The following is a 72,089-nucleotide window of genomic DNA, read 5'->3' as shown; positions in this document are numbered from 1 at the left end:
GCTGCTGAAACTTTCATCTGATCCTGGAAGCTCCCTGCTTGATGATTATTCCACACTGCCTTCCTGAGGCACCCATGAACAAGGATTACAGTCAATAGACAATAGACAATAGGTGCAGGAGTAGGCCATTCGGCCCTTCGAGCCTGCACCGCCATTCAATGTGATCATGGCTGATCATTCATAGAAAACATAGAAACATAGAAAATAGGTGCAGGAGTAGGCCATTCGGCCCTTCGAGCCTGCACCGCCATTCAATATGATCATGGCTGATCATCCAACTCAGTATCCTGTACCTGCCTTCTCTCCATACCCCCTGATCCCTTAAGCCACAAGGGCCACATCTAACTCCCTCGATTCCCCAATCAGTACCCCGTTCCTGCCTTCTCCCCACATCCCCTGACTCCGCTATCTTTAAGAGCCCTAACTAGCTCTCTCTTGAAAGCATCCAGAGAACCTGCCTCCACTGCCCTCTGAGGCAGAGAATTCCACAGACATGGAGTCATACAGCGTGGAAACAGGTCCTTTGTCCCAACTTGCCCACAGCGACCAACATGTCCCAGCTACACTAGTCCTACCTGCCTCCATTTGGCCCATATCCCTCCAAACCTGTCCTATCCATGTAACTGTCTAAATGTTTCTTAGCCCTTGTAATAGTCCCTGCCTCCTCAGACAAGTCATTCCATATACAGTACCTACCACCTATCGTATGAATAAGTAACCCCTCAGATTCCTATTAAATCTTTTTCCCCTTCAGCTTAAACCTGTCCTCTGGTCCTCGATTCCCCTACTCTGGGCAAGAGATTCTGTGCATCTACCCAATTTATTCCTCTCATGATTTTATGCACCTCTATAAGATCACCCCTCATCCTCCTGCGCTCCAAGGAATAGAGTCCGAGCCAGCTCAACCTCTCCCTATAGCTCAGGCTCTCTAGTCCTGGCAACATCCTTGTAAATCTTCTCTGCACTCTTTCCAACTTTACATAAAGAATCTATGTTGCCTACTGCCCATTCCGTCCCAAATTCCGTATCCCCATTGTCACTGCATTCATAACATCATCGAGTCATTCATGGTTTTATGTTTCCAATTTGAAACACTCACTTGTTCAAATACTTACAAGCCCTTTTTTCCCACCATCCGAGCATTTTGAATTTCTCCATTTCTGGCCCCTTGTTTAATCCAAAGTCCATCAACCCGAACAATGTTTGGTTTATTAGCGTAACGTTTTCGAAATGGAGAGAGAATCCAGAAATCGGAGGTGCCAAGGGACTCGGGAGTGCTGGTGCAGGGTTCTACAAAAGTTAATTTGCAAGTCGAATCGGTAGTAAGGAAGGCAAATTCAATGCTAGCATTTATATCAACAGGACTGGAATACAAAATAAGAGATGTAATGGTGAGCCTCTATAAGGCGCTGGTTAGGCCACATTTGGAGTACTGTGAGCAAATTCGGGCCCCATATCTGAGGAATGATGGGCTGGCTCTGGAGAGGGTCCAGAGGAGGTTTACAAGAATATTCCAGGAATGAGTGGGTTAGCATATGCTGAGCGTTTGACAGCACTGGGCTTGTACTCGCTGGAGTTTAGAAGGTTGAGAGGAGACCTCATTGAAACTTACAGAATAATGAAAGGCATAGATAGAGTGGATGTGGAGAGGATCAAGTTCAAGTTCAAGTTAGTTTATTGTCATGTGTCCCTGTATAGGACAATGAAATTCTTGCTTTGCTTAAGCACACAGAAAATAGTAGGCATTTACTACAAAACAGATAAATGTGTCCATATACCATGATATAAATATATACACACATGAATAAATAAACTGATAGTGCAAATAACAGAAAGTGGTTGGTAATAATCAGAGTTTTGTCCGAGCCAGGTTTAATAGCCTGATGGCTGAGGGGAAGTAACTATTCCTGAACCTGGTTGTTGCAGTCTTCAGGCTCCTGTACCTTCTACCTGAAGGTAGCAGGGAGATGAGTGTGTGGCCAGGATGGTGTGGGTCTTTCATGATACTGCCAGCCTTTTTGAGGCAGCGACTGCGATAGATCCCCTCGATGGAAGGAAGGTCAGAGCCGATGATGGACTGGGCAGTGTTTACTACTTTTTGTAGTCTTTTCCTTTCCAGGGCGCTCAAATTGCCGAACCAAGCCACGATGCAACCGGTCAGCATGCTCTCGACTGTGCACCTGTAGAAGTTAGAGAGAGTCTTCCTTGACAATCCGACTCTCCGTAATCTTCTCAGGAAGTAGAGGCGCTGATGTGCTTTTTTGATGATTGCATTAGTGTTCTCGGACCAGGAAAGATCTTCAGAGATGTGCACGCCCAGGAATTTGAAGCTCTTGACCCTTTCAACCATCGACCCGTTGATATAAATGGGGCTGTGGGTCCCCCTCCTACTCCTTCCAAAGTCCACAATCAGTTCCTTGGTTTTGCTGGTGTTGAGGGCCAGGTTATTGCGCTGGCACCATATGGACAGTTGCTCGATCTCTCTTCTGTACTCTGACTCATCCCCATCAGTGATACGCCCCTTGTAATGCCCCAGTGATGTTTCCACTGGTGGGAGAGTCTAGGACCAGAGGTCACAGCCTCAGAATTAAAGGGCGCTCTTTTAGAAAGGAGGTGAGGACGAACTTCTTTAGTCAGAGGGTAGTTAATCTGTGGAACACATTGCCACAGAGGGCCAAGTCAGTGGATATGTTTAAGGCAGAGAGTGACAAATTCTTGATTAGAATGGATGTCAAGGGTTATGGGGAGAAGGCAGGAAAATGAGATTAGGAGGCAGAGATCTGCCATGATTGAATGGCGGAGTAGACTCGATGGGCAGAATGGCCTAATTCTACTCCTATAACTTGTGATCTTGTGAACTGGTGAACAATGCGCTACAATGCTGAGAACTATACTCTGCACTAGGCATCTCCTCCTTCACTCTACCTATGGAGTTTATTTGATTGTAATTATATATTTATGTATTATAATGTTGTCTGATCTGTTTGGAAGGCATGCAAAACAAATATTTTCAATGCACCTCGATACACATGACATTAATAAAGCTACACACGGCAGTGCTTGCAACTGAATTTCAAACCACATGGCATCAGCTTCCCATAATCATCTCCCAGTGTTCAGCTATGTCGGCACGAGTGAGATCAGACAAATAACAAATGGGTCAGGGGTTATGGGCAGAAAGCAGGCGAATAGGGTTGAGAGGGAAAGATAGATCAGCCATGATTTTGAATGGTGGTGTAGACTTGATGGGCCGAATGGCCTAATTCTGCTCCGAGAACATATGAACTGATGAATTTATGAGATCACATAATACTATCAATACAATCAAGTCAAACTCTGGTACAATAGAGAGAGGAAGTTCAACTTGTTTAAGAAGGAACTGCAGATGCTGGAAAATCGAAGGTAGACAAAAGTGCTGGAGAAACTCAGCGGGTGCAGCAGCATCTATGGGGCGAAGGAAATAGGTAACGTTTCGGGCCGAAACCCTTCTTCAGACTGATGTAGAGTGGGGAGAAGAAAGGGAAAAGGAAGAGGAGGAGCCTGAGGGCTGAGGGAGAGCTGAGAAGGGGAGGAGACAGCAAGGGCTACCGGAAATTGGAGAATTCAATGTTTATGCCGCTAGGGTGCAGACTGCCCAAGCGGAATATGAGGTGCTGCTCCTCCAATTTCCGGTGGATTCCAATCACTGGAAATTGGAGGAGCAGCACCTCATATTCCTTGGGCAGTCTGCACCCTAGCGGCATAAACATTGAATTCTCCAATTTCCGGTAGCCCTTGCTGTCTACTGCCTTGCTCTCCCTCAGCCCTCGGGCTCCTCCTCTTCCTTTCTCCTTTCTTCTCCCCACCCTACATCAGTCTGAAGAAGGTGTTTGGCCCGAAACGTTGCCTATTTCCTTCGCTCCATAGATGCTGCTGCACCCGCTGAGTTTCTCCAGCATTTTTGTCTACCGAGGAAGTTCAACTTGTTCCCTTGCCCGAATCTAGTTTAGTTTAATAAATCTCTCCCTCACGAAAAAAAAAAAATTGGAAAACGAAGTGCAAATAATGCATTTAACTGTATTAGAGAACATTGTTAGCCAAGCACGTGACATCACGTGACATCATGGATTACATTTCTGATCAGCTGGCAGATTCACTTAGAGAACATAAGTACCATTGGCCTAATGTGTCCACTATATGTGGCCTTCATGTGAACAATAGGCATACGACCCACAATAAAGCTTCTCGTTTGTCAGTCAGAGATAATGTACCTTCAGAAACATTTCATACAAGGTGACGGCCGCAGCAATCTGCGGTGAAGTAGTAATCGTGTAGGATTCATGTTGTGATCCACTATTGATTGTAAAATCAGATGCCACCTGTGATAAGATAAGCACCTTACACTTCTGCTCAAAGTGTCAAATTGTGTGTTTTTTATTTTCTCCTTGCATTTACAGTCTCTGCTTTGACACCTTGCGTTAAGCCCAATGCAAATACTGTCGTTCAAAACGCTCGAATAATTACAAAGCAGATGCACTGAGTGCCCTGTGTAAAAAAAAAATACATCACAAATAGAAACTGGTTAATAGTGGCAGGTTTAAAGATATGTGGATTGGTGCTTCTTCTGATCGAGTCCACATCACAAGATTACAAGTTGTTCGGTCAGGGCTGAACACACATCTCGGCATCTGTATACAATGGTGTCTGTCCTGTCGCTTCTTGTGTGTGGTGGTGGAAAGATTGGTGGAAACAGAGGCCGCGCGCGACGTGAACGCTCTTTCCTAGACCCCGGATTGTTGCCGTGGCAATCTCATTCAATGCTGGCGCAGCGGGTAGAGTTGCTGCCTCACAGCGCCAAAGACCCGGGTTCGATCCTGACGACGGGCGCTTGTCTGTGCGGAGTTTGTGCCTTCCCTCCCCGTGACCTGCGTGGGTTTTCTCAGAGATTTTCAGGTTCCTCAAACACTCCAAAGACGTACAGGTTTGTAGGTTAATTGGCTTGGTATGAAGGTCAAATTGTCCCTAGTGTGTGTGGGATAGTATTCATGTGCGGGGATCGCCGGTCAGTGCGGACTCGGTGGGCCAAAGGGCCTGCTTCCACGCTGTATCTCTAAACTAAACTAAATGTGTGCGTTCTGGAATATGGAACATAGACTGGTGCAGCACAAGAACAGGCCCTTCGGCCCACAATATGCATGCCCAATATGATGCCAAGTTAAACTCATCTCCTCTGCCTGACATGAACCATATCCTTCCATTCCCTACACGTCCACATGCCTATCTAAAAGCCTCTTAAACACCACCATTATATCTGCCCCCACCCCCACCCATTCTATGTGTAAAAAATCTTGCCCTGCACATTCCCAATAAACTTAGACCAAGAAACTGCAGATGCTGATTTGAAGAAGGGTCCCGATCCGAAACGTCACCCACATATCAATGTAGCTCAGAAATGCTGCCTGAGTTATTCCAGCACTTGTTATCTTTTTCCAGTAAACCTAGATTGGATAGCATTTTTTTTTAACCAAACAAATGATCAGCTGAAAATCTTTCTTATGTGAATCCATAATCCATAATCGTAGTTCCTGGAGCTCTGATTTAAATCTATTTATTTTCACACACAGAGTGGTGAGTGTGTGGAACGAGCTGCTGGAGGAAGTAGTTGAGGCAGGTACTATCGTAATCTTTAAGAAACATTTAGACAGGTACATGGATACTACAGGTATACAAAATCATGAGAGGAATAGATCGGGTAGACGCACAGAGTCTCTTGCCCAGAGTAGGGGAATCGAGGACCAGAGAACATAGGTTCGAGGTGAAGGGGAAAAGACTAAATAGGAATCTGAGGGGTAACTTTTTCACACAAAGGGTGGTGGGTGTATGGGACAAGCTGCCAGAGGAGGTAGTTGAGGCTGGGACTATCCCATCGTTTAAGAAACAGTTAGACAGGTACATGGATAGGACAAGGTTTGGAGGGATATGTACCAAGCGCAGGCAAGTGGGACTAGTGTAGACGGGACATTGTTGGCCGGTGTGGGCGAGTTGGGTCAAAGTGCCTGATTCCACACTGTATCACTCTATGACTCTAAAGGGATACGGGCCAAACGCAGGGAAGTGGGACTAGTGCACATGGGACATGTTGGTCGGTGTGGACAAGTTGGGCCGAAGGGCCTGTTTGCATACTGTACAACCCTATGACTCAATGAGAATCCGTCTGTTTTAAGTGACAACTCTGCATTCCTAATCTAACCCCTCTCAAAAATCACACCAATTATCAAATTAGCTGGAAATATTTTCTTGCCATTTTTATTTTGCTGTAGAATTATACCCACAAGAACACCTGGGCTACAACACGACATGTTTGCCCCCAAACCATAAAATTACTGTTGAAATTGTTTTAGAGAATTAATAATTAAAAACTGTCACAAACCTCTGTATGACCTTAGGGCAGGTATCTTTCAAAGTCAAGGTCACAGATCAAGACTCGTGGGTTGTAGCTCAGTGGTGCACAGATCATAGAGTTCAAATGCCGACCTTTGTATAATGTGAGATTATAATGACATCCTTGGGTAGCTTCCATATTTGTTGTAACTATATTAAATTTTATTTTAAATTAATTGATTTATTTTAATTTATCACACCATTCACTGTACAATTAAACTTCCATTTCATCCTATATTACCCGGTTGAAATATGATGAGCGTTTGACGGCACTGAGCCTGATCACGCTGGAGTTTAGAAGAATGAGGGGGGACCTCATTGAAAAGTGCCGAATAGTGAAAGGCTTGGATAGTGTGGATGTGGAGAGGATGTTTCCACCAGTGGGAGAGTCGAGGACTTGAGGTTTTAGCCTCAGAATTAAAGAATGTTCTTTTAGGAAGGAGATGAGGAGGAATTAATTTTGTCAAAGGGTGGTGAATCTGTGGAATTCTTTGCCAGAGAAAGCTGTGGAGGTCAAGTCAATGGGTATTTTTAAGGCAGAGATGGATAGATTCTTGATTAGCACGGGTGTCAGGGGTTATCGGGAGGAGGCAGGGGAATGGGGTTAGGAGGGAGAGATAGATCAGCCATGATTGAATGGCGGAGTAGATTTGATGGGCCGAATGGCCTAATTCTTCTCCTATCACTTATGTCCTTATGACGATAATCAGGCTTTCCCTGGGTATAAAATGAGTGAGAAGCTGAAGTTTGTAATTCCAGGTGAGAAGATGTTCTTTCTTGAAGTAAGTGTCTGAGCATATATGCTCTCGATTACTAACATCAAAATGTCCAGTGTTCAGTGTCTATGCATTGATGTATGTAATTGTAAGAGATATGAACTTAATGTGATTAAAATTAATTCACGTTGCCTCCAGAACTATCAGATGACGATGAGTAATTTATGAAGTTATTTCATTGCAATAGATCTTTGCTAACAGCTTCCAACAACATGAGTGGCACAACAGCAAAGAACTCGATTATGCATCATTAAAGGAGTGCTGTCAGCGATTCTGGGCTTTATGTCATAATTATGGAAACTAGATAGGCACAATAGAGTTGATTCAAGCCCTGCATGTTAGTATAAGCACGGCTGCTAATCTGCATCTTGTCATTTAGAGAAGTTCAGGACATCATGAACTCTCCTGAAGAACTCGTCTGAAGAAAGGTCCCGACCCGAAACGTCACCCATTCCTTCTCTCCAGAGATGCTGCCTGTCCCACTGAGTTACTCCAGCTTTTTGTGTCTATCTTCGGTTTAAACGAGCATCTGCAGTTCCTTCCTACACATGAACTCTCCATGTTCTCTCCACCGGGGGGGGCCTCATTGAAAAGTACCGAAATGGGGATGATCAGCCACGATCACATTGAATGGCGGTGCTGGCTCGAAGGGCCGAATGGCCTACTCCTGCACCCATTGTCTATTGTCTATTGTCTATAATAGTGAAAGGCTTGGATAGGATGGATGCTTAGAGGATGTTTCCACTAGTGGGAGAGTCGAGGACCACAGGTCTTAGCCTCAGAATTAAAGGATGTTCCTTTAGGAAGGAGATGAGGAGGAATTTCATGAGTCAGAGGGTGATGAATTAGTGAAATTCATTGCCACAGAAGTCTGTGGAGGCCAAGTCAATGGATATTTTTAAGGCGGAGATAGATAGATACATGATTAGTACGGGTGACAAGGGTTATGGAGAGAAGGCAGGGGAATGGGATTGGGAAGGAGAGATCGATCAGCCATGATTGAATGGCGGAGTTGACTTGATGGGCTGAATGGCCTAATTCTGCTCCTATCACTTATGATGTCAGTTCAAAATTAAACTCTCTGGGCCTCCTAATATTCTTTAGATTTAAGACTTTAGAGATACAGCGTGGAAACTGGCCATTCGGCCCACCAAGTCTGCAATGACTAGCGATCACCCCGTACACTAGCAATATCTGACACACCAGGGAAATTTACATTTTTTTCACCCTAGACAATGAATTTACAAACTCGCGCATCATTAGAGTGTGGGAGGAAACAGGGGGACCCGGTGAAAACCCACACAGTCCCAGGAGGAAGTTACAAACTCCCTGCAGACAGGACCCAAGGTCAGGATCAAACCCATGTCTCTGGCCGTTTGTTCAGCTACAACAGACAATAGACAACAGGTGCAGGAGTAGGCCATTCGGCCCTTCGAGCCAGCACCGCCATTCAATGTGATCATGGCTGATCATCCCCAATCAGTACCCCGTTCCTGCCTTCTCCCCATATCCCCTGACTCCGCTATTTTTAAGAGCCCTATCTAGCTCTCTCTTGAAAGCATCCAGAGAACCAGCCTCCACCGCCCTCTGAGGCAGAGAATTCCACAAACTCACAACTCTCTGAGAAAAAATGTTTCCTCGTCTCCGTTCTAAATGGCTTACTCCTTATTCTTAAACTGTGGCCCCTGGTTCTGGACTCCTCCAACATCGGGAACATGTTTCCTGTCTCTAGCGTGTCCAAGCCCTTAACAATCTTATATGTTTCAATAAGATCACCTCTCATCCTTCTAAGCTCCAGAGTGTACAAGCCCAGCTGCTCCATTCTCTCAGCATATGACAGTCCCGCCATCCCGGGAATTAACCTTGTAAACCTACGCTGCACTCCCTCAATAGCAAATTATTCAGCATAATTCTCAGTCTCAATTCACCACGTGAAACAATCTTGCATTTTGACCTTAAAAAAAATCAACGTTTATCTCTTTCCTTGTTCATTACTTGGTATCAATACTTTTTTATGAAATGCATATTTGACCTTTCACTCAGGTCGTTTGTCCTTTGTACCATCTACATATCTCGTGCCCATTCCCCTGACCATTGTGGGCTCCGTCTTTCCTTGACCATCATTCCTTTTCGCATATCTTCCATTAATTTGTCCCAAGCACCTCCTGTATCTCTCGGTTCACCCTTCCCATGGCTCCTAGCCTGGAGAAGGGTCTCGACCCGAAACGTCACCCATTCCTTCTCTCCAGAGATGCTGCCTGTCCCGCTGAGTTACTCCGGCTTTTGGTTGCTGTCTTCACTATAGATAAAGGTCTTGTATTGGATGAAACGCCTCTCCGGCCTTTGCGGGTAAAAGTGGGTGAGAGGACGTTGGGATAATAGTCTCAGTAGCAGCTGTGAATGCTGAGACTCAATGGGGTGGGATTCATGTGCATGCAATCTAGGCTGGTGCTCTGATCGAGTGCGAGATAGATGGGGGTGTTTTTGGTCGATGGATGGATGATAGCAAACCGGGCATCAATAAGCCACACATACTCAAGGCCGGAAGCTGCAGTTGTGCGCGATTTCAAACATAAAGAAACAGATGGCCAGCAAGGAAGAAAGAAAGAATGAAAGAGATGCAGATCCACCATCAATATGGAAACACTAAAGGGCCTGTCCCACTTACGCGACCTTGGCTTTAAGTTGGAGAACAGGGAGCGTTCAGTTGGAGAACAGGGAGACAGATTAGCAGAGACAAAGAAACATAGAAACATAGAAATTAGGTGCAGGAGTAGGCCATTCGGCCCTTCGAGCCTGCACCGCCATTCAATATGATCATGGCTGATCATCCAACTCAGTATCCCGTACCTGCCTTCTCTCCATACCCTCTGATCCCCTTAGCCACAAGGGCCACATCTAACTCCCTCTTAAATATAGCCAATGAACTGGCCTCGACTACCCTCTGTGGCAGAGAGTTCCAGAGATTCACCACTCTCTGTGTGAAAAAAGTTCTTCTCATCTCGGTTTTAAAGGATTTCCCCCTTATCCTTAAGCTGTGACCCCTTGTCCTGGACTTCCCCAACATCGGGAGCAATCTTCCTGCATCTAGCCTGTCCAACCCCTTAAGAATTTTGTAAGTTTCTATAAGATCCCCTCTCAATCTCCTAAATTCTAGAGAGTATAAACCAAGTCTATCCAGTCTTTCTTCATAAGACAGTCCTGACATCCCAGGAATCAGTCTGGTGAACCTTCTCTGCACTCCCTCTATGGCAATAATGTCCTTCCTCAGATTTGGAGAAGGGTCTCGACCCGAAACGTCACTCATTCCTTCTCTCCAGAGATGCTGCCTGTCCCGCTGAGTTACCCCAGCATTTTGTGTCTATCTCCAGATTAGTTACAGATTAGTTTAGAGATACAGCGCAGAAACAGGCCCTTCGGCCCACAGAGTCCGCACCGACCGACGATCTCCGCACACTAATACTATCCCACACGCACTGGGGATCAATTTACATTTATACCAAGCCAATTAATCTGCAAACCTGTACGTCTTTGGAGTGTGGCAGGAAACCGAAGATCTGGGAGAAAAAGTCACGCAGGTCACGGGGATAACGTGCAAACTCCGTACAGGCAGCACCCGCAGTCAAGATCGAACCCGGGTCTCTGGCGCTATGAGGCAGTAGTCCCACCGTGCATAGATTGCATATCTTAATATATCGAGCTGCGGCTAATTTTGGAAGCGTGATACGGATAAACAAGAGACCACTAAAACTAACATAAATGCCCAATGATATTAAAAAATCAGTCTTGAAAGAATATATCTTGAAGACCATGTAGTATCTACCTACTTTATTACCAACCCAGTAAAGCCCTTAAAATGCATTAAAAAACCTGCGAATATTGTAAAACAGGCTTTATCCCCAAAAATGACATATTTGGGTTATAGAAACATAGAAACATAGAAAATAGGTGCAGGAGTAGGCCATTCGGCCCTTCGAGCCTGCACCGCCATTCAATATGATCATGGCTGATCATCCAACTCAGTATCCTGTACCTGCCTTCTCTCCATACCCTCTGATCCCTTTAGCCACAAGGGCCACATCTAACTCCCTCTTAAATATAGCCAATGAACTGGCCTCAACTACCTTCTGTGGCAGAAAGTTCCAGAGATTCACCACTCTCTGTGTGAAAAATGTTTTCCTCATCTCGGTCCTAAAAGATTTCCCCCTTATCCTTAAACTGTGACCCTTAGTTCTGGACTTCCCCAACATCGGGAACAATCTTACTGCATCTAGCCTGTCCAACCCCTTAAGAATTTTGTAAGTTTCTATAAGATCCCCCCCTCAATCTTCTAAATTCTAGCGAGTCCCCTCAATCTTCTAAATTCTAGCGAGTGTCCTGAATCCGAATTTAGGAGTCCGTTGCATTTTGATGTAAGCCTTAAGGTGAAATGCGGTTATTGAGAACTCATACAATTCACAATGTGTCACCTTGAATTTATGTATTTGCTTTACATAAGAAAGAAAAGCTATCATTTTCAAACGTTTAAAAGCAAGATTTTCAATTTTTTTTAAATGTTTAATATTGCCAAAAGATTACTAAAGTTAAAAAAAATAAAAAAATAATGAATTATATTTTGGGCAGTCAGGCCCTTCTACAGCTAAAGCAGCTTATAGATCACCAATTCCTCACGGTCACCCACATGCGTCCGGCACTTTTATGTCCACAAAAAAAAGCACTAGGCATATCCACAATTAATGCCAAACCACTGTATTACATCCATTTAAAATTATTAATAATAATAATAAATTTATTTATGGGCGCCTTTCAAGAGTCTCAAGGACACCTTACAAAAATTGAGCATGTAGAGGAAAAACATGTAAGGGGAATGAAATAAATAGTAGAGACATGACTAGTACACAAAGTAAAGACAGAATTCAATACAAAACACAATATGAGGCAATTAATGCACAGATGAAAAGGGACGGGGACGTGGGGCTAAGGATAGGCAGAGGTGAAGAGATGGGTCTTGAGGCGGGACTGGAAGATGGTGAGAGACACGGAATTGCGGATCAGTTGGGGGAGGGAGTTCCAGAGCCTGGGAGCTGCCCTGGAGAAGGCTCTGTCCCCAAAACTGCGGAGGTTGGACTTGTGGATGGAGAGGAAACCGGCTGATGTCGATCTGAGCGAAATTATTGCACCGATGAAGGGCAGCACGGTGGCGCAGCAGTAGAGTTACCTGCCTTTTACAGCTCCAGAGACCCGGGTTCGATCCCGACTACGGGTGCTGCCTGTACGGAGTTTGTACGTTCTCCCCGTGACCTGTGTGGGTTTTCTCCGGGTGCTCCGGTTTCCTCCCACACTCCAAAGACGTCCAGGTTTGTGGGTTAATTTGGCTTCGGTAAAATTGTAAATTGTCCCTGGAGTGTAGGATAGTGCGGACCCGGTGGGCTGAAGGGCCTGTTTCCGTGCTGCAAAGTCTAAAGTAACGTCTACGGTGGGGCATCTTAGTCGGCATGGACGAGATGGATCCAGATCTGGGTCTGGATCTAGATGTAATACGCTGAAAAACTCTAGGTAGCGCATCCATCACTCAGCACTATGATGGTGGTGGACGTACTAGTCGAGATGGAGATGCTTTTGGAGTTGCATCTTTGTATGTTTTGGAGATCTCTGATCTGTGATGGTTGGACCACAGGGCTTGTGGGCTGGAGAGGGTGAAGCTTTAAAATGGAATGATCGAAGTTTAAACAAGATGTCTGGGTTGTTTTTTTAACACAGAGTGGTGGGGCAGGGTGTGTGATGGAGGGGGAGGTGGGGGAGGTGGGGAAGGGGGTGGGGGGGAGGGGTGGACGGGGGGTGGAACGCTCTGCATGGGGTGGTGTGGAGGCAGATCGGGATTTATGCAAAAATATTGTTTTTTGTAATTCATTAAGTTTTGTTTATAATGCTAGCTACCAGTACTGTGTTTGCAGGATCATTATGCTGCTGCAAGTAAGAATGTAATAGATGTGTTGTGGGGGGCAGGAATGCATTGCCTGGGGTAGTGTTGGAGTCAGATACAACAGTAGCATTTAAGAGGCTTTTAGAGGCACATGGATATGCAGGGAATAGAGGGATATGGACCATGTACAGGCAGATGAGATCAATTTAACTCGGCATCATGTTCAGCACAAACATTGTGGGCCGAAGGGCCTGTTCCTGTGCTGTACTGTTCTATGTTCTTGTATAAAGAATACAAGAAGTTTTGTCCCCCAGAGTAATGTGTGTAAAATATGACAGTACATCGCGACAGGCAATCACATATTACCTGTCAACATTAGTTGCAATGTTTGCCATGTAATAAAATGGCTCAAATCATAGCTGGGTAAAACAGAGAGTGCAAGATGCTTTTTGTTTTCAAATAAACATTCTTCCAAAGTAGCTCTGTCATGTAAAAGATAAACAGAAATGTTTGTCTATGTCTGCACCTATTGTCTATTGTGGAACCCTTCTTCAGGCTGCTGAATGACTTTTGTGCCTATCATTGGTATTGCCCCCTCTGCTTCCTATTAACTCATACATCCACTTCTTTTAGATTTTAGATTTAGATTCCCCTAACCTGGGTAAATGCCTCTGCTCATTCCGCCTATCCATTCCCTTCGTGGTTTTGTATGTCCTGTGAACAACTTCACCGATGCTTACAATTTCGTACCAGTTTTCCTGGTGACGGCGAATGTGTTGACATATTGGGCGGTGCAGCGGTAGAGTTGCTGCCTTACAGCACCAGAGGCCCGGGATCGACCCTGACCACGGGCGCTGTCGGTACGCAGTTTGTACCTTCTCCCCGTGACCTACGTGGGTTTTCTCCGGGTGATCCGGTTTCCTCCCACACTCCAAAGATGTAGGTTAATTGGCTCACAAAAAAATGCTGGAGAAACTCAGCGGGTGCAGCAGCATCTATGGTGCGAAGGAAATAGGCAACGTTTCAGGCCGAAACCCTGTTTCAGAAGAAGGGTTTCGGCCTAAAACGTTGCCTATTTCCTTCGCTCCATAGATGCTGCTGCACCTGCTGAGTTTCTCCAGCATTTTTTGTGTACCTTCGATTTCCAGCATCTGTAGTTCCTTCTTAAACACAAAGGTTAATTGGCTTGGTGTAAATGTAAAATTGTCCGGCACTTTTATGTCCACATAAAAAAGCACTAGGCATATCCACAATTAATGCCAAACCACTGTATTACATCCATTTAAAATTATTGCACCGATGAAGGGCAGCACGGTGGCGCAGCGGTAGAGTTACTGCCTTTTACAGCTTCAGAGACCCGGGTTCGATCCCGACTATGGGTGCTGCCTGTACGGAGTTTGTACGTTCTCCCCATGACCTGTGTGGGTTTCCTCCGGGTGCTCCGGTTTCCTGCCACACTCCAAAGACGTCCAGGTTTGTGGGTTAATTTGGCTTCGGTAAAATTGTAAATTGTCCCTGGAGTGTAGGATAGTGGTGACTCGGTGGGCTGAAGGGCCTGTTTCCGTGCTGTATCTCCAGAGTCTAAAGTAACGTCTACGGTGGGGCATCTTAGTCGGCATGGACGAGACGGATCCAGATCTGGGTCTGGATCTAGATGTAATACGCTGAAAAACTCTAGGTAGAGCATCCATCACTCAGCACTATGATGGTGGTGGACGTACTAGTCGAGATGGAGATGCTTTGGAGTTGCATCTTGTATGTTTTGGAGATCTCTGATCTGTGATGGTTGGACCACAGGGCTTGTGGGCTGGAGAGGGTGAAGCTTTAAAATGGAATGATCGAAGTTTAAACAAGATGTCTGGGTTGTTTTTTTAACACAGAGTGGTGGGGCAGGGTGTGTGATGGAGGGGGAGGTGGGGGAGGTGGTCAAGGGGGTGGGGGGGAGGGATGGGCGGGGGTGGAATGCTCTGCATGGGGTGGTGTGGAGGCAGATCGGGATTTATGCAAAAATATTGTTTCTTGTAATTAATTAAGTTTTGTTTATAATGCTAGCTACCAGTACTGTGTTTGCAGGATCATTATGCTGCTGCAAGTAAGTATGTAATAGATGTGTTGTGGGGGGCAGGAATGCATTGCCTGGGGTAGTGTTGGAGTCAGATACAACAGTAGCATTTAAGAGGCTTTTAGAGGTACATGGATATGCAGGGAATAGAGGGATATGGACCATGTACAGGCAGATGAGATCAATTTAACTCGGCATCATGTTCGGCACAAACATTGTGGGCCGAAGGGCCTGTTCCTGTGCTGTACTGTTCTATGTTCTTGTATAAAGAATACAAGAAGTTTTGTCCCCCAGAGTAATGTGTGTAAAATATGACAATACATCGCGACAGGCAATCACATATTACCTGTCAACATTAGTTGCAATGTTTGCCATGTAATAAAATGGCTCAAATCATAGCTGGGTAAAACAGAGAGAGCAAGATATATTTTGTTTTCAAATAAACATTCTTCCAAAGTAGCTCTGTCATGTAAAAGATGAACAGAAATGTTCTGAGCAGAATTAATTTGCCTTGTTCAACGTTATAACTAATTTTAAAGTTAGCTCATGCCAATCATGGTGGCATAGCGGCAAAGCTACTGCCTTGCAGCGCCAGAGTCCTGGGTTCGATCCTGACTACCGGTGCCGTCTGTACGAAATTTGTACGTTCTCCCCGTGGCCTGCGTGGGTTTTCTCAGAGATCTTCGGTTTCCTCCCACACTCCAAAGACGTACAGGTTTGTCGGTTAATTGGTTTGGTATGAATGAATAAATGTAAAATTGTCCCTAGTGTGTGTAGGGCAGTGTTAACGTGCGGGGATCGCTGGTCGGTGCAGACTCGGTGGACCAAAGGACCTGTTTCCGCACTGTATCTCTACACTAAATTGTAACTGAATAAAGGTTATTGCAGCAACTGACAATGATATTCTCAGTAATGAAACAGCCCATAAAGATTTTATTGCTGCACAACCAATAGTGACTGTGCTTTAAATTTAGATATTAAAGTATTTGTGATTTATCAGCATATAATACAAGACAGCCCCATCTTTTTAGTCCAAATAAACTGAATAGTTTAAAAAAGAATTATGCCCCTATGTACCATGGACAAAATGTGCCTCTCATTCAATAAAAAAAGTGGTCTTGGTCATATACTAGAAGTCATTCAAGTATTGATTTTTTTTTAACACGTCACCTTATATTGCGTGTGTAGGAAGGAACTGCGAATGCTGGTTTAAACCGAAGATAGACACAAAAATGCTGGAGTAACTCAGCGGGACAGGCAGCATCTCTGGAGCGAAGGAACGGGTGACGTTTCGGGTTTTGAGACCCTCCTTCGGCTTACAGCCCAGTGGGATGAATATTGGTTTCTCAAACTTCAAGTAACTCCGGCATTCCTTCTCTCGCCATCCCTCCCCCACCCAAGTGGCATCAGCTTTTTGTTTTCACCCAACAAACAGCTAACAATGGCCTGTTTCCTTCATCATAGTTCAGTTTTTTTGTATATCTTTCATTCATTGTTCCATATCTCGCGACATCATCGTCTTCCAGTCTGAAGAAGGGTCTCGATTCGAAAGTTCACCCGTTCCTTCTCTCCAGGGATGCTGCCCGTCCCGCTGAGCTTTGTGTGTCTATCTTCACCTTAGATTTAATTTAGTTTTTAAAGATGGAGCATGGAAACAGGCGGAAGTTCAGCACTCAGCGGGTCAGGCAGCTTCTCTGGAGGAAAAGGATGGGTGATGTTTTGATTCGGCACCCTTCTTCAAACTGAAAGTAGAGGGGAGGGAACTGGAGGCCAGATAACAGAGCAGGCCCTTAGGCCCACCGAGTCCACACCGACCATCGATCATCCGTTCGCAAAGCTAATTAAGTTTATTTTAATTTAATCTGAGGACTTTTTTTCTTAAATATTCAAGAATTAGCAAGCAGATTCTAGGAGAAGTGATAAAAAAGTCTTTAAAAAAAACACCAACACAAAAAGAACAATGTTCAGCATACTAGAATACCAACATTATTAATTGTAATTTAAACTAAACCTTTTGCCCAGAGATGCAGCAGACAAAAAAAAACACAGTAGTAGAATTTCTGCTTCATAGACCCGGGTTCGATCCTGACTACGGGTGCTGGCTGTGTGGAGTTTGCATGTTTTCCCTGTGACCACATGGGTTTCCTTCAGGTGCTCCGGTTTCCTCCTACATGCCAAAGACGCGCAGCTTTGTAGGTTAGTCGGTGTCTGTAACAATTGCCCCAAGTGTGCAGGGAGTGGATGAGAAAGTGGGATAACGTGGAACTAGTGTGAACGGGTGATCGATGGGCAGCGTGGACTCTGTGGGCCGAAGGGCCTATTTCCACGTTCTATCTCTTGACGAAACTAATATATTAAAGATGCCCAAGAAGGATATTTCTAAGAATAAGGAGTAAGCCATTTAGAACGGAGACGAGGAAACACTTTTTCACACAGAGAGTTGTGAGTCTGTGGAATTCTCTGCCTCAGAGGGCGGTGGAGGCCGGTTCTCTGGATGCTTTCAAGAGAGAGCTAGATAGGGCTCTTAAAGATAGTTGAGTCAGGGGATATGGGGAGAAGGCAGAAACGGGGTACTGATTGTGGATGATCAGCCATGATCACATTGAATGGCGGAGCTGGCTCGAAGGGCCGAATAGCCTACTCCTGCACCTATTGTCTAATGTCTATTGTCTATTGACAAGAAAAATAAGTTGAACATACCTGTATGCATTGTATGCCAAGCTATAACTCGAGTGGTTGCAAATTAGCTTGATGTAGAGAAAACTGTAAAATGCAATTAGTCTCCTGCAGGAGGTCCCTGAGTTAGTTTGTGATGCTTTGTTTTCCTACTGTGTGTCTGCCTTTTTATTGCACCAAGCACTTGTGGACAAGTTGAACAGCTTAGGTCTCACGCGTCCTTGCTCAAGAAATAATCATTTTTTACAAATATACCCCCTATAAATAATCTTCCACTAACCACCATCTCTGCAAGATTGACATGCTCATAATAGTGAGGTGCTGAATTACAATTAAAGAGACAGAAAACCGAAAAAGTGGTCGATTTTCATAATGACCTATTTTGGACAGAATATACATGGAAAAACAGGAGCCATTATATTGACAGCATAGAATAGACTGGAATTAAAATGTGTTATATGCAGGCTGAATTTTATAAAATTTGCAGCGCTCTTTGCCAAGATAGAACAATACAGCACAGGAACAGGCCCTTCGGCCCGCAGTATCTGTGCTGGACATGACGCCAAGTTTAACTACGTTCCTTGGCCTATATGTCCCTCCATTCCCTGCATATCCATGGACCGCGCTAGAAGCATCTCAAACGCCACTATTATGGAGAACATGGAATGGTGAAGTACAGGAACAGGCTCTTTGGCCCACAGTCTGTGCCGAACATGATGCCAAGTAGACATCTTCTCTACCTGCACGCGATCCATATCCCTCCATTCCCTGCATCTCCACGCGCCTATATAAAAGCCTCTTAAACCTCACCTCCATTCACTGCCTCAGAGGGTGGTGGAGGTCGGTTCTCTGGATACTTTCAGGAGAGAGCTAGATAGGGCTCTTAAAGATAGCAGAGTCGAGGGATATGGGGAGAAGGCAGGAACGGGGTACTGATTGTGGATGATCAGCCATGATCACATTGAATGGCGGTGCTGGCTCGAAGGGCCAAATGGCCTCCTCCTGCACCTATTGTCTATTGTCTATTGTGGAACCCTTCTTCAGACTGCTGAATGACTTTTGTGCCTATCATTGGTATTGCCCCCTCTGCATCCTATTAACTCATACATCCACTTCTTTTAGATTCCCCTAACCTGGGTAAATGCCTCTGCTCATTCCGCCTATCCATTCCCTTCGTGGTTTTGTGTGTCCTGTGAACAACTTCACCGATGCTTACAATTTCGTACCAGTTTTCCTGGTGACGGCGAATGTGTTGACATATTGGGCGGCACGGTGGCGCAGCGGTAGAGTTGCTGCCTCACAGCACCAGAGGCCCGGGATCGACCCTGACCACGGGCGCTGTCGGTACGGAGTTTGTACCTTCTCACCGTGACCTGCGTGGGTTTTCTCCGGGTGATCCGGTTTCCTCCCACACTCCAAAGATGTAGGTTAATTGGCTTACAAAAAAATGCTGGAGAAACTCAGCGGGTGCAGCAGCATCTATGGAGCGAAGGAAATAGGCAACGTTTCGGGCCGAAACCCTGTTTCAGAAGAAGGGTTTCGGCCTGAAACGTTGCCTATTTCCTTCGCACCATAGATGCTGCTGCACCCGCTGAGTTTCTCCAGCATTTTTTGTGTACCTTCGATTTTCCAGCATCTGTAGTTCCTTCTTAAACACAAAGGTTAAATGGCTTGGTGTAAATGTAAAATTGTCCCCAGTGTGTGTGTGTGGTGTGTGTGTGGTGTGTGTGTGTGTGTGTGTGTGTTGTGTGTGTGTGTGTGTGTGCGCGTGCTGTGGTGTGTGTTTGTATGTGTGTGTGTGTGTGCGTGCGTGTGTGTGTGTGTGTTTATTTGCGTGTGTGTGTGTGTGTGTGTGTGTGTGTGTGTGTGTGTGTGTGTGTGTGTGTGTATTTGTCTGTTGTGTGTGTGTGTGGTTGTTGTTGTGTGTGTTTTGTTTGTGTGTGTGTGTGTTGTTGTGTGTGTTGTTTGTTTGTGTGTGTGGTGCATGTGATGTCCGTGAGATGCGGGGTGTGGGGTGTGTGCGGCGTAGTGGTGTGTGTGGGTGATGGTGTGAGGGTGGGCTGTGATGTGCTGTGTGTGTGTGCTGTATTGTCTGTGATGTGTGGCTGCGCGGTGTGTTGTGTGTAGTGTGCTGTGTGTGTGTGGTGGGTGTGTGTGTCGTGTGTGTGTGGTAAGTGCCGCGCCGTGTGCTGTGTGTGTCGCTGCCTCGTGGTGTGTGGGTGTATGTGTGTGTGTGTGTGGGCGTATCGCTGGTGCGGTGGGACTCAGTGGGTCTGGATCTCTAAACTGGAAACTAACAAAAACGAAACTAGCATGAAGGCACAATTAAATCTTGCAGAAATGTGGCAACAACATCACGTATTGGAAAAAAAAGTGGTGACAATATATTGTGCTTGCAGGGTGGGGGAGGAGTCACCAGGGATGGTGGGGGTGGAGGAGGGAAACAGAGAGAGATTTAATGCTACTTGTACATACATTCTTTGCAGACGCCATGGCAACAACGGGCTAATTAGTAATTAAAATTGCCACCAACTCTCTGAGTCAAAGATTTATATTATTGTAAAGAGATTGAGAGCACAGCTGATGTGCCTGTATGAGTGTTCAGGGTGCATTGCACTGAAAAAAAAAATAGATTGGGATGCATTTCAGATCAGTGTAGAGTAGCTCTTATGAATATTTAATTTCCTCTTATGTCCTTTGAGTGATTGATTGGTGGTGTGCAACAGAATGAGGGTGTTTGCAAAAATTGTGAACCCAGGCCCGACCAGATTTACAAAATGTAATCTCTACATTAATTCAACCTACTCAAGACTAGAAATATATATATATAATTTTTTTTTTAAACAAGCAATTTAAATGGTCTTTAAGAGGGACCGGGGATTCTGCTACCAACTCTGCTAGCATTTAAATTGCTCCCTTCCAAGCGAGAGTAAAAGGGAATCCTGCAAAAGGCAAAAGAATCTTTTAAATCTCCGTATCGCAGGGGGATCTTGATTTTTCACCACATGCCATTGAGGCCTTACGAGGCCTGTTTCCATACTGCATCTTTGAACAGAATTAAACTCAATTGGAATGGAACGGAGAGAGGTCAGAATTTTAGACATCATCGTGGAGCAGATGGAGCAGAATTCTTTGCCCAAAACTTGCTGGTGTCCCTACACAGCGAGATGTCCGTCGGGGAATGTTGCCGACTGCCCCCGCTTGCAGACTGCAGGAGTACGTGCTGAGGGACGCACTGAAGCTCGGTACAGCCAACGCCAAGGCTCGGTGGGGGAGGACCACAGTCTAGGGTCCTTCCGCTGCTGGACATGGAGGGGGGGGGGGCAGAGTCCGGTGGGGGCACCCCTCAAACAAGGGAAGGGATCTCACCCCATGGGAGCAGAGGATAAGCAAAGGTGCTGTGTGTAAGGGGGAAAGAGAGGTGCTAACACTGGGCATAACACCAGCAATATTGAATGTATAGACACATAAAGAATAGATTTAAAGCTTTGCCCTATTTTTGCTTCGGAAATATTTCTTATTTCAAATAAAGCTCATTTTTGAAAATTAAAGAAAAGTCCCCACTGACCATCCATGAAGCCACAGTGCTGGAATAACTCAGTGGTCAGGCAGGATATTCAGAATATATGGATAGATGACACCTCGTTACAAAATCAAGAGAGGAATATATCGGGTAGACGCACAGAGGTATGCCCCGTCCCACTTAGGAAACCTGAACGGAAACCTCTGGAGACCTTGCGCCCCACCCAAGGTTTCCGTGCGGTTTCTGGAGGTTGTAGGTGGTTGCCGGAGGTTGCAGGTAGTGGAAGCAGGTAGGGAGACTGACAAAAACCTCCGGGAACCGCACGGAAACCTTGGGTGGGGCGCAAAGTCTCCAGAGGTTTCCATTCAGGTTTCCTAAGTGGGACAGGGGCATTAGGGAATCAGAGGACATAGATTTAAGTTGAGGGGGAAAAGATTTAATAGGAACCTGAAGGGTAACCTTTTCACACAAAGGGCGGTGGGTGTATGGGACGAGCTGCCGGAGGAGGTAGTTGAGGCTGGGACTATCACAACGTTTAAGAAACATTTACACAGGCACATGGATAGGACAGGTTTGGAGGGAGATGGGCCAAACGCAGGCAGGTGGGACTAGTGTAGAGGGGACATGTTAGGCAAGTTGGGTCAAAGGGCCTGATTCCACGCCGTGACCCTTCTTAAGTTAGAGCAGCTTGCAACGCTCAATACTTTGTGTAAATTCTTAAACCAAAAATAAATGTTCAGCGTTTTAAACAATTATTTTTGCAGCTGCAATACAACGGTGTAGTGTCTACCACACACGGTGCCTCAGGAAGGCCGTCAGACTCCTCACACTCTTGTAATGGACTGTTCGAACTCCTACCTTCCGGCAGACGTTACAAGGCTTTCTACCCCCGCACCTCCAGACTCAGGAACAGCTTCATCCCCAGAGTTATCGCTGCTCTGAACCAGCCCTGCTGAGTGCCCCCCACCCCCATGAACTGTCTCCCTCGGATGGTCACATCTGCCCAGACACATTTGCACTTTAGACTTTAGCTTTGACTGTTTGACTGTTATACTGTTCTTTATATAAATCATGTTTCTCAGGGGTATCTAAATCTAAATCTAAATTTTATTGTGTTTCAGATGGAACTGCAGATGCTGGAAAAATCGAAGGTACACAAAAATGCTGGAGAAACTCAGCGGGACAGGCGGCATCTCTGGAGAGAAGGAATTAGTGGCGTTTCGGGTGCGAAGGAGGGTCTCGACCCCCAAACGCCACGCATTCCTTCCCTCCAAAGCTTTCATTGTACCCTGACAGGCGTGACAATGATAAACCGACACCAACGACAGATGGCACAATGGGCTAAGTGTTCGGCTGGCAACCGGAAGGTAGCCGGTTCGAATCCCGCTTGGAGTGCATACTGTCGTTGTGTCCTTGGGCAAGACACTTCACCCACCTTTGCCTGTGTGTGAATGTGTGTGAATGTGTGTGAATGTGTGTGAGTGATTGGTGGTGGTCGGAGGGGCCGTAGGCGCAGATTGGCAGCCACGCTTCCGTCAGTCTGCCCCAGGGCAGCTGTGGCTACAGAAGTAGCTTACCACCACCGAGTGTGACTGAGGAGTGAATGAATAATGCGATGTAAAGCGCCTTGAGTATTAGAAAGGCGCTATATAAATCCCATCCATTATTATTATTATTAAACATCAGGGGAAACGCAGTTAATGAGAAGATACGATAGGAAGTGTGGGAATCCCTGTAGAAATGCTGTCGTTCCATCGGTCCGTGCATAGGCACAGCAGATACAAGGTACACAAAAATGCTGGAGAAACTCAGCGGGTGCAGCAGCATCTATGGAGCGAAGGAAATAGGCAACGTTTCGGGCCGAAACCCAAAGGAAATAGGTAACGTTTCGGGTCGAAACCCTTTGGGTTTCGGCCCGAAACGTTGCCTATTTCCGTCGCTCCATAGATACAGAGAAGGTTCACCAGACTGATTCCTGGGATGGCAGGACTTTCATATGAAGAAAGACTGGATAGACTCGGCTTGTACTCGCTAGAATTTAGAAGATTGAGGGGGGGATCTTATAGAAACATTTCCAAAATTCTTAAGGGGTTGGACAGGCTAGACGCAGGAAGATTGTTCCCGATGTTGGGGAAGTCCAGAAAAAAGGGGTCACAGTTTAACGAATTAGGGGGAAATCTTTTAGGACCGAGATGAGAAAAACAATTTTCACACAGTGAGTGGTGAATCTCTGCAATTCTCTGCCACAGAAGGTAGTTGAGGCCAGTTCATTGGCTATATTTAATAATAATAATAATAATGGATGGGATTTATATAGCGCCTTTCTAATACTCAAGGCGCTTTACATCGCATTATTCATTCACTCCTCAGTCACACTCGGTGGTGGTAAGCTACTTCTGTAGCCACAGCTGCCCTGGGGCAGACTGACGGAAGCGTGGCTGCCAATCTGCGCCTACGGCCCCTCCGACCACCACCAATCACTCACACACATTCACACACAGGCAAAGGTGGGTGAAGTGTCTTACCCAAGGACACAACGACAGTATGCACTCCAAGCGGGATTCGAACCGGCTACCTTCCGATCGCCAGCCGAACACTTAGCCCATTGTGCCATCTGTCGTTAAGAGGGAGTTAGATGTGGCCCTTGGGGCTAAAGGGGCCAGGGGGTATGGAGAGAAGGCAGGTACAGGATACTGAGTTGGATGATCAGCCATGATCATATTGAATGGCAGTGCAGGCTCGAAGGGCCGAATGGCCTACTCCTGCACCTATTTTCTATGTTTCTATGTTTCTATGCTGCTGCACCCGCTGAGTTTCTCCAGCATTTTTGTGTACCTTCTAAATTTTATTAGTCGTTTAAGTTACGACATCGGATGGAAGCTGAATACTAAATCTCGTTGCACATATGTGCAATGACAATAAAATATATTATTATTATTATTATTATTAATGTTATTATTATCTCTCAAAGTAGTCTGAACTCGCTAAATAACACTGTGAACAAAATGCACAGCATTTGATCGTGGTTCGATAGAATCCATGGAGTGAAAATTGTACACTCACATCAGAGAAGTTGGTCTTCACTTTGAAGTTGAACATGCCAATGAGACCACCAGCCCACTTGATGCTGAGGGTCTAATAAAGCTTCCCTTTCATGAAGTGATCCCTGGCACCAGATAATAAAAACAAATGTGGGCATCGAGTGCTGTTCAAACTGTTGGAGGTCTTTCTTCAGGTTCTTCCTGACAGCCTGTGAAGCCAAACGTGGCAAGCGTCCCATTACACCCTGGCAGCCGGCCAAGTACACAGAGAGACCCTTCAATGGGCTCAAACGCCAGCCAATCTGCTCCACACACAGCCGACACGCTGCAGGGTAAGCATGGGCCAAGTCCAACAAAAAACACTTTCTAATCACTTTTGCCCCCCCGTTTAATCCTTGCATTCTTTTCACCCTGCCATGGGCCCGATCCAGAACTCAGGCTAGATACATTTGGTTATTCAAACTTTGCAGTGGGAACGCTGGCTTTAAAAAATATCATATATAATTTTTTATTTTTAAATAAAACATAAAATTTGCGAATGGTGACGAATAAAAATTGACTTTGACTTTGACTTTGAAAAGGAACAGCTTCTTCCCAGCCACAGTGGTGCAGCGGTAGAGTTGCTGCCTTACAGCGCCCGAGACCAGGGTTCGACCCTGACCACCTGTACGGTGCTCTCTGTACGGAGTTTGTACGTTGTCCCCATGAACGCGTGGGTTTTCTCCGGGTGCTCCGGTTTCCTTCCACACTCCAAAGACGTGCGGGTTTGTAGGCTAATTGCCCCTCTGTAAATCACCCCTAATGTGGAAGGAGTGGATGAGAAAGTGGGACAACAAGATTCAAGAGAGTTTATTGTCATGTGTCCCTGTATAGGGCAATGACATTCTTGCTTTGCTTCAGCACAACAGAACATAGTTGGCATTGACTACAAAACAGATCAGTGTGTCCATATACCATTATATAAATATATACACACATGAATAAATAAACTGATAAAGTGCAAATAACAGATAATGGGCTATTAATGTTCAGAGTTTTGTCCGAGCCAAGTTAAATAGCCTGATGGCTGTGGGGAAGTAGCTATTCCTGAACCTGGTTGTTGCAGTCTTCAGGCTCCTGTACCTTCTACCTGAAGGTAGCAGGGAGATGAGTGTGTGGCCAGGTTGGTGTGGGTCTTTGATGATACTGCCAGCCTTTTTGAGGCAGCGACTGCGATAGATCCCCTCGATGGAAGGAAGGTCAGAGCCGATGATGGACTGGGCAGTGTTTACTACTTACTACATAGAACTAGTGTAAAGATAGACACAAAATGCTGGAGTAACTCGGCCAGACAGGCAGCATCTCTAGTGTGAATGGGTGGTTGATTGTTGGCAAGGACACGGTGGGCTGAAGGGCCTGTTTCCGTGTTGTATCGCTAAACCAAACTACACTCATACCTCTCTGCCATATCGTAGGCTGTGACCATGGGTTACCCAAATGTCAGAGCATTTGCAAATGGGACTACCTTAGCTGGGGATTGCAAGCTAGTCAGCATGGATGAGTTGGGCTGAAGGGCCTGTGTCTGTGACTCCAAGTCTATATGGTTTTCTCTTGCTGGAAGGCTTTGTCAATCTCTTGGGATCAGCACTTGAGTTTGGCCATCTATTGTAATGTAGGACATTTTTGTCAAGGAATTGTCACGGTTGAGGAGCTGATTGAAGTGTTTCTTCCAGCAGGAACTGGCCGTACAACAGTTAAAGTTAATGAGAGCCACTAATTGCGTGATTACATTATTTAATGACACAGATTCTTCACCAAACTCATCACAAGATAGGCTGGTAACAAAAACAAGGTTCATCGCAGTTTAGTTCAGTTTAGCTTAGAGACACAGAGATGCAGCACAGAAACAGGCCCTTCGGCCCTCTGGGTCCGTGCCGACCAGCGATCCCCGCACACTTACACTCCCCTACACACACGAGGGACAATTTACAAATTTACCAAGCCAATTAGCCTACAAACGTCTTTGGAGTGTGGGAGGAAACCGGAGATCCCGGAGACAACCCACGCAGGTCACGCAGGGGAGAAGGTACAAATTCCATAGAGACAGCACCCATTGTCGGGATCGAACCTGGGTCTCTGGCGCCGTAAGGCCGCAACTCCACCGCTGCACCACTGTGCCGCCATCTTCTATGAGGGGGGATCTTATAGAAACGTACAAAATTTTTAAGGGGTTGGACAGGCTAGATGCAGGAAGATTGTCCCCGATGTTGGGGAAGTCCAGAACTAGGGGTCACAGTTTAAGGATAAGGGGGAAATCTTTTAGGACCGAGATGAGAAAAACATTTTTCACACAGAGAGTGGAGAATCTGTGGAATTCTCAGCCACAGAAGGTAGTTGAGGCCAGTTCATTGGCTATATTTAAAAGGGAGTTAGATGTGGCCCTTGTGGCTAAAGGGATCAGGGGGTATGGAGAGAAGGCAGGTACAGGATACTGAGTTGGATGATCAGCCATGATCATAATTGAATGGCGGTGCAGGCTCGAAGGGACGAATGGCCTACTCCTGCACATATTTTCTATGTTTCTATGTGCTTCCAATGTTCCTGGTTGGATCTCAATGGGAGTTTAATAGCACATGTACACCTAGGAACAGTGAAATTCCTTGTTTTTTATACACAAGCCCTAAGATCTATATCTAACTCTCTCTTGAATACATCAGTAAACAATCTTACCTGAAGTACAATCACAAGAGTGTAGGAATAGTAGATTACATTGAGGAAGCACACAAGTCGCCAAGTTGCAGCACCATCTTGCATCCCTTAAATATACTTAAAAATGTAGTCTCAACATGGCTTTAAAGGACCGTTGTCTTGAATGTAGTAAACGGAAGATGTAGATGTTGAATGTAGTAAATTGAATGTTTGTAGCCTAAAAGAGTTTTCCACCCTGTAGTTGAGAATATAAAGAACTCATTCTGATTTCCACACACTGCATTTATTAACGGTGATACTGAATGCGTGCACATCCTCAGTTCTATTTATAACAAATCTTCCAAAATTGATCATTGGATCGTGGCGAATAGATGTGAAACTGGATGTAGTAAACAAAATTGAGATGGGGCTGAGACAATGTTTTAATATATATCTTGTAGCTTTTTTTTTTACAAAAAAAAGCAGATCAGAGCTGCAATATTCTTTGACTTAATATAAATTTCTGATCAAATGATCAAGAGTCAGGAACGTTTGATTGTACTGAAACAGAACAATTGAATTCTTAAAAGCAAAGAACTGCCAAAAATAGCAGAGTAAGATTCCCGTACACTAGCACTATCCTACAAGCACTGGGACAATTTACAATTTTTACCGAAGCCAATTAATCTACAAACCTGTATGTCTTTGGAGTGAGGGAGGAAACCGGAGCGCCCGGAGAAAACCCATGCGGTCACAGGGGGTAACGTGCAAACTCCACACAGACAGCACCAGTGGTCAGGATCGAACCCAGGTCGCTGTGGGCTGCAAGGCAGCAACTCTACGACTGAGCCACCATGCTACCATGGGACAATAACCTTGCTGCTAAAATGTGGAAGCAAGGAACTGCAGAAGCAGGTTTACAACAAAAAAAGAGACAACGTGCTGGAGTAACTCAGCGGGTCAGGCAGCATTTCTGGAGAAAAAAGGATGGGTGACATTTTGGTTTGGGATCCTTCTTCAAACTGGAAGGATTAAGTTCTTACTTGCGGTGGGAAAACAGGTCTGTAAACACAGTGCTCAAAAGATAACATCATAATAAAACAGACAAAAAAATGTTCAATAAACTATAAAAAGCAATATCGGTTCAAAACAAAAGCCCAACGTCCCTTCGAGCAACCAAGACAGCTTGTAGTTCAAAGATAGAAACAAAAAGCTGGAGTAACTCAGCAGGTTGGACAGAATCTCTGGAGAAAAGGAATAGGTGACATTTCGATCGAGACCCAGAAACGTCACCCATTCCTTTTTCTCCAGACATGCTGTCTGACCCACTGAGTTATTCCAACTTTTTGTGACTATCTTTTTGTGCCTATCTTCGGTTTAAACCAGCATCTGCAGTTCCTTCTTATTCAGCTTCTAGTTCATCATTTAGTTGGCATTTGTAGTTTTCAATAGCCTGATGATTGTTTAGCTTAGAAATACAGTATGGAGAAAAGCCCTTCGGCCCAACAAGTCCATGCCGACCAGCGATCACCCCGTACACTACCACTATCCTACACACTAGGGGCAATTTACAATTTACAGAAGCCAATAAACCCACAAACCTTTACGTCTTTGGCGTGTGGGAGGAAACCAGAGCACGCGGAGAAAACTCACATGGTCATGGGGAGAACGTGCAGACTCCATACCGACAGCACCCGTGGTCAGAATCGAACCCTGGTCTCTGGCGCTGAGAGGCAGCAACTCTACCGCTGTGCCACCGTGCCGCCCTTGTCCAATATTTGTATTCTCCCCAAAATATTTCAATCAATATAATAATAATAATAATAATAATAATAATAATAATAATGGTAATAAACTTTATTTCGGACTCAAGGTCCAGACAAGGGGCAACATTACATTAAAAATGCATTGCATATCAAATATCATAAATATATATAAAATCATGGTATATCACATAAAAACATCATAATTTATACTTTTTAAAAACCCACAATACTTAAGTTAAAAATCCAGATTAAAAGATGATCAATGTCCTACAACAAGACAACAATACCAGTGTCTCCACAACTGGGATTCGTAGCGTGTAGTGCTAACCCTTATGTTTGTCAAGGCCACAATAAGCACATTTTTAGAGTCATTTATCCTGCAAATGAATTTTTACATGTGGTGTCTTAGGATAGCTTCTAAAGTACTGTGACTCCTGCAGCCACAAACATATTACTGGCACTACACCATCTAGGTTGCCTTAGCAGTGTTCTCATGGCATTGTTATATGCCACCTTTAGTCTCTGCATACTTGTCTTTAAATAGTTCGACTTTTAAATAGTTCGACTCGTTAAAATATACTTTTAATGTTCACAAATTTCAGAAGCACGCACCAAGCCATGTACATCATATTTCATATAACCACTCTGCAAGACATGCACATTTTTGTCACCTTAAATTATCATTATGAATGCTAGTTTCACAAGTAATAGTCTTGAAGATTTGCTGTCAAACTCTTCAATCTCTATCAAATGCAAAACGAAATGTGAACTGATTGACTTCAGACTTCACATTTTAAAAAGGACATAACTTTGACATCTAACTTAATCAGTCGACACACAATCCGTTTCAGTGATACAGAGCATTAGCATCTTACGAAAGGGACACACTGCCATACTTTAGCAGAAAAAGGACACAAAGTGCTGGAGTAACTCAGCGGGCCAGGCAGCATCCCCGGAGAACATGGCTAGGTGATGTTTCAGGACATGACCCTTCTTCAGACTGAAGAAGGTCCAGACCAGAAACATCATTTGTCCATTGTTTAAGAAGGAACTGCAGATGCTGGAAAATCGAAGGTACACAAAAAATGCTGGAGAAACTCAGCGGGTGCAGCAGCATCTATGGAGCGAAGGAAATAGGCAACGTTTCGGGCCGAAACCCAAAGGGTTTCGACCCGAAACGTTACCTATTTCCTTTGGGTTTCGGCCCGAAACGTTGCCTATTTCCTTTGGGTTTCGGCCCGAAACGTTGCCTATTTCCTTCGCTCCATAGATGCTGCCGCACCTGCTGAGTTTCTCCAGCATATTTGTGTGCCTTCAATAAACATTGATAAATCGGTACCGAAATAATGATCTTCTTTATGGAAGCAAAGCTTGTAAAATGCAGGAGTAATTAAGAATGATTTTAAAAAATGCTTAACATTACTCTAATTATTTCCACTAGTGTTTGTTAAATTGTAACATAAACTCACATAATACAGTAAACTATAGTACAATATTTATTTGATACTAATTGATTATAGAAAATAGAAAATAGACAATAGACAATAGATACAGGAGAATAGATCTATGGAGCGAAGGAAATAGGCTACACAAAAATGCTGGAGAAACTCACTCCTTCGCTCCATAGATGCTGCTGCGCCCGCTGAGTTTCTCCAGCATTTTTGTGTAACATCATTTGTCCATGTTCTCCAGAGATGTTGCCTGATCGCACTGAGTTACTCCAGCACTCTGTGTCTTTTTTTTTTGTAAACCAGCATCTGCAGTTACTTGTTTCCACATTTTAGCAGCGAGGTTGAGTTTTAGTATTGTAACATGGCAGCATGGTGGCTCAGCGGTAGAGTTGCTGCCTTAAAGCCCACAGAGGCTTGGGTTCGATCCTTAATACGGGTGCGGTCTGTACGGAGTTTGTTCGTTCTCCCCGCGACCTGCGTGGGTTTGCTCCGAGATCCTTGGTTTCCTCCCACACTCCAAAGACGTACAGGTTTGTAGGTTAATTGGCTTTGTGTAAATGTAAAATTGTCCCCCGAGTGTGTAACATAGAAACATAGAAACATAGAAATTAGGTGCAGGAGTAGGCCATTCGGCCCTTCGAGCCTGCACCGCCATTCAATATGATCATGGCTGATCATCCAACTCAGTATCCCGTACCTGCCTTCTCTCCATACCCTCTGATCCCCTTAGCCACAAGGGCCACATCTAACTCCCTCTTAAATATAGCCAATGAACTGGCCTCGACTACCCTCTGTGGCAGGGAGTTCCAGAGTTCCAGTGTAGGAATGTTAATGTGCTGGGATTGCAGGTCGGTGCGGGCTGGTTGGGCTGAAGGGCCTATTTCCGCACTGTTTCCCTAATGTAAACTAAACTTGTAACGAGATACAATGATAGACTTTTGTTGGCATGCTATCCAATCCTATCAGAAGATACCAACACATGAATGCAATGAAACCAAACTTAAGTACAAAAGGTAGAACAAAGAGAAAGATAGCAAAGTACAGAATATAGTTCTCAGCATTATAGTGTGGCAGTTCCAGAGAAAAAGTACAATGTCTGCAATGAGTGACAAGCAGCGTCTCTGGAGAGAAGGAATGGGTGACATTTCTCCAGAGTTATTCCAGTTTTTTTGTGTGTCCATAGACAATAGACAATAGACAATAGGTGCACGAGTAGGGCATTCAATGTGATCATGGCTGATCATCCCCAATCAGTACCCCGTTCCTGCCTTCTCCCCATATCCCCTGACTCCGCTATTTTTAAGAGCCCTATCTAGCTCTCTCTTGAAAGCATCCAGCGAACCGGCCTCCACCGCCCTCTGAGGCAGAGAATTCCACAGACTCACCACTCTCTGTGAGAAAAAGTGTTTCCTCGTCTCCGTTCTAAATGGCTTACAACCTTATTCTTAAACTGTGTGGCCCCTGGTTCTGGACTCCCCCAACATCGGGAACATGTTTCCTGCCTCTAGCGTGTCCAAGCCCTTAACAAATTTCGGTTAAACCAACCAATCTTTGGTTTAAACCGGCGTCTGAGGTTCCTTCCTACACGTGTTAGCAATGAAGTCAGCTTCATGTTGAATAAACCACAAGGTTGTGAAGCCGGGAGTCAAACCTATCAGCAATGGTCACCTCCCTCATCCTTCATGCTGTTGCCTAGCTGCATGCATTATTAAGGGTATTTTTTGAATGGGGTTTTTTGTTTTTTTTTGCTTGCATTTCAAATTACTGGGTAGGTATAAAAACATAAAATGTTGTTTGAAAGATAGTCTATTTGCCTCTCCCCGTCCACCACATTTGCCCCCCCCCCCCCCCCCCCACACATTCTTAGTCACGTGTGTGACCAAAAACATATGGAAAATTGTGGAATACATCCCATCTCATTCCGCAAGCGTTTACTGGTATATTTTTGTTTTCTACTGTGTACGTGATTCACATTTTTTTTTTTTAAACCGAAATTTATCGAGTGAAATGTTTATGCCACGCTGACAATGTTTGTTTCGGGGGTCAGAGGCCCGGCACGGCCTCTGGTCACGTGTGTGACCGCACCCGCGGTTCAGCTTTTTTTTTTCTTTCCCCATCTTACAGCCTCTGTGAATTTTTTAAAAAGGCTAGAATGTCCGTATCTTTAGCAGGCGTGCATTACAGTCCCGCCGGTAGGAAAACGGCCACGAGGAAGACTGAAGTCTTGCAAGGATTTTTTTTCATGGATCACTGTAGGTGATGCCCTCTGGTCACGTGTGTGACGCGCCGGTTCACTTCCCAAAGAATGGCCCGTGGCAGCTGTTCCACCCCCCCCCTTCCCTGGCAATGGGTCTCTATTGCAAGGTTAGAGTTAGGTATTAAATATGTTCAAGAAGGAACTGCAGATGCTGGAAGATCGAAGGTAGACAAAAGTGCTGGAGAAACTCAGCGGGTGCAGCAGCATCTGTGGAGCGAAGGAAATAGGCAACGTTTCGGGCCGAAACCCAAGGGTTTCGACCCGAAACGTTACCTATTTCCTTTGGGTTTCGGCCCGAAACGTTGCCTATTTCCTTCGCTCCATAGATGCTGCTGCACCCGCTGAGTTTCTCCAGCATTTTTGTGTACCTTAGGTATTAAATAGTTTCGATTAGTATTGCCGCGTGTACCGAGGTACAGGGAAAAGCGTTTGTGTTGTCTGCTATCCAGTCAAGAACAGACTATACAAGATTACAATCAAGCCTTCCACAGTGTACAGATAGAGTATAAAGGGTACAATATTTGGTGCAAGCTAAAGTCCGGTCAAAGATAGTTCAAAGGTCTCCAATGAGGTAGATGGGAGGTCAGGACCACTCTCTAGTTGGTGATAGGATGATTCAGTTGCCCGATAACAGCCAGGAAGAAACTGTCCCTGAATCTGGAGGTGTGCGTTTTCACACTTCTGCACCTCTTGCCCGATGAGAGAGGGGAGAAGAGGGAATGACTAGAGGGGGGTGAGACTGGTCTTTGATTATGCTGGTGGCCTTGCCGAGGCAGTGCGACAATATGCTCTCATAAGCAACATGTTCAACACATTGGCTTTTGTCTATCACTTCCCCTCACCGGCATCCACCTATCACTTGTCTAGCTTTATCCTGCTCCCCCCAACTCTCTTCCAGCATTCTCCCCTCTACTACAATCAGTCTGAAGAAAGGTCCCGCCCCGAAACATCATCTATCCACGTTCTCCAGTGATGCTACCTGATCCTCTGAGTTCCTCCAGCACTTTGTGCCTAATGCTCAATTCATGGCTGAATATTTTACTCAACCAAGTTGAAATATTATATTAGTGTCAGCATGGTTGAGAAAGAACTGCAGGTGCTGGAAACATCAAAGGTGGACAAAAATGGTGGAGAATTGGTGATATGTTCCCAATGTTGGTTGGGGGAGTCCAGAACCAGGGGCCACAGTTTAAGAATAAGGAGTAAGCCATTTAGAACGGAGACGAGGAAACACTTTTTCTCACAGAGAGTGGTGAGTCTGTGGAATTCTCTGCCTCAGAGGGCGGTGGAGGCAAGTTCTCTGGATGCTTTCAAGAGAGAGCTAGATAGGGCTCTAATAAATAGCGGAGTCGGGGGATATGGGGAGAAGGCAGGAACGGGGTACTGATTGGGGATGATCAGCCATGATCACATTGAATGGCGGTGCTGGCTCGAAGGGCCGAATGGCCTACTCCTGCACCTGTTGTCTATTGTCTAAACTCAGCGGGTGAGGCAGCATCTATGGAGCGAAGGAATAGGTGATGTTTCGGGTCGAGACCCTTCTTCAGATGTGGGGGTGGAGGGAGGGGGGGGGGGGGAAGGTGAAAGGAAGAAGTGGAGACAAAGATCAAAGGGAATATGGTCCATGGTTCCTACAAGAGTGAAGATAGACACAAAAAGCTGGAGTAACTCAGCGGGACAGGCAGCATCTATGGAGCGAAGGAATAGGTGACGTTTCGGGTCGAGACCCTTCTTCGCTCCATAGATGCTGCCTCACCCGCTGAGTTTCTCCAGCATTTTTGTCCACCCTCAATTTTAATGTCAACATACCTCTAATAATCTCTTAACCATTGCACAAAAAAATCTGAATTATTATCTGCCTAATCTACACTATTCACTAAATCCAATTACCTAGGTTAGGTGTAAGATTATTATTGTCACAGGTGCAGAGGTACAGTGAAAAGCATGCTTTCCCAACAGACCAGATATTACTGCACAGTATACAACTACATTCAAGTCAGACTCAAGTGCAATAGGTAGCGCAAAGGGGAAGATAATCATGTGTTCACGCAATCGTGTATTTGTCTTTCCGCTGACTGGTTAGCACGCAACCCTGTACCTCAGTACACGTGACTATAAACTATACAGAGTGCAGAATATAGTTCTCGGCATTATAACTTAACAACCCACTTTTTGTACCTTACAACCCAAAATGCTAAATGCATTTCGTTGTCTCTGTACTGTACACTGACAATGACAATTAAAATTGAATCTGAATCTGAATCTGAAAACAGAGATTAACTATTGAACTCAAAATTCGAAGCAGTGCCCATATGAGTTTGATCGGATTAAATACAATCCATGTATAATTCAATAGTAATATTTTGATATCTTGGATATCCATAAAGGGCCAGGACAAGACGCTATTATTCTTTTTTATTTTAGATTAGATTAGATTAGATTCGTTCATTGTCATTTGAACGAAATTTTGAAGATAGCATTTTGTTTTTGCACAAAAACCTTCAGAACAAAATGTATTCCATGATATAACAAATGTATGCTTTGGGTTGTGAATTATTTTAAGAGCACATGGTAGATTTCCAGTTCTGATTCTGCAGTAAATTTTAAGCTTAGGACAGCAACCTTTACCACAAGTATTTAAGAATGAAATCTCTTGCATTTATTTCTTGCCTCCATGAATGCTAATGCTAATTCACACGTTCCAAATCAATTTTATCGCCGTCCTTAATGAAATAGAAATTCTGCTGAATATGACGGTGTCATGAGAAGGCATTCACAAACTTCACTGTCATTTTCTATGTATAATAGTTGTATCTGCCGAGTCGGCACTTCCATACACTCGCTCGCTCTCTCTCTCTCTCTCTCTCGCTTCTGTCCTCTCTCCTCTCTCTCCCCTATCTCTCCTCTTTCTCCTCTCTCTGCTCTCCCCTTTCCTATCTTCACTCTCCCCTTCTCTCTCTCATCTCTCTCATCACTCTCTTTGCTCTCTTTCTCTCTCCTCTCTCTCTCTCTCTCCTCTTTCTCCTCTCTCCCTCCTCTTTCTCCTCTCTTTCCTCTCCCCCCTTCTCTCACTTCGCTCTCCTCTCTTCTCCCCTCTCTCTCCTTTCTCTCTCTCCTCTCTCTCTCTCTCTCCTCTCCCCCTTCTCTCACTTCGCTCTCCTCTCTCTCTCCCCTCTCTCTCCTTTCTCTCTCCTCTCTCTCTCCCCCTCTCCTCTCCCCCTTCTCTCACTTCGCTCTCCTCTCTCTCTCCCCTATCTCTCCTCACCCCCTCCTCTATCTCCTCTTTCTCCTCACTCTCTCTCTCTCCTTTCTCTCTCTCCTCACTCTCCCCCCTTTCCTCACTCTCTCTCCTCTCCTCACCCTCTCTCCTCTCTCTCTCCTCTCTCTCTCCTTTCTCTCTCTCTCTCTCTCCTCTCTCTCTCCTCTCTCTCTCCTCTCTCTCTCCTCTCTCTCTCCTCTCTCTCCCCCCTCTCCTCACTCTCTCTCCTCTATCTCCTCCCCTATCTCTACTTCCTCCCTCTCCGCTCTCCTCTCATCTCTCCTCTCTCTCTCTCTCCTCTCTCTCCCCATCTCTCTCTCTCTCTCTCCCTGTCCCCCTCTCTCTGTCTCTCTCTCCTCTCTCTCCCCTCTCTCTCTCCTATCTCTCCCCCCTCTCCTCTCCTCTCTCTCCTCTCTCTCCTCTCTCTCCTCCTCTCTCTCATCTCTCTCTTCTCTCTCTTCTCTCTCTCATCTCTCTCTTCGCTCTCCCTCTCTCCCCTCCCTCTCTCCCCCACCCCCCATCTTCTCTGCAGGTTGTTCAGCCACATAGCCCTGCCGGCCCATAACTATGTAATTATTTATGGACATCTGCAGCAAAATGGGGAGAATTCAGCTCCTGTGAGCTTGCAAAGTATTGGACCTGCCCCTTAATAGATCATTGTTGCCGGGCAACCGCCGGGGTTGCCATGGTGAATCCAAAGTGAGCAGCTGGTCCAATCACCATTAACTCCAGGCTTGCAAGAAAAAGTCTATGATTTTCATGCCAATACTCGCAAGAGGGAGAGAGATGGAGAAAAAACAATCTCTTCAGGCATGGCATGCACAGTGCCGAATGTAGTGTGTAAAAGCTGCCAGAACTTTGCAAGCCCAATGCTTCAAACACCAATTACACCGTGTGAACATCAATGTCATTCCTTCAAAACTGTTGTTCAAACATTTTAACACAAAAGAAAAATTCAGAAGAAAACCTCCACGGTTTAGATGTGCTGGATTTCAAAATCTCCATTAGTTGGAACTAAATTATGATGCCCAGATTCATCCAGTCATACTTGGCTGTGTTAACATGTAACATGCAAGATTCCACTGTTCTTCTCCATATCAAAGAGTCAAGAACTTTGCAGGCACCGATAAATCATTTATACACAACATATTTCATTAGTGAACTACTCTCGCTAGTTCCTGCCACCATTTATTGTCTAATATCTCAGAATTACTTCAAACTGACGAGGATTAAAAGTCAATTCTTATTGGATCTATTAAACACCACATTGAGTGTTTTGTTTGCATTTAGCAAAAGCATTTTCACCGCATTCACACATTCAAAATAACCCTGTTCGAAAATTCAATATCCATTTTAGATATTTTCACCAGTCTCTTTAGTCTCGAGTGAAGGTAACATATTACACGTTGTTCCCACATTACCACACGGCGGCACAGTTAGATGTGTGTGTGTGTGTGTGTGTGTGTGTGTGTGTGTGTGTGTGTGTGTGTGTGTGTGTGTGTTTATAGGCATGTATATGTGTGTGTGTATATGTGTACATAGGTGTGTTTGTATATAAGTGTGTGTGTGTGTACATAGGTGTGAGTGTATATAGATGTGTGTGTATATTTGTGTGTATGTATATGTGTACATTGATGTGTGTATATAGGTGCGTGTGTATATGCGTACATAGGTGTGTGTATATAGGTGTGTGTGTGTATATGTGTACATAGGTGTGTGTATAGGTGTGTGTGTATATGCGTACATAGGTGTGAGTGGATATAGGTGTGTGTCTGTGTACATATGTGTGTGTATATGTGTGTACAAAGGTGTGTGTATATAGGTGTGTGTGTATATATGTGTGTATATATATATGTTTGTGTATATGTGTGTACATAGGTGTGTGCATATGTGTGTGCATATATGGACATGTGTGTGTGCGCGCGTGTGTGTATGTATATGTGATACAGATTACATATGTGACATGCAATATGAAATACAGATTACATGTAACAATGCATATTATGTACGTAACATGCATTGAGATAGGTATGTAACGGAATACATATAACATGTAATACAGAATACACATGTAACATGTAATATGCAGTACAGATCATATATGTGATGTGTAATGTGTAACTACATATCTGTACAGTCTGATCGATTCGAATCTGTATACAAGCACTAAATATATCAGCTTTAAAGATTCAGAATTACAGCAAGCCCTCGGATATCACGCTCCTTATTTGGGCTATAATTCAGGCAACGGAGGAGGCTGATATGATCACTTTCTTTTTATTTTAACGCTTCATGGATTGGAGCTGAGAATTATTTTGATGCCGGGTGCTACTGCAAAACAATTGGGATTTAACTTAATCCTTTCTTTCGTCATCGAATGCAGCATTCACAGGGCCAACATGTTGCGTATTGTGTGGCTAGTATACGTTTATACTGTCAAACAGGCTGTGAAATGCTTGGGGGTTTTTTTGTTGTTGAAGTCCATCACGTCCATTATGCAAGAGAAAGAAAGGGTTTAATGTTTAACACAAGCTCGAGCAGCGAGGGAGGCATAATGCAGATTCAAATTCAGCTTCAAATGCAAATCAGGTCTCGACTTCCCCTCCCCCTTCCCCGACACACACTTTAATCTGCTGAAGCTGTAATTAGGGGCGAAGGAAACCGCACACTAGGCCTTTGAACCAAAGACTGGGGAGAAAAAACACCGCAAAGAATAGAAGGGGAGATCTTTGGCTGAGAGAGAATGGAATGCCATTAGGAGGGACCATGAGTTCTATTCTGCCGACGGAGAATGTGTGTGTGAGAGAGAGAGAGAGGGGATCAGGGTAGATTAATGCAAGTATAGACCGCGGTTAAAGCGAGGATCTTTACACCATAATCATTTCTAGTGTTCTGGCCAGCGCATCTATCTGGGTTATTCTACAATAAACACGGCGTGCAGCGCACACTCTGCACAAGGCAATGTATTCTAATGTCCTGAACCCAAGCCAACTCCTGCAGAAGCCCAGATTGTAGAGCTCTGTGCTTGCTTACTGAACCAGAACAATACCAGTTTATAGGACAATAATCAACTAAAAGGATGTGTTAATTGGCTATAAATGCCCATTGTCACCACACAATGGCATAAAGGCAAAAAACTTGCGCCCAAGATACTGAAAGTGTCATATCAATTTTCCCAAGATCTTTTCTCATCCAATCGAGCATTTATAAGGTCATTCTCGACTCATTCGAGTGCCTTGCATAACATTTTGCTGCATTTATAAACACAATTAGTGGCCTTCAGTGAAAACTTTTACTTTCAATGTTTCGCACAAGACCAACATTCCTACAGTGTGTATTAAGGCTGTGTGAATGTGAGTGTCCCGTTGCAAGAATGCTACTTGATCTGACTGTATTTAGAGATACAACGCGGAGACAGGCCCTTCAGCCTCCGGAAGATAGATACAAAATGCTTGCTTTCTCCCTCCTTCCCTTCCCCTCCCCCTTCCAACGCCCACTGTCTCCGCCTCTTCCTTTCTACCCCCCTCATCAGTCTGAAGAAGGGTCTCGACGCGAAACGTCGCCCATTCCTTCGCTCCATAGATGCTGCCTCGCCCGCTGAGTTTCTCCAGCATTTTTGTCTACCTTCGATTTTTCCAGCATCTGCAGGAATAAAATGCTGCAGTAACTCAGTGGGATCGCTGGAGAAAAGGAATATGTGATGTTTTGGATCGAGACCCTTCTTCAGACTCTCGAGAGAAGAAGCGTCTCGACCCGAAACTTCACCCATTCCTTTTCTCCAGCGATCCCACTGAGTTACTCAAGCATTTTATGTCTATCTTCGGTGTAAACTAAACATCTGCAGTTCCTTCCTGTACCCTTCAGCCCACCTAGTTCGCACCAACTATCGATCATCCGTTTGCACTAATTCTATACCATCCCACTTTCTCTTCCCCTCTCTACTATCTAGGGGCAATTTACAGGGGGGCGATTATCCCACAAGCCTGTACGCCTTTGGGGTGTGGGGAGAAAACAGAGGTACAGTGAAAAACGTTTGTTGCGTGCTATCCCATCAGTGGAAAAACAAGACATGATTACAATCGAGCCATCCACAGTGTACAGATACCGGATGACAAAAAATAACATTTAGAGCAACATAAAATCCAATAAAGTTCGATCAAAGATAGTCCGAGGGTCTCCACTCAGGACCACTCTCTAGTTGTTGATAGGATGGTTCAGTTGCCTGATAACAGCTGGGAAGAAACTGTGGATAGACACAAAATGCTGGAGTAACTCAGCGGGACAGGCAGCATCTCTGGAGAGGTGACATTTCGGGTCGACCCCCTTCTTCAGACGAGCTAGGGATAAGGGAAACGAGAGATATAGACGACGATGTAGAGAGATAAAGAACAATGAATGAAAGATATGCAAAAAAAAGTCACGATGATAAAGAGACAATAGACAATAGGTGCAGGAGTAGAAGCCATTCGGCCCTTCGAGCCAGCACCGCCATTCAATGTGTTCATGGCTGATCTTCCCCAATCAGTACCCCGTTCCTGCCTTCTCCCCATATCTCCTGACTCTGCCATGGTTGGCTGTTAGCTGGGTAAAAACAAGAAGCTTGTGTGATTTGGGTGTGGGAGGGATAGATAGAGAGAGGGCATACTTTAAGTTAGTACCTCCGCCAATGTAAAGCACTTTGGCCAACGAGAGTTGTTTTTGAAATGTGCTGTAGAAATAAAAGTGACTTGACTTGACTTGACTAGACAAACGGATAGTCATACCTCCACTGGGCTGTATAAGCTGCCACTGGGCCACTGGGTGTAAGCTGCCACTGGGCCACTGGGCTGTATAAGCTGCCACTGGGCCACTGGGCTGTGTAAGCTGCCACTGGGCCACTGGGCTGTGTAAGCTGCCACTGGGCCACTGGGCTGTGTAAGCTGCCACTGGGCCACTGGGCCACTGGGCCACTGGGCCACTGGGCCACTGGGCCACTGGGCCACTGGGCCACTGGGCCACTGGGCCACTGGGCCACTGGGCCACTGGGCTGTATAAGCTGCCACTGGGCTTACAGCTGCCCAGGCGAATCTGTCCCTGAATCTGGAGGTGTGCGTTTTCACACCTCTATGCCTCTTGTCTGATGGGAGAGGGGGAGCTTGCTGTATGACTCTAGGGTACATCAGGAAATTCAGGCAAGCGCTTTGTCAGGTTGGATAGATCTAGAGTCCCATCTGAACGGCAAGTTCGGCATGTGGCCCGAACTCAATTCAATTTTCATATCTTAGATTCTATTTTCTCCGCAGCTTATTGTCCTTTTTATTTTAATCAATTGGACAAGTCAGGTTGTATCTTTCATTGAATAGCTGTTTCAATGATATAAAGAATGCTGGAATGATCGGACTCACTTTGTGTCTATGATGGTTTTGATGAACCATAACCAGACATGGCTTGTATTATGGAGCAGTTTGTACATTTGACTGTTATGTCGAGGCCTTCCCTGCATTTTATGTTTATGCTGAGCACTTTTATAGCTTTTTCAATTTATCATCACCGATTTAAATATTTGTAACACCTTTTATTGCACATTATTAAATGTAAAATGTCTATGATGGTGCATAGCATTACCATGGAGACGCAATGCTACACGGCACAAGAACAGGCCCTTTAGTCCAATAAACACAGTCTCACGTGCCTGCTCCTGCCCCATATCCCTGTAAACCTTTCCAAACCATGTACCTGTCCAAATGTCCTTCAAATGCCATTATTGTGCACACCTTGTTCCATATACCCACCACCTTCTGAGTGGAAAAGCTAATCTTCAGGACCATTTTAAATCTGTCAGAAACATAGAAAATAGGTGCAGGAGGGGGCTATTCGGCCCTTCGAGCCAGCACCGCCATTCATTGTGATCATGGCTGATTCGTCCCCAATCAATAACCCGTGCCTGCCTTCTCCCCATATCCCCTGACTCCACTAACCCCCAGAGCTCTATCTAACTCTCTCTTAAATCCTGCAGATTTAAGGAGAGTTCAAGGAACTGCAGATGCTGGTTTACACCGAAGATAGACTAAAAATGCTGGAGTAATTCAGCGGGTCAGGCAGCATCTCTGGAGAACATGGATAGGTGACGTTTCACAGAGTGCTGGAGTAACTCAGCGGGTCAGGCAGCATCTGTGGAGAACACGGGTCGGTGACGTTTCACAGAGTGCTGGAGTAACTCAGCGGGTCAGGCAGCATCTCTGGAGAAAAGGAACGGGTGATGCTTCAGGTCGAGACCCTTCTTCGGGCCGTGACCTGAAACGTCACCTATTCCTTTAACCTAAGACCCCTCTGAGTTACTCTGTTTTCAATCTATCCCTTCTCACCTTAAACCCACGCCTTCTAATTTTAGACTCCACCACCTTGGAGAAAAGATCGTGGCCATTCACCTTAGCTTAACTGAACATTCAGTTCCACATGCTCCACAGACTGTTGCTATGTTTGTATTTATGCTCCTCTGTGATACATATGAATCACGCCACTGTCCCTCGATGTGAGTTAATTAAACCACTGAGAATGCGCTAACAGGCAGATTACACGTCGTGAAATACCACAGTTGTATCCTAAGTAAATCACATCAGGCAAACTATTAAATTATATATTCATGACTGCGGCCAAGATCAATTTCCAGCAAATATGTCTTAATGTATACAGGTCTGTATCTGCAAAGTGGCATGATCAGTCAATTATGAACCTTGGCAAGCGTTGCTGGCAATGATAGTGGATATCCACGTGTATTGGGTGTCTAAGAAGGAACTGCAGATGCTGGAAAATCGAAGGTAGACAAAAAATGCTGGAGAAACTCAGCGGGTGCAGCAGCATCTATGGAGCGAAGGAAATAGGCAACGTTTCGGGCCGAAACCCGAAGGGTTTCGACCCGAAACGTTACCTATTTCCTTTGGGTTTCGGCCCGAAACGTTACCTATTTCCTTTGGGTTTCGGCCCGAAACGTTGCCTATTTCCTTTGGGTTTCGGCCCGAAACGTTGCCTATTTCCTTTGGGTTTCGGCCCGAAACGTTGCCTATTTCCTTTGGGTTTCGGCCCGAAACGTTGCCTATTTCCTTTGGGTTTCGGCCCGAAACGTTGCCTATTTCCTTCGCTCCATAGATGCTGCTGCACCCGCTGAGTTTCTCCAGCATTTTTGTCTACCTTCAATCGTGTTTCTGCTGTGCCTACGCCCTGACAGATGGAATGACAGAATTTCTACAGGGATTCCCCCACTTCCTACCGTATCTTCTCGTTGACTGAGTTTCCCCTGATGTTGAGGTGTCGGTTTATCATTGTCACGCGTGTCAGGGTACATTTGGAGAGAAGGAATGCGTAGTAGCGTTTCGAGTCGCGACCCTCCTTCAGACCCGAAACGTCACCCATCCATTCCGTCTCTCCAGAGATGCCGCCTGTCCCGCTGAGTTACTCCATTATTTCTGTGTCTATCTTCCGTTTCATTAACAATAGACAATAGACAATAGGTGCAGGTGTAGGCCATTTGGCCCTTCGAGCCAGCACCGCCATTTCGAGCGCTGTTGTTCACACACAGTTTCAAGTTGTTCGCCTATAAACACGGTGACATAGGCCTTGAATGAAATGAACAGCTCATTTGAAAAGGTGACCTTCGAACGAACCTTAATATAACATTTTCTGGTTGACTAAAGTCAGGCGTTATTGAACCATTCAAACGCGGGAGTCAGCATTTTACCGGATTCTACAAGCTTGGACTATATTATATATTATATTTACCGGAGCTCAGCTAGATAACAAATGACATGGCGGGGGGGGGGGGGGGGGGGGGGGGGCACTGTGAACTGTATGGGAAACATTTGAAAGACAGGCTGCAAGTGTACGTTCAGTGTAGCCAGTATTTTTTAAGTGAAATGTCAATTTTAGTTACAAAAAAATTATTGGTTCCCTTATCTACATTCATAAGGTACTTTGACTGACACTTGCATATTTAATAGAACTAGGTGCATTAATTAATTGAGCATTTAACTATTTTTTTTATCAACGCCCGCCAATTCCTATGCCGATTTCCGATGCCCCTTTGTGCTTATAACGGGTTGTGGATACAGGGTTAAATAATGTTATATATGTAATAGATTGGGACAAACTAGGTAAATACAATTCAGATTCCATTTAACCAGAAGTGATATTCTTGGGGACAATTATCAAGTTGGGGAATTGACAGAGAAAATAGGTGTCACATTTTACAGGGATGAATTCCATAATAAATCCTTTCAAAACCACATCAGATATTCTTGGTATATCGACGATCCTTTAAAGGTGGGTGTTTTTTTTGTTTGTTTGGATACAAGGGCAGTCGCGGTAGAGCTTCTTATTGCCTTACAGCGCCAGGTTCGATCCTGACCAAGGGTGGACACGAAAATGCTGGAGAAACTCAGCGGGACAGGCAGCATCTCTGGACAGAAGGAATGGGTGACGTTTCGGGTCGAGACCCTTCTTCAGATTCAGATTCAGAGATCTTCGATCCCGACTACGGGTGCTGTCTGTGCGGAGTTTGCACGTTCTCCCCGTGACCTGCGTGTGTTTTTTTTCTCCGAGATCTTCGGTTTCCTCCAAAGACGTACAGGTTTGTAAGTTAGGCAGCATCTATGGAGCGAAGGAATAGGTGACGTTTCGAAACGAGACCCCTTCGAAGGGACTCGACCCGAAACGTCACCTATTCCTTCGCTCCATAGATGCTGCCTCACCCGCTGAGTTTCTCCAGCATTTTTTGTCTACCTTCGATTTTTCCAGCATCTGCAGTTCTTTCTTAAACAGGTTAATTGGCTTGGTATAGATGTAAAATTGTCCCTAGGATAATGTTAGTGTGCGGGGATCGATGGTAGGTGCGGACTCTGTGGGCCGAAGGGCCGCGCTGTATCTCCAAACTAAACTAAACATGGGAACATAAATCCAACATTCAGAAATAGCCAAAGAGATTATGGAGTAAATACTTTAATTAAGTTTTACCGTTTATATTTCTGCTGCCTGACATTGGAATTTTAAATCCATGTTGGTGCATGCTATTGAAATATCAGAGAAGGATTTTATCCTTTGAAATTCAACACAAACTCGATGCAATTGCTGCAAGAGATAAAATATCCAACACTCAAGTATCCATCGGCTTGAACTATTCAGTGAATGACAGGAATCTCCGGTGGTTTTTCAGCAAAATCCTCTTGCTAAGCCATATGAAGAACTGCAGCATTAACGGCAGAAGCAGGCAAGTGGTCTCATAAATGTTCCCAGACATGAACATATCACCCTAAACATTCCTCATAGCTGGTCCCAACACATGACAAGGCCTTACCAAATTTAGGTCACCCACCTACAAACCTGTAACCCCCCCCCCCCCCCCCCCCCCCCTGCTCACCATCCACTCCCCCTCCCACTTTCACCCTCTCTTCCCTGTGCGCTACCTGGATGCACACTAATTTCATCCCCCCCCCCCCCCCCCAATTCCTTCCTCTGGCTTCACTTTTTATACACATCTTCTTATCTCACCCTTTTTGTCTTTTCATTTCTGGCCTTTGCCCAACCATCTGCCCTGTCACCCCCCCCCCCCCCCCCCCCCCCCCTCTCCCGACTATCCACCTATCACTTGCCCGGCTTTGCTCTCCCCCCACACACAACTCTCTATGGCACAGTGACAATTTTAACCAGTCAGCAGAAAGACCACACATGATTACAATCGAGACATCCACATTGTACAGAGAATAACGTTTAGTGTTATATATCATCCAGTGAATTCCAATTAAAGACTGTCCGAGGTCCTTCAAAGAGGTAGATGGTAGGTCAGGACTACTGTCTAGTTAGTGATAGGATGGTTTAGTTGTCGGATAACAGCTAGGAAGGAACTGTCTCTGAATCTGGAGGTGTGTGTATTCCCACTTCTGTATCCCTTGCCTGGTGGGAGAGGGGAGAAGAGGGAGTGGCCATGGTCCATGATGATGCTGCTGGCCTTGCCGAGGCAACGTGAGGTGTAGATGGAGGCAAGGAAAGAGAATTTAGTTTGTGTGAAGGTCTGGGTTGCGTCCACTATCTCTGCAGTTTCTTGTGGTCTGGGGTGGAGCTGTTCCCAAAACAAGGCTGTCGTGCATCCCGATACAATGCTTTCCACGGCGCATCTGTAGAAGTCGGTGAAAGTTGTTGGTGCACCTGCCGAACTTCCTAAACCTTCCAAGCAAGATTCCTGCATCTACATTCCCTTGTGTCGTTGTTCATTAGAGTCCACAAACCAAGTAAAGAGCAGATAATGTGAACCTAATGTCTAGCAGCATTAGTTGATGAACTAGGTTACTGGGAGGCAATAGGCAATAGACAATAAGTGCAGGAGTAGATCATTCGGCCCTTCGAGCCAGCACCGCCATTCACTGTGATCATGGCTGATCATCCACATTCAGTACCCCGTTCATGCCTTCTCCCCATATCCCCTGACTCCGCTATCTTTAAGAGCTCTAAGGCCTCCATGTTCTTTTTAGTACCATTTTTAACATATATTTGAAGATAGCAGGCAGAAGGTGGACACATAAAGCTGGAGTAACTCAGCGGGACAGGCAGCATCTCTGCAGAGAAGGAATGGGTGACGTTTCGGGTCGAGACCCTTCTTCAGTCTGAAGAAGGGTTTCGGCCCGAAACGTCGCCTATTTCCTTCGCTCCTTCGCTGCACCCGCTGAGTTTCCCCAGCAATTTTGTGTACCTTCGATATTCCAGCATCTGCAGTTCCCTTTTGAACCCTTCTTCAGACTTCGACCCAAAACGTCACCCATTCCTTCTCTCCAGAGATGCTGCCTGTCCCACTGAGTTACTCCAGCTTTTTGTGTCTATCTTCGGTTTAAACCAGCATCTGCAGTCCCTTCTTACACGTAAAGACAGCAGACAATGGTTCAGCTTAAGGCCCAAACAAAAAGATAGCACTTCAGGCAGCTACGCGGCAAAGAAGTGCCTGACTAGATAAATTGCACATGTCAGTGGTAGGACTTAAAGCAGCAACCGCCTGACTCGGAGACAAAATTGCTTTCAACTCAACCAAGCATGAGGAAAGGCTTGACCTGGATTATTATGAAGTTCTTCTCAACTATAATTCAACTGGAAATATGCGATCCACTGAATAAATAAAATACTTGCAAATCTATTATAAAATATGGCTTTAAAGCCAATTTATTCTTCTCGTTGTTTAAAGTTCCAATTGTAATTGTGGCTAAAATTGAAATGTGCCATTCATAAGTTGGTGTCTGGGACATAGAGGAGTAATATGCTGCCTCTGGGAAATAGCTAGAATCTATTATTAAGGAAGCAGTATCAGAGCACTTAGAAACTAATAAATGGAGGAGGAAAAGTCAACATGTATTTATGAAAGGAAAATCATGTTTTGATAATTTGGTTGAAGTTTTCAGAATTTATAGCGAACAGAGTGGATAATAGAAAATCAATTGTTGTGGTTTCTTTGGAAGGTTTTTAACAAAGTACCACACAAAAGCCTTACTAATTAAAATTAGAGTACATGGTAGTGGGGGAAATCACCGATGTGGCTGCAGTGTTGGTTAATCAATGGAAAGGAAAAGATAGGAAGAAACCGGCCATTTTACGTCTAGGTTTAGTTTCAGATTTTATTCTCACTTGTACTGAGGTACAGTGAAAAAATATTTTAGTGAGAAACTGATCAGATATACTGCACATCCAGGGCCGTCGTAACAGCATTATAGGCCCCCGGGCAAAGCAGTGCACTGGGCCCCCTGCCTACACATTTCGTTTTCGTTCCCGTTTAGTTGCAGAGGTGACTGTGATACTAAATCAGAGGCGGATGCCAATGTCTACTTGTTATCATAAAACAATATATTAATATTGGTCATTATCTTTAGTAAAACACATGCTAAATAATATGCATTTTCTAATAACAAATATTTATAGTTTAGTATAGTGTAGTGTTTATTTATTGACAGCAAGTCAACATAGGGGGCCCTATGTTGGTGGGGACACGGGCAACTGCCCAGCGTGGGGCCACATGCGTTAAGATGTCTCTGTGCACATCACTACAATCACATCAAACTCAAGTACGATAGGTAGAGCCAAGGGGGAAATATCGTGTGCCAATTGCTGCTCTGCATTAATATATAAATTGAAATAAATTAATGTTTATTTTGGGCGGCACGGTGGCGCAGCGGTCACTGTCTTACAGCGCCAGAGACCTGGGTGAGATCATGACTATGGGTGCTGTCTGTACGGAGTTTGCACGTTCTCCCTGTGACCTGCGAGGGTTTTCTCCAAGGTTTTCGGTTTCCTCCCACACTCCAAAGATGTGAAGGTTTGTAGGTTCATTGGCTTGGTATGAATGTAAAATTGTCCCTAGCGTGCGGCCAAACACGGGCAAATAGGATAAGCTTAAATTAGGCATTTTGATCAACATGAATAAGTAGGGCCTACCTCCATGTGTTGAAAGAACTGCAGATGCTGGTTTAAATTGAAGGTAGACACAAAATGCTGGAGTAACTCAGCGGTACAGGCAGCATCTCTGGAGAGAAGGAATGGGTGACGTTTCGGATCGAGACCCTTCTTCAGACTGATGTCAGGGGAGTGGGCGGGAGAGAGATAGAATGTAGTCGGAGACAGTAAGACTAGTGGAAGAATAGACAATAGACAATAGGTGCAGGAGTAGGCCATTCGGCCCTTTGAGCCAGCACCGCCATTCACTGTGATCATGCCTGATCATCCCCAATCAGTACCCGTTCCTATCAATCTCTGCCTTAAGTATATCCACCGATTTGGCTTCCACGGCCTTCCGTGGCAAGGAATTCCACAGATTCGCCACATCTCTGACTGAAGAAATCCCTCCTCGTCGCCTTCATAATGGAACATCCTTAAATTTAGGGGCTATGAACCCCTGGCCCTGGACTCTCCCACTAATGACAACATCCTCTCCACATCCACATTAAGTTAAGACAATAGACAATAGACAATAGGTGCAGGAGTAGGCCATTCGGCCCTTCAAGCCAGCACCGCCATTCAATGTGATCATGGCTGATCATCCCCAATCAGTACCCCGTTCCTGCCTTCTCCCCATATCTCCCGACTCTGCAATCTTTAAGAGCCCTATCTAGCTCTCTCTTGAGAGTATCCAGAGAACCGGCCTCCGCTGTCCTCTGAGGCAGAGAATTCCACAGACTCACAACTCTCTGTGTGAATAAGTGTTTCCTCATCTCCGTTCTAAATGGCTCACCCCTTATTCTTAAACTGTGGCCCCTGGTTCTGGACTCCCCCAACATCGGGAACATGTATCATGCCTCTAGCGTGTCCAAGCCCTCCTTTGCTCTGGTGCTTCGCTTTAAAAGTACCTGAATTGAAATCTTCCTCTAACATATTTTACAATACGGAAGTTAGCCCTGCGCCTTTTTCTGACAGCTATAATTTTTGAGGTGCTATTGATAATTTAATTATCAGCATGTCCTAACATTACGAACACGATTTTCTGTGAAGATGATTCTTACTCTGGAAGTAGTTCTGTGTTCCCTTTCAGGAGATTGGGCTGCAGTAATTTATGAAAATGAAATTTAAAAATGCTGGCCTATCTATTTAACTAATGAAGAATTATAGGAATGTATTTAACAATTTTCGAAGCCATCTATCCATGTGTTCCGGGTTTGGGCGCCGTAGGGAACCGCGTTCACAAAGAATATTAATTCCAGCTGAATATGCCCGACAACATTAAGCGTTACAATGCAAAAGGTACGTTTGAATTAAATGTTAGATTATTTTAATGAGTGCCGTTTTATTCATATCGGTCTAAACCCCATGAATAAATCATCTTTATTAGTGCCCAAACACTGCTTATTGAGTTCCGAATCAACACGCTCATTACAGGTTTATACACTTGACGGGAAGATCTATGGTTATTCCACTGGATCTGTTAAACAACGGGTCACACAAGGGTGGTGGATGCCCTAGTCAAAGTGACAGTGGTTCCCAGAGGCAGTGTGACAAAACGCAGAGCGAATTGGTGTTTTCTGCATCGAAAACTGCCTCGGTTTTTTGTTCTTTCCGTGTTCAATGGAGGGTCTCCACCAACAATCCTCACTCTGAGACACCACACCTTTTCTCCTTGGTCGTTTCAATAAAATCCCGTCCGTCTGATTCTAACTTTATAGCACATTCATTCGCCTCCTCTCCAGACCTTATGTTATAGCAGGAAGAAGCATCGTGTGGATGTGAGGCCGAGTGGATATTGCAACGCCATGCAGTTGGAAAATGAAATGTATTATTAGAGTCATAGAGTGACACAGTGTGGAATGTTATTCCATGTTTAATCGATGCTAGTTGTAGCCACCGGGTTACTGTATTTTTATGTATACGTGATCAATAAATATCTTCTACATTGTGTAGATATGTTCGAAAAACAACCTAGAATACTGCAAAGTAGATATATGGACACACACACACACACACACACACACACACACACACACACACACACACACACACACACACACACACACACACACACACACACACACACACACACATACACACACCTACACACACACACACACATATACGCACACACATATATACACACACACACACACACACACACACACACACACACACACACACACACACACACACACTCACATATACACACACCTACACACACACACACACATATACACACACACATATATATACACACACACACACACACACGCGCGCGCACACACACACACACACACACACACACACACACACACACACACACACACACACATATACACACACACACACACACATATACACACACACACACACACACATATACACACACACACACACACATATACACACACACACGCGCGCGCGCACACATACACGCACACACACACACACACACACACACACATATACACACACACGCACACACACACACACACACACACACACACACACACACACGAACGAACGAACAAATTGACAGAACATCTTGTATGTGCGTAATATATAGAGATGTATATAGACACAATATACATATATAGTATATAAATATTGGCAAATGGTCCAATCTGTATTTGTGTGTGCGTGTACACACAAACACACATTCCACACGTGTATATGTGTGTGTGTATTTTGTATTTTGTATGTATATATACACACAAACTGTGTTAACTTTGTGTACATATACACACATAGAACACACACACACATACATATATATATATATATATATATGCATTCAAAACACACACACATATACACGTGTATATATATATACGTATATACACATACAAAATGTGTTAACTTTGTGTTTGCGTGTGTGTATATATATACACACATAGAAGACAAGCACACACATGTGTAGTGTGTATATGTGTGTGTCTGCAAGCAGAGACACGCGTTTTGTAAATTTGTATATACGTATTTTGAATAAGGACGATCTGTAAATGGTTAGCACATAAAATCTCTTGGCATAAAGTTGTAATAGGAATACATTGCTACTTTATTAATAATTAATGGAATCATTTTGAAATTTGCTACTGTAAGAGTCACAACAAGTATATTGAGATGAAATGAAGTCTTTTTGTGATGTAGTTAACTGCTTGGCTATTGTAATATAATCTAATGAAGTTTCCTTCCCTGCCTTTCTGCAGTAAAGGGCCCGCGTTCACCTGTGTTCGGGTACAACCGCGTAGCGTGGTGCTAAAACTGAGGGTGAAGATCGCCGCGAAGATACATCCTGAACCTTTCCGACTGTAGTTGACCTCACTGACATGTTCAGAGATGAGCGTTGGGAACACGCACACTCTGGAAACCGTGACAGCCAGGCACACAGCGGTGACCAGCAATGGCAATACCTAGCACACTGTGGCGTGAAATGGAAAACCTAGCGGGCTTTTCTTCCCAGCACTAATTCTAAATTAATCCAATTTCGTTACGCTTAAGTTTCATTATCGTGCCTTTAATATTTTTCCTCAATTTATGTATTTGCTGATCTTACTGCAAACGACTGATCATTTGTGGCGATGGGGGGTGGGGGGTGGGGGGGGGGGGGTTGGGGGGAGAGGGGGGGCTTATGCTAAAACTGCAACATTTTTCCTGTCTTCAACCTATGAATTGAAATTGAAAGTCTTTAATTAAACGTAAATCTTCTTACAATCCGATCATTCTCCGTTACACGCCACATATTAAAAATAGAAAAGAATATCACGATTTTTAAAGCAAATTATTTGAACCGTAATTGATTAGGTATTGGCAATGGGGGCTAATAATATTGATCAGTATCGATTCTGCATGAATAGTCCTTTTTGTTTCAAATAATATACTTGCATTTTACTCTCGATGGGTTTTTATAAAAGTATTTCTTAAATCACACAATTTTCGGACCATAACCGGTAAATAAGCCATTGACTTGTAGATGTTTCCATGTTAAACTAGTGTGCTATTTAGTGGAACCAGCCCCGTGATCCATTTCACAATTCAGGCGCAACACCAAAGTGCCATTATTCAATACGTTGACCAATGCGCATGGCCGGGTCCTCTAGTCCAGTAATTCCCAACCTGGGGCCATATGGCAAATTTCAGGGGGGGCCACAGAAAAAATTTGGGATTTAGGGGGGCCACGGTTTCAATGAAGGGGGCCACAGAGCTACCACCCTGTTGCCTCCTAAATTTCAGTTCTAATCAATTTAAATCTATGTAGTTGAAATATTTTTTATGTTTGTGGAATAGAATAAAAGAGAATGTGTGCAATTAATATGCACTGTTATTGTTATGGAAGGTATTATAATATCGAAGTACTTTTTTCCCGCTAATAATGTCAGGGGGGGGGGGGGGGGGTACAGAAAAATTAAAAGATCCCAAGGGGGCCATGAGCTAAAAAAGGTTGGGAACGTTGTCTAAAGGCATTTTGTTGAATCTTCGGAAACCTCCTGCATTTCAGCCGTGTAACCGCACACAGGCCACACGGTGTTACAAAACATGTGGATGTTCTTAACGCGAAGAGCAGTGTCCTCATTTCAGCAAGTGACTCTGGTGTTTGGGCCAACAGCAGCCGTGAAAAATGACCCAGGAAGAACCTCCTCGGTAGATTAATAATAGAAAGAGTGTGTGGATTCTACAATCACAGGCCCATTAACCCTTGCATGGCATGTCTGTGGGCAGCTCACCTGAACGACAAAACAAAACAACAACAAAATTCCTGTGTAGGAATGAACTGCAGATGCTGGTTTAAGCCGAAGATGGACACAAAAAGCTGGAGTAACTCAGCGGGACCCTCTGAAGAAGGGTCTCGACCCGAAACGTCACCCATTCCTTTTCTCTCCAGAGATGCTGCCTGTCCCTCCATCATTTGTGTCTATCATCAAAATCAAACTCCTGTTCAAAATCACCTTCAGATTCGGTAACTGCACTGAGGTCCCTCGTTCGACTATGGGGGAAAAAACAATGCCTCAAAAGCGCAACTGAAAAGAGAAGTCGTCTTTATTTTATTTTTTCATCTACAGCGTGAGAATTTCTCCCGACTGATCCGTTTCCCTATTTTGCGAATCTGACATTACCAAGTGCGTTGGTTCATCAACTTCATCTGAACAGACGGCAGCACTCTTGTTGGGCCGCGATTGTTTCAGCAGGTGCTGTACAAAATCCTCTCACTTGCCAATGTAATGTTTACAACCATGGCTTTCCGTCTCAACCTTGGACGCCAAATGCCTCTTGCAACTCAAAGAAGCACCGCCCCCCCTACCCCCTAACTACCCCCCCACCCCTAACCCCCCCCCCTCCACCACCCCTAACTCCCCCCTCCACTACCCCTAACTACCCCCCCTCCCCATCCCTCCCCCGTCCCCTAACTACACCCCCTAACCCACCCTCTAACCCCCCCTCTCTAACTCTCCCCCCCTACTACCCCCCCCCCCCTCTACCTCTCCTCCCCCCACTAACTACCCCCCTAACCCCCCCCCCCTAACTCCCCCCCTAACCCCCCCTCTAACTCCCCCCCCCCTAACTACCCCCCCCCTCTAACTTTCCCCCCTAACTACCCCCTCTAACTCTCCTCCCCCCACTAACTACACCCCCTAACTCCCCCCCTAACTCCCCCCCCCCCCTAACCCCCCTCTAACTCTCCCCCCTCTAACTCTCCCCCCTAACTACCCCCCTCTAACTCTCCTCCCCCCACTAACTACTCCCCCCCCAACTCTCCCCCGCCCTCTAACTCCCCCCCCCCAACTCTCCCCCCCCCCCTAACCCCCCCCCCCTCTAACTCCCCCCCCCTCCCCCATCCCTCCCCCACCCCTGGTCGGCTAAAGGGAAGTCGGTTCATGGATAGCTGAACGGTGCTTGCGGCCAATGGACGTTATTCAACATATCTCCCCAAACGCCTCTAAATTTATTTAAGAAGGAACTGCAGATGCTGGAAAATCGAAGGTAGACAAAAATGCTGGAGAAACTCAGCGGGTGCAGCAGCATATATGGAGCGAAGGAAATAGGCAACGTTTCGGGACGAAACCCAAAGGAAATAGGTAACGTTTCGGATCGAAACCCGAAGGGTTTCGTGCCGAAACGTTGCCTATTTCCTTCGCTCCATAGATGCTGCTGCACCCGCTGAGTTTCTCCAGCATTTTTGTGTTCCTGCCTACAAATGTAGTTTGTCGCGGTGTTAAATGGTGGAGGAAGCGGCCTAAATTAATTAGCTGGTTTGGGATATTTTTTCAGTGTTATTTTAAAATAGAAATAAAGGTCGCCAATTCAAGAAAGTCTGGCTTTGGAGCAGATCGCCCTTGTGGGTAGACACAAAATGCTGGAGTAACTCAGCGGGTCAGGCAGTGGAGAATCTCTGGAGAAAAGGAATGGGTGACGTTTCGGGTCGAGACACCTTCTCCAGACTCTAAAATCCCAATCGCCCTTGCATTTGTTTTAATTGGTGAGAACAAAAGACGAAATTTCATCCAAAGATGATTTAACACCAATAGATGATTTATTTTTTTTAAAGACCTCTTATCGTTGAATTACTATGTACAACTGTTTGTAGCACGTTAGTACCTGCACTGATGTAAAACACTTTGGTCAACGAGAGATGTTTTTAAATGTCCCATCGAAATAAAATTGACTTAACTTGACTGTTCAGAGAAGCCCTGTCCCACAGTACGAGTTCATTCGAAAATCAAACTCGTGGTAAGCACGGAGAATGAACGTAGCGGGTACGTCGGAGCTCGGGGACGTCTCTTAGCGCTAACGGCAGGTACTCGGGAAGACTCGCTAACGGCAGGTAAGCACGGGAAGGCTCGTGAAGATTTTTCAACATGATGCAAAAATGTCCACGAGAGCCCCGAGTACCGACGAGTGGCCGTTACCGTAAATCTCCGAGTTCGAATTAGGGCAAACTCGGGAGAACTCTTGGAATGAACTCGTACCGTGGGACAGGGTTCCCCAGTGAGCTATTTGGCGCACACCTCCAAAATGATTGAAATTTTTGATTTCAAAGTCAAGATGTGTCCGCTCCCACGCCCTCAGTAATGTCTGATAGGTTTCATTTGTTCTACGTGAGTCTTACGTGAGATCAAACAACTTTATTTGACTTTAGGTAGCTACACCAAACTAACGTTAGGACACACTTGGAACTAATCATATTTTCACAATGGCATGGCGCCCAACAAATACATCTTCTTATAGAAACATAGAAACATAGACAATAGGTGCAGGAGTAGGCCATTCGGCCCTTCGAGGCTGCACCGCCATTCAATATGATCATGGCTGATCATCCAACTCAGTATCCTGTACTTGCCTTCTCTCCATACCCCCTGATCCCTTTAGCCACAAGGGCCACATCTAACTCCCTCTTAAATATAGCCAATGAACTGACCTCAACTACCTTATGTGGCAGAGAATTCCAGAGATTCGCCACTCTCTGTGTGAAAAATGTTTTTCTCATCTCGATCCTAAAAGATTTCCCCCTTATCATTAAACTGTGACCACTTGTTCTGGACTTCCCCAACATCGGGAACAATCTTCCTGCATCTAGCCTGTCCAACCCCTTAAGAATTTTGTAAGTTTCTATAAGATCCCCCCTCAATCTTCTAAAATCTAGCGTGTACAAGCCGAGTCTATCCAGTCTTTCTTCATGTGAAAGTCCTGACATCCCAGAAATCAGTCTGGTGAACCTTCTCTGTACTCCCTCTATGGCAAGAATGTCTTTCCTCAGATTAGGAGACATGGTTCATTTACAAATCTTTTTAGAGCATTAACCAAGATAAAAGACTTCTCGGCGAAGGATGGAAGAAGATGTGTCTTTTAACCCGAGAACCCGTTTAGTCCAACCCATGGCCACTTTGGTTGATACATAACTGAACACAGGTACTGTCGGCGTTATTACATTACAGAGCCATGTTGATTGATTCTGCTATTCCTGACAGTGCACACTCACCCATCCGGGATGCGAGTCGCATTTTGTTTAAATACAGTCCCATTTCTGATACAGTTAACAGGCCACTTAACCGCGCACTTAACAGAGAGGGGTTTTTTTTCTCCCAAATTCCTGGTCACATGGGATAACACAGTCTTATCCTGACAAGGTGCATACACGTAATCTTGTGAAGAAGAGAGGCCCTTTGTGATGGGTAGATCAGTACAATGTAGCGGCGGCAAGGAGCGCCTTGCTTACCTGAAACTGACAGGATTTCAACATTTCCCGCGGGAACTCACTCTAGTCGGGTGATTGCCTCAAAATCAGCCTAAAATCATCCATACTCCAATTTGGTCCATGTATGTGGCTAAATAATACAGAACTCAAGTTAGAAGTGCCTCTGGTCGCACTTGGCCTGTGGCTGTTATGGGTTGTAGTGACCGATGGTCACAAGGAATGTGGCCTTATTAACATTTTGTTTTGTCCCCCTTCTCAAGCTGGCTTCCTTTCACGGTTCCCCATTCATTCAAAGCATACTCTTTATTGTAAGAGACGGGCTTCTAGGCCTCGGATTGTCCCCTTTCAACAATGATTTCTTTTGTTTAAGTCTTTCTTTTATACTCCGCGATAATGCCAATGGTACTCCACGACCAGGTCCCCACAAATGTTTGCAAAATTATACATTTATACCTTAAACTCAGAAACGGGCGCAGGACAACAGACACCAAAACATTGCAGCCTAATTTGATAGGAAACTTTAAAATCTATCCACGCACACTATTGGAGAAAGGCCATTTCTCATCTAGGCGAGCGGGTACTTAAAAAGCGTTAATAATCGGTAACGTACATTTTGGTTGTTAAAACAATACCTTGTGAAAACACAATCTATTGGGATTAAGAACAATAGGGGTCGTTTTCTGGTGACTGGATGCGATGCTCCGCTCCTTCCTAAGTACAGTTCTTTTTCGCTTTGACTATTTAAGGCCAGAACAAGGCATAGGAATATCAAATGGAAATAAGCAAGATTAAAATCCTTCAAAACCTAGAAAAGGACATGGCAACGGGAAAATAAGAGGCAGCCTACTAGTGGATTTGCGGGACATCTGCGATGAAATGATTATATCTGATTTGATTTTAGCTGCAAGTCAAATATGGGTTGTTTTTTTTAGTTGCAAATTCAGGAGAACGTGTATCAATTTTTAGTTGAATTGATGAATGATTTGTCAGTCGTGGGTTTCCAGCTGCGATCGCCAACCCGTCACTCTGCCTGGAATGCGGTTCTGATCAGGCCGGACAATGGTTTAAAAAAAAAATCCCACTCAGGCCACTGAGCGATTCCCATGAGGCAAAGACCTATATAGCATTGTCTTCAAATGCAACCACGACCACGGCGCTCGGCAAAAGAACCCACTGCGAACACGAGGCCGGGTCAGAGATATGAAGCAGGAGAAATATCTCAGGGTGTTGTTATCCGGCCTAAATGTCATGTTATGTTTGCAAAAAAAAAAATATTAAGCAAGGATATTAGCGGCGTGTTGTTTCATTTAAAGGGGGCGGATTTGGTCGGACTGACCCTAGTAAACCAGTCGACCAGAGGGGGGTCTTTGTTTTCCGCTCTATTGTGGGGGGTTTTGTTTAAAGTTCATTGATTCTAGAACTGAAATCGCCTCGGCAACCTCTCGAAGCTCATGAAAGGGGAGGGAGGGGGCTTCATGACATGTCACTTTTAAGTGTTAGTGGGCCCGTGATAAGGTTCCCGCATTTCCTGGGGTAAAAATCTCGACGTTTTCTGAACGTTTTCTCCGCTTTGAAACAATACACATTCTTAGACTAAATACACGGGCATCACTAGCTTTAGTTTCCCCGGTTATTATTTTTCATTCTTACTTCCATAAACAGCCTTCCATAACCCGCAGATAACAGATAGCAGACAACTAGTCTGTCTGGTCGTTTAACTCGCTTGAAGAGTAAAATTCCGAAAATCAATAGTCCCCCCCCCCCCCCCCCCCCCCCCCCCCCCTTTAAATTGCAATAAATGACCTTGTATCTCGTGAGTTGATCAAACTACATTTTGGAAATTAATTTAAAGCGTTGCTATAATTGAGGTGGAAAAATGGAAAGAATTCCAGCAATCCAAAATGATTAGGGGTTTTTTTGTGGGGGGGGGGGGGGGGGGGGGTACGTTAATTGTCCCAGTTAGAGACAATTCTAAGTCCATCCTCATCCTCAACAGCGTGCGACCCTTTACGTGGCTATGTTGAACCACAAGAAATAGAATGAAATAAGCTCATTTGAACGCAGGGAACAAAAATATAGGGCGGATATCCGCATCGAAGTGGAGAAAAGTGACAATGTTTGGAGGAAATAAAAAAGAATGATATTACGGAACTAAATTTAGGACATTGTGAATTTTCATGCCAAGCTCCTATTTAACACTGCCTCGCCATCAGCAATGGCTGTGGATCTGACTACCTTGTTCCGCCTCGCTTCATTACACACAGATTTAAAGTCCAGTGTACAGTCCGAGAGGACAGTAGGTGTAGTGATTGGTGCAGCCGCGCCTCGGAGCTGCAACAACAGTGGCTGCGGATAAATGCTGAATTTAACAGTAAATTAAAAAAACGTTATAAGCAAAGATTAAAATAAGGAGATAGCGCTGATGGCTTTCTTGAACCTCTTAAAATTGCACGGCACGGCACGGCCAGGAATCAGGGTTATTGTTAGGTAATTATATATATTTAAAAACTGACAATCTACTCCATGCAAACTATTCGGTGATATGATTCTATATTTGTTTTAATAGCTTCCAATGTATCTTATGTCCCCTCCCCCCCCCCCTCTCCACCCCCAAATTCGCTGTGCATTGTACCTAAGAGTCGTGATGGGCCCGTCATTCAATTTAACTCCATTTTTTTTTAAACTATGCATTGTATAGTTAAAGCATCTAAATCGTTTTCCGACCTTAAATGGAACTATTCTGCTTGAAGATGTGTCCTTCGTTGTGTGTGTGTGTGTGTGTGTGTGTGTGTGTGTGTGTGTGTGTGTGTGTGTGTGTGTGTGTGTGTGTGTATGTGTGTGTGTGTGTGTGTGTGTGTGTGTGTGTGTGTGTGTGTGTGTGTGTGTGTATGTGTGTGTGTGTGTGTGTGTGTGTGTGTGTGTGTGTGTGTGTGTGTGTGTGTGTGTGCGTGTGTGTATGTGTGTGTGTGTGTGTAACATCTTTACTAGTAAGGATAATTCAATCATTACAAGCAACATACGGCCCGTGATAATATACACTGGTTTTTGCGTTTAGAATGATGGGTTTATGTGAAAATGTAAAGGTTTTTTTTTTTAATTTTGTATTTTATAATAAAATCCAGGATTATAATTTGTCTAATATTTCCCACTGCAGATGCTTACATAACTGACCCCTGCCATAAGCAGTGGCTGTATGCACGCTATTGAAGCGTGTCTATTGAGGCGTGGAAATGGGGTTCTGAACCTCCCCGGGGTGTTTATTTTCTGCCTAGGCCAGGGATAGAGCGAGAGCAAGAGAAAGGAGGAGGAGAAGGAGGGGAGGGGGGAGGGGTGGGGGGAGAGAGAGAGAGTGAGGGAGTGGGAGAGAGCGAGTGTGTGTGTGTCGTTGTAACGTTCCAGGCGCAGCCTCGCTCAGATGGAGAATGTGGAGCCGGCCGGCAGCCCGGGAGCTCGGCGTGTGGCGTCGACAACACTCAATCAGTTTGCCAGTAAAATATCAGCTTATTTTACAGATATGAATCATGAAAAACCAGGAGACGCGGCGGGTGAAGGTCGGGGTGACCGCTGTTTGCAAGGAGGCACAACCAGGCTAGTGACTTTACCGTTTATTGCAGCGATGTCTTGTCTAAACTTGGCTCGAAGATTAATTTGTGTTTGAGCCGGTGATCAAAATTAAGAAATCACTTAATATTGATCTATCAAAGGGTAGGACGCGGGGACTTGCTAATACTGCGATGGCGGGGGATGGGGGGGTATCTATACATGTTCCGAAGGGTTGGCCTCATGTGGGCCCCTGCCGCTATCCCTGCATTAAAATTCAGCGTTTCTCTGCAGCCTCTTGTTTAAAGCGTCGACGCGGTCGCTAAACCTGAAACGGTAGCGACTGTGCGTCGGTGACCAGCTCGCTGGTTGATGCATTGTGCGTTAGGGAGAGTGCATCTTCTCCTTCTCATGGAGTCACCGACCATCGAGTCGGTTGAAATGCAGCCAGCACACGTGCCCAGCCTCAAGCCCGGGCAGAATGAGCGGCACAAATAAATGCAAGGTCTCGGTTTTTTTTAATCTCTGCGTGATATTCGCAGTCAAGCCTAATGCAGGCATTTTTGGATTTTAATTTTTGTTTGCATGTTATTGGTTTTGTTGAAAGAAGGCACTGGATGCAATGGTCAGAATCTCTCCAAGTATCTTGGTTCTTTGTCTGGCTGTTTTATCAGTGGGTGGTGGTTGGGGAGGGGGGGGGGGGGGGGTTGGGAGAAAATGGCGAGTGCCAGTCCTTTACATTTTCTTCCGGTATTCCAATCGATTTGCCTGCGCTCCATGACGTGCCCCACAATAAGTATAGAATCGCCATCCGGAATACGGCCACCAAATGGATGGGTTTTTTTAAAAATCGCATGCATTTAAAATCGCAATCCCATCCAGAAAAATAATACAGACTTCAGCTAAATGACCCTTTGGCGCCTTCTACAAAAATTATTGTCAACTCTATGACCAGAGATGACCATTTCCCGCCTATCTCTGGATTTGTGCAGACACTTAGCACCAAATGTTTTTTTGCCAAAATCAAAGAATTTACAATTAGTAATTGATTGGACCTCAATCTCAACCCTACTTGTTTCTGCATTGCATTTGTATTTTTCACACGGGCCAATTGTATGGAAAGGCTTGCTTGCACACCGCATTTAACCAAATATTTTTAAAAAAAATTAATTTAAATGTTGCTCTTAAAAATAATGTCGTTGATTTATCTTCGCCGAGCATTCAGCAAATACAGGAGTAAATCGTTGATTCGCGTTTTCGGTTCTCGGTTTTACCGTCAGCAATATCCACGAGGGGAAAGATAGAACTATATATTATTAGGTGCAGGAAGGAACTGCAGTTGCATTGTTAAGTGCTCGCCCAGATTCGTTGCAATGTATTGAATTGGGGTAGAATTACATTCAGATTTCTGTAACATGTCGGTGACTTTAAACATAATACTGTTCATGGCGCATGAAGTGGCTGAAATATGTGTACAAGCGATGTTGGTTTGATCCGAGATATAAATATATGATGCTTTGATTCAACAAGGCTTAATGGGTGTGCATTTGTTTTAATGAAATAAAGGTTGCAGTTTTTTACCCGAGCCCAAATCTTGCTTGTATTCAATGTCCTTGAGTACAGTTACTGCACTGTATCGAACTATTCTCTGCAGCCTGAAGAAGGGTCTCGACCCGAAACGTCACCCATACATTCTCTCCAGAGATGCTGCCTGTCCCGCTGAGTTACTCCAGCATTTTGTGTCCATCTTCGGTTCGAAGCAAGCATCTGCACTTCCTTCCCACAACTGACTGTCAGACAGGCATTTGGATGTGCGTTGCAGGTCTTGCTTGATTTCACAGGCAGCATAAATTCACCACTGTCAGAACAGTGTGTGGATTCAGTAACAATGAGATCGCCCTCATAGGTTTTGTTTTTTAAAAGAAAAGTGCTGATTCGCTTCAACACCATGGACAGCGACCCGGCCGCTCTGACACCGCTCTGACCAAGTCGTTTACATCGTCGGGCTCTTTGCTTCAGTTTGAATAACTAACAATTATGGCCTTTAATGCTGTTTACACGACTGGTCATTGAAATTAACTTGAAGTTTAAAAAAATAATCTAGACATGCTGGACAATGCCAATGTCAGTGAATATACAATATCTGTAATATGTAGGCACAAGGAACAGTAGATGCTGGTTTACATGTGTAGTACCATAGAATGTACAGAGAAGGGGGCGAGCGCTTTCTGCGTGTAACCTTGGAATATTAAAGAATGGAGAATTTTTGATCAGAAGTGGTAGTGGATTTTCGGCTTGCCAGAGCTTCAATTGTACCAAAAGCGATTAGACATAGGCCTGTGACGTACTCAGAACTATCTTGCAGGTCTTGTGGGCCAGCGACGCATCTATTGGAATAAACCGCCTGCAAGATAGCGGTGGTGTAGGATTTTCACTCTTGTAGTTAGTTTCAAGGACATCCTACTCATCGGGGTTTGGTTAATGGCGGAGAGTGTATGTCCCACCAATGACGTCATGGGTCCAATCTAAGCCTCTTGATCTGAACCCAATCAGCAGATGTAGCGCTTGGCTGTATGGGGTGGATTAATCCGTTAGACTGGATCAGCTCAGATCAGCTGCGCGCCACGACTCGACCAACCTGCCATAAAGAGACGGGATAAATTGTAGAACCTCGTCCGCCTCTTTAAACAGTGCAGGACGGAGGTGAGGATGAACAAGAGCTCGTACCACCATTGGCGTCTACGATTCCACCCCCCCTCCCCCTCTCCCTGTCTCTCTCTCTCTCTCTCTCTCTTCACTATTCACAGAAGGAGATGGCCAGGAGAACAGATAGATCAGTCCTTCCACCACCTCCTGCAATCCACGGTTATAGGGGAGCGAGCGAGCGAGCGAGAGAACAAAACAAACCCTTGGAGCTGGTTCACAATGCGTGGATGGTCCGGGCACATTCTCTGCTGGCGACCATGGAACCGGTAAAGCTGCTAATGGCCAGTGTGGTGTTGTAGTTCTCGGTATCTGTGGATTTAGGTGGAACAAGGTCTTGGGTGCGCTGTAATTTGGGAAGAAAAGAGTGGATTTGGAAACCGATCTGAAAGAGCTGGAGATTGAATGGAAAATGGGGCACAAGGCTCCTGTAACATTAGAGGTTTTAAATATTAAATATATATATATATATATATGTGTGTGTGTGTGTGTGTGTGTGTGTATATATATAAAATAGGATTATATATATACATATATGTGATATTTGAAACCTCTAATATATGTGTGTATATATACACACATACATATATATTTATATATTTTAACCTTTTCTTGAACAGCGGCGGCGGTGGGGAGGGGAGGGACATTGAAACGGAATAACAATCGATGAAGCTTGTGCGCCTTTCGTGCTGTGTGTTGTCCCCGGCCATTTCGACAGGCGGGTTGTAGATGGGAATTGGGGGGAGTGGAACGCGTAGCCGAGTACCTGCATCGTCAAGGTTGGGATTTAGAGCGGAGCGAGGTGCCTGGCGATGCTGAGTCTTGCTCTCCGTGTTCACAGCGGACCTTGATTTAATATCCATACAATTAAGGCACGCGGTGAATGCCAAGAGCAGGGCCGTCACACTTCATTCACCTCCAATATAACGGGGCGCAGCAGCCGGCAAACCTTACACACACAGCATCAACAATATACGCTCATTTAATCACGCACGGCAACGTTTTTGTTTTTAAAAACAAAACTATTTAAGACACTGGCACGTTAGCAGACACAGTTTGGAAAGCAGAGTTTCGGTTTAAGGATTTAAGCGCCAGCACCAGCGGTCTTTATGCTTGCAACATGGAAAAAAAGATAATAGGATTGTATACGCTCGTGGTTTTAGATGGACAGATTTATTAAATACGTTAAACGCAGTCGGTGAGATAGTTTGTGATTATGATTTTGTTTATTTTTAAAGATTCGCCCCCCCCCCCTCATCTCTCTCGCCTTGTATCTGTATGTATCCTGCAGTCTCGTATACACAAAGCATCGTAGCCCTTGTATACTTGCCGCTAGATTAAGCGCGTTCTCCTCTGTTCGCCGTCATTCCCCCACCATTAAATACCATTGACTTTCCCAAAAATGCCCACTAGTTTCAGCAGTTGAAATTATTTTGTCTTTGTACGTGTCTCGATAATGTCACAGATTCTATTCACTTAACCGAGCCCTAAGGTTAATGACAATCGCCCTTCGATGCTTGATGACATTTTATAATAAAATAATGTCATAAAATGATGTAAGATTCTAAAGAGTTGATTTAGAGGGAGGGGGGGGTGGGGGGGTGGAGCTAGCAGAATCTCGAGACAGGAATGTTTAACATTATCATTTCATTCTTAAACAAAAATTCTTGCAAAAATCCAGTTTTTTCATTTGTTATATGTTCCTGTTCATAAAATGACATCGATTTAGTTCTGATCCAAACCGCATTAATTCCTCTCGGATGGCTACAAATACAGCGGTACAGAAATAGGCGATAATTGCCATCTGCGGTGGTAAAAACCGAGGCTTTGTTTCAGTACAACATTTGTCTTTATGAGCTACTTCGCTCTAACCGAGATTTCAACATCAGACTTGAGGGGTTCGTTAAATCCCGATGGAGTCGTTTACTCTGCACCCCGTGACAGCGAGATCAAAGTGCCTCTTGCACAGTGGCTTATTTGTTAAAATATAATGCATGCATTGGCCTTATTTAATTTTTTTTGTTAATGATACAAAACCAGCTATTAAAGAAAGCAGCATTTAATTCCAACTGTTCTTTAAAGCAATAACACTCATTAATTTGAACAAATCGATCTTCTGATATACAATTTCCAACCGGTTAATCTCATTATAGGTGAGATTCGGACAAAATAATACGTTTTGATTTTTAATATGGGATTGCTGGGACTAAATTCGAATTTATATATTTTTTTAGACGGGGGCGGGAGAGAAAAACATTAAGTGCAGTTTCTGCTCATAGTGTTTTGCATTTCCAGCGACTGAACGTCGTTTAGTATTAGTGAGCGTGGGGAGCTCACAGCTCCGGTAGGTATGAACGCGTTTGAGAAGCAGAGATTTGCTATTGCGCTGTTTGAGACACGCCTGGAATAGATGCGGTTTTGTTGCATTGCGCTTCAGAATGTAGAGAGAGAGAGAGAGAGAGAGAGAGAGAGAGAGAGTGTGTGTGTGTGTGTGTGTGTGTGTGTGTGTGTGTGTGTGTGTGTGTGTGTGTGTGTGTGTGCGCGCGTGTGCGTGTGTGCGTGTGTGCGTGTGTTAAATCTACAAGAGCAGCCATCCCTTCTCTCCAGAGATGCTGCCTGCCTGTCCCGCTGAGTTACTCCAGCATTTCGTGTCTATCTTCGGTTTAAAGCGGCATCTGCAGTTCCTTCCTACACGGAGTGTACATCTTGTTGTTTTGTGCGTGTGTGGACGGATGGCGAACAGCAGCCCTGGATACTGGGCTGTTGCAGATAAAGAAAACAAGGAACCCAGAAATCGCAGTAGATCCCCTTCAAAGAGTAGTGATATTCTATTTTGGCATAACGATTTTTATTCTTGCAGCCTCATTGATCAAATCCTGGACATTCGTGATCTTCCCTCCAATCTGTTGGTTAATAAAACCCCAAAGAAATCCAATGTTGGTCCACGTGAGCGTGAGCGCTTGGTGGAACTAAACTGTTGTTGCCTCCTTTGATGGTTTTCTTTGTGGGCTGTTAACAACCTTGTGATTTTGGGTGGGGGGGGGGGGGGGGGGGGGGGGTCTCTTTCACGGTCACGCGACGCGGTTACACCGAGGTCGTCGCAAAAAAATACAACACACAAAAAAAAAACTCTTAGCTCTTTCCTGAAGGGACTACATGTAGTTTTTGTTTTAAGCGACCGCCAGCCAGCCAGCTCCCTTCACAATGCGGTGGTGGAGTGTTGACCCTTCAATGTGGGACTGCGGTGGCGGATCTTAAGAGTGCGCCCCCTTTCAAGCGTGAGTCCAACATCACCCAACCCTACAATGCCCAGCCATTGGAACCAAGACCCCCCACCCCACAACTTGTTTATGCCAATAACATTTGTAACCTGCAGTTACTTCAATTCTCGGGGAAATGCTCTAGTGCAAATGAAATCAGATCAACTTGACATCTTTACCCCAGACAAACGAGAATTGCATAGAATTTGCCCTTGTCTAACTGTTGGCCACTTGTTCTGAATGCCACAAAACTGGCAATCGTGAGAAAATCTCAGAAATGGGGGTAAAAATGGGGGTGGACTTTTATCATTTAAGCAAGGGGCAATGAGCGTCGGGTTAGAAATCTCTGCCACAAAGCGGACAATGGTGAGAAAATCTCAAATGGTGGTAAAAATGTGTGGATTTTTATTATTAGGGCAAGAGGTGACGAGAGTTGAGTTAGACATTTCTACTTTCCCCAACCAGTATTCTCCTGAACTGCTTTTTTAAAAAATATATATGGGCGCCTTTGTTTAACGTTTCATCCAAATGACAGCTCTTCCAACAATGCGGCACCGGACGGCAATGTCAAATTCAGGGGTTAAATCCCGGGCGAGATCTTGAGTGGACAGTAATGTGACTGGGGCGGCTGAGCGGTGGCCAATGACGCAACGTTTTGGAAGCGAGGACCTCATGCAGATCTTGAACGGAATGAGGTCATGTTGCAGTAACTCTAGGATGGATTTTGCCGAATAAGCAGAAAAAAAAACGGGAACCGGATCCGTGATATAAAACGAAGAGGTCTAATATCGCTGACCAGATAGAACATTCAAAGTGCCCTTTGCATAACTGATATTTTTAACGTCCCGCATTATGTCAATTTTTTAATCATATCTTTTTATACGATCAGCGTAGGAAGGAACTGCAGATGTCGTTTTAAAGCGAAGATAGATACAAAATGCTGGAGTATCTCAGCGGGACAGGCAGCATCATCTCTGGAGAAAGGGAATATGTGACGTTTCGGGCCGAGATCCTTCTTCAGACTGAGCATCATGACCCTAGGGACTAGGGTTAGACTATTATAGGATCACGTCAGATTTGACAGGGATTTTAGTTGTCAGGTTCGGATGGAAAATGGACCCCCCCCCCCCAAATAAAATCAGGATTAAGCTAAAATCTAAACGTTAAAAAGCGTAGGATATTTATAGCTTACATTCGGATAGATTTTCCAAAAATTGATCGCTCTTAAGCAGATCAATGGATTTAATTCCGGTGCAGTTTGACTCCACTGTTAGCAGTGGCGTCTCACCTCCTCAGTCTGGGTGGAAATAGAAAGCCTGCTCACTGATCCAAGGGGGTTCATGTTACGCTAATGGCATTTCAGTTTCCGACATTAATATATTGGAAATTGAGCTTATATCTATCTGGAGGTTAATGGGACATCTTCGCCTGTTTTTAAAAATGTCGATGTTTAAAGCTTACAGCAGGGATAATTCATCCGGCGCCATCCGGATATAAGACTTCATCTGGTCTCGAACGCAAGGTCGCGGTTTCACGGTTTAGAATGGCTCCAGTCCTGATTATTTACAACAACAACAACAACTTTCCTTGATTTAGTGCCTGCAATACCCTAAAACGCCCATTTGCAATTCACAGGATTTTAAAAAAACAAAAATCAAAGAAGGTAAACACAAAATGCTGGAGTAACTCAGCGGGACAGGCAGCATCTATGGAGAGAAGGAATGGGTAACGTTTCGAGTCGAGTCCCTTCTTCAGACAGAGTCCAGGGAGAGGGAAACGAGAGATACGGAAGGGTAAGGTGTGAAAACGAGAGATCGGGACGAGAGCTCACGGTTCAGACTTAAGAGTGAAGATAGACACAAAAAGCTGGAGTGACTCAGCGGGACAGGCGGCATCTCCTGAGAGAAGGAATGGGTGACTTCTTCAGTCTGAAGGGTCTCGACCCGAAACGTCGCCCATTCCATCTCTCCAGAGATGCTGCCTGCCCCGCTGAGTTACTCCAGCATCTTGTGTCTTTCTTGGGTTTAAACCAGCGTCTGCAGTTCCTTCAGACGGATGTCAGTGTGAGGTGTCTTGTCTACCAGCGGCAGGTATGAGGGGCAATGGTGAAACGACCAAGCGTGAGGGGAATTGAAGGGGGGCGGTGGCGAAGGCTGAACTCATCCGTGGTCGCCCACTTTTTGTTTTTTAATCATTTAGCTGCGACAGATGCAGACGACGCAACATAATTTCGTTCAGACCGAAAGATCTGAATGACAATAAAGGAATCTAATCTAATCTAATCTAATCTAATGCAGGTTACGCAGAATCTGTCGAATTACAGAGACACGGTTATACCGCAAATGCTGTAACCCTGCGCAAAACGCAGCGCTGGAGGAACTCAGCGGGTTGGGCAGCATCTGTGGAGGGAATGGGCAAGCGAGATGTCGGGGTCAGACTCAGTCTGCAGAAGCCTCCCCCCTCCCTAAACGTCGCCCAACCCGCAGAGTTACGCCAGCACTGTGTTCTACATAGACATTATAGGTTGTTTGAATTTTTTTTAAAGAAACTATTTTCTTTAAAACGCCATCGAATTGCAAACGAAGTGAGAATGGTTAATCTGCGACTCTGTCCAAAACGAGCCAACCACACACCATGTCTTCCTCTTACGGAGTCTGTTATTTCAGAAGAAATTCTAACAGTCTAACGTTAACAAATGAGATCTCCCGGACTAAATAATATGACGCAATATCGCAAACCGGCTTTACATTGGGAATAATTTGTGGTAAAAGATGCATTGGGATTTTTTTTTTTTTTTAAGTTACCGTATTCTGAGATATAAATGCCGGAAAATAGGCGGCTTCCCACAGCACCAGAGATCCGGGCTCGATCCTGACCTTGGGTGCTGTCTGTGTGGAGTTTGCACGTTCTCCCTGTATGGGTTTTCCTCCCACATCCCACAGACGTGCTGGTTTGTAGGTTAATCGGCCCTCTGTGAATTGCCGCTAACGTGTAGGTAGTGCACGAGAAAGTGGGATAACGGGGAACTAGTGTCAACGGGTCGGCATGGACTCGGTGGGCCGAAGGGCCGGATTCCACGCTGTGTCTTTAAAACTAAAACAGGTCGGTGATATTTAGGATGAAGAACACGTGTCAAGTCAAATTCGGAATTTGGACGACAAGCTCTCTGATGAAACTCACATTGATATTTTTCTCTTCAAGTCCACAATTTCTTGTTAATGTTTCATTAATTATTTTGATACGAAAATATGCGTTCTTCCTTAAGCGTTTTTTTCCAATTTATAAACCTGTTATTTGCACAGTTTATATTCGAATGAATGAATTTATTGGCCAAGTATTCACATACAAGGAATTTGCCTTGGTGCTCCGCCCACACGTGACAACATGACATACAGTGACATAATCAAAATCTTACTCAGCTGGTCAGGCAGCATCTCTGGAGAACATTGACCAGCACAAAGTGCTGGAGTGACTCAGTGGATCAGGCAGCATCTCTGGAGAAAATGGATAGGAGAGGTTTCGAGTCAGGACCTTTCTTCTCGGGATATGCATTGAGCCGTCCTCTTATTTCGGGTGGTTCAAGGTGTTTTGGAAAGTACTGATATTGGATACTGGTTGAAGAACTAAGGAACTGCAGGTGTTGTTTTCCCCGACGAAAATACACAAAGTGCTGGAGTAACTGAGTGGATTAAGCAGCATCCCCGTAGAACGTGGATAGGTGGCGGTTCGGGTCAGGACCCTTCTTCAAAACTCACCTATCCATTCTCCAAGGATGCTGCCTGACCCGCTCAGTCACTCCAGCACTTTGGCCCTTTTCCTTTGTTATGGTTATAGTGGTTTACAGTTTTTTTAATTTAAAATATAGTGTGGTGACTTTTGTAATGGGCTTAAGACACAATGTTTATTCCCTATTTGCTACTTGTTCAACTCTGGTACTGCATGCTTTAAAGGGCAGAGCTAGCTTCAAACTAACACATGTTCACAAATCTCTGCGTTAATCCTCAGATTATATATATATATATATATATATATCGAATAAATAAATATATGGAATAAATATATGTATTTTGAACAAATTTTATTTTAAAATAAGTGACTGCACGTTCGAAATTTCAAAGGAAGTCTCGAAAATATGTGGTGGTCGGTGGTGAAGGGAACTTTGGTGAAATACACCTGATCATTACGCATGTTATACCCTATACATACCTGATACTTGTGCAGTTTATTACAGGCTACGGCAAAGTGGAGTCACTGACAAACTGTTTCCCAATTTTACATCGAGTTGGCAGCAAAATTGTACAAAATCTAGTGCCGTCACCATCCAATTATCGATTAGCATCGTGACATTCCCCTGCATGAATCTGGCAAACTGGTGTGAAGAGACAATAGACAACAGGTGCAGGAGTAGGCCATTCGGCCCTTCGAGCCAGCACCGCCATTCAATGTGATCATCCCCAATCAGTACCCCGTCCCTGCCTTCTCCCCATATCCCCTGAAGAAGGGTCTCGATCCGTAAAACGTCATCCATTCCTTCGCTCCAGAGATGCTGCCTGAGCCGCTGAGTTACTCCAGTACTTTGTGTCGATCTTTTTTTAAATAATAAGACAGTTAGATAGAATCTCAAACGTTTTTTTTTCTACCAAAATCCACAGATTATAAACAAAATATGGACAGATTACCCATTTACTGTCATCCATTCCTTCGCTCCAGAGATGCTGCCTGTCCCGCTGAGTTACTCCAGCATGTCGTGTCTGCATGCAGTCTGAATGTTGCCTATGTGTGATTAATATGTGCCCTTTCTCCATTTTAAGGCTCCGGATCCTTGAAACAATCCTCTGCTCATCTATCCGGGCAACGTTGGTGCGTACTGTACATTGATACAAACGCCGGATTCCGACCTCCCTCCTGCAGTTCACTATTGCAAGAACCACTGCAACAACTATTGCTACCCGCCCCGTTTCATTCACAACAGCCTGGATTATCGGTTAACTTGCTCACCTTCTTCCCATTCACCATGCAGGTAAATTGAATATTTTATCCTTCTATTTATTACTTGGGTCGCTCAATTTTTACCAAATCCATAGAAACATAGAAAATAGGTGCAGGAGTAGGCCATTCGGCCCTTCGAGCCTGCACCGCCATTCAATATGATCATGGCTGATCATCCAACTCAGTATCCTGTACCTGCCTTCTCTCCATACCCCCTGATCCCTTTAGCCACAAGAGCCACATCTAACTCCCTCTTAAATATAGCCAATGAACTGGCCTCAACTACCTTCTGTGGCAGAGAATTCCACAGATTCAAGTGTTCATACATTTATTTTATCAATATAAACGTGTTTTTTCCCCCAAAATGCAATAAAGCTTTTAATTAAACATTAATTACCTGGCTATAGAATTCATATACAAATCTAATATGCCATTGTTTAGTGCAGAATTGTACGCAGAAAGCATTATTTCCACATTAGTAACTGCATAGCAGCAGGTAATGTGGGACTGTGGGTGGATTAAGGACCATACATTACATTACTAAAGCAGTTGGCCTGAGAGGAAGCAACATGCATTTGTTTGGAGCCAAACCCCCAGATTAATATTTAAGAAGGAACTGCAGATGCTGGAAAAGGTAGATAAAAATGCTGGAGAAACTCAGCGGGTGAGGCAGCATCTATGGAGCGAAGGAATAGGTGACGTTTCAGGTCGCAACCCACAAAAATGCTGGGAAACTCAGCGGGCGAGGCAGCATCTATGGAGCGAAGGAATAGGTGACGTTTCGGGTCGAGACCCACAAAAATGCTGGAGAAACTCAGCGGGCGAGGCAGCATCTATGGAGCGAAGGAAGAGGTGACGTTTCGGGTCGAAACGTCGCCTATTCCTTCGCTCCATAGATGCTGCCTCACCTGCTGAGTTACTCCAGCATTTTTATCTACCTTCTATCATGGATAGAATATATTTTCACGTTAAGTTTATTTTTCAAATTCCAAACAAAATATCTTGCCGTTATTCCTGTTCTCTGCATCCTTTATTCTGCAGCCAGCAACAGTATGGTGTGCAATAACATTGGGGAAACTCTCTGTGCATATCATTGTATATGATCTGCCTTCATTATGGTTTATTTTCCAATGTAAATGGCAAT

This window comes from Amblyraja radiata, chromosome 23 (genome assembly GCF_010909765.2).
Source record: "Amblyraja radiata isolate CabotCenter1 chromosome 23, sAmbRad1.1.pri, whole genome shotgun sequence".
In the NCBI taxonomy this organism is placed as follows: domain Eukaryota; kingdom Metazoa; phylum Chordata; class Chondrichthyes; order Rajiformes; family Rajidae; genus Amblyraja; species Amblyraja radiata.
The sequence above is the reverse complement of the archived record's forward strand: the minus strand, read 5'-3'. Positions refer to the sequence as shown.